Source organism: Neopelma chrysocephalum, unplaced genomic scaffold, assembly GCF_003984885.1.
Source record: "Neopelma chrysocephalum unplaced genomic scaffold, ASM398488v2 Primary Assembly neopelma1_59, whole genome shotgun sequence".
Lineage (NCBI taxonomy): Eukaryota > Metazoa > Chordata > Aves > Passeriformes > Pipridae > Neopelma > Neopelma chrysocephalum.
Window position 1 is genome coordinate 26,442,884 of NW_020897714.1, and position 72,089 is coordinate 26,514,972.

Consider the following 72,089-nt stretch of genomic DNA (forward strand, 5'->3'; position numbering starts at 1 on the left):
TTTCCACTTAAATGATAAAATGTTCTCTCACGGAAGGAAATGATTTGTCAAGGAATGTACAATGGCTGTGAGATTGTGGAAAGTTAGAGTGACAGTCAAACGAATCACCACTTTTTGAATTTCTGTACTTCCTAAATTGTTAGGGGATTTTAGGAGAGACCCTCCAATTAACCTTACCTGGCTAATGTGCATACCTTAGGCCTTGGAAAGTATCTTACAAGCAAATTAGGACTGTGAGAAAAAATGATTTAATGTCTCTTTTCAGTGCATGATAAATGCTGAATACTTCCCAGAAATGATGGTATCAATAATACCTTTTCAATGTGTCCACCTTTCATCTCTCTCATTTCTCAGCATAGGGTTTTATATACAGGAGAAGCTAATGTTTCATCCTTCTGACTGTCCATGGTGCACTGAATACTCTCGTGATTCCTACAGACCCTGTGACTTTATCAGGAGTGAAGAATGTGTACAGCAAAATACAGAGTCAAGCAATAAGAGCAATAGTCTGTTGTAGTAAATAAAAAAATAGGAATGTTTTGTAATTCAGAAAAAAAAGCGGGTAAGGTATTGTTATGTCAAATCCTACTCACTTAAAGAGTCAAGCTAATACTTAAATTCATGCATTTCTTTTGTAGATGCTTCATGGTTTTGAAAGAGTTCCACTAAACCTCTCATTTTCCAAAAAGAATGAAATAGGGTGAGTCTCGTGCATTGAAAGTAATTTCATAAAAGTGGTGCTATGCACTGTTTTGTATATGTTTCCTGACAAAATTTCTTACAGTCAGTAGAAGTAAGATAAGGGCACAATAATGATGTAGTAATATGGCTATGGTTTTCATCTTTTAAGTTCTGTTTGGAGAGATCCTTTCTGCGCTGTGTCATACTGGACTGAAAGCATCATTGACAGAGCTGAGTAAACTGTTTCTGTTTCATGTATTTTTAATTGGGAAACCTCATGTTTTTCCCAAGTTTGTTAAGTTGCCAAGTTCAGATTGTGTCGTTAAACACATATTGTGAAATCAGAAGCATATTTTTTCACATCTGCCCCAACCTAAATTTCTACTATTTTTGTAAATTTTACCAGAGGAATTCCCCCACACACCCTACCATTTTCCTATTCACCCTACCAGTACCTATCATTTCAGAAAAAGAAATGGTGAAGGAGGGAAGCATAAATTAATTCTCAATGAGCAAGAAAAGGGGTTTTTATTCCTTCATGCCTATTTTATGTTTTTTGCACTTATTAGTGCGTTTGTATACAATGGAGGTACATGTCACAGACAGGTGAAACCAAGGAATGGACACGAATAGACATCCTCTGGTCTTATACAAAGGCACATAATATGTATCACAATCTCCCTGAAACAGTCCTGTGTTATCCCGCTCTTCACTTGAGCAAATTTCTTTAGGCCATTGTGCAAGGGGACAGATAAGAGCTGCTTCTGAAAGTACAGGGTGTTACATACTCTAGAGAAACCTCAAAAGGTAGTCAAAAGAGTTTGCAAAGCCTTAAAAATTCTGTTCTCACTAACCCATGTTTTCAATACTTCTCAAGATCAAGTTACTCTGTCAGCTCCTTGAAGTGTATGGACAAGCACATTGCATAACATTTCTGTTGTCATTAATTCCTCTCCATTCTTGATGTGATAGAAAGTGTTAATATCTCATAAAATATTTTATTTTCTTTGAGTAGGGGACACTGTCAACATGAAAAGCTGAGCAATATCCATCTAGATATTTGGTGTGGTTTCCTTATTTTAAAGCACATAAATCTTGTAATTATTTTTTTAAAGTTTAACTGTTTGTTACAAAGGTCCATAATACTGCACAGCCCCATAATAGTTCAAAAAAAATGGAGAGCTTAACCTCATATATAATTAAAACAGAAGCTTAGAATATTTAAAATACTTTGGTAAAATCCTGCAGAAGCTATTAATTGTATTTAAAAATGGTTTCTTAAACTGGTTTCCCTTTGGTGCCACGAAAGATGAGTTGAATCTTTATCTTCTTTGTCTATTTTCAAATACACATGAAGATCTTTGAAAGCAGGCAAAGGAAAAAGTGCAGTAAAGTCCTCACATACATCAATATTTTTTTTTATTTAATTCCATGAGCATACTCACTTGAAGGTAACACCACGTTTTCAAAAAGTTCTCATAAATCCTAAGCTAACAACACTGTGGTTTATACCTTCAATAATGTTACTTTTATGAAAGTCTGCATGTAACTTTCTGAATGCAAAGTCTCCTAGCTTTTAATGATGTCTATGGTCTTAAAACACTTGGCCTTTTCTGAAGATGTCAGCATGTATTCTTAATATTGCTAAAGATAGCATCCTTAAGACAGTTATCCTTAAACCACGCCACCAGATAGCAAGACTTTATATTTCACAAGAGCAGTTAACTGAAAATAGATTCACCACATACATCTCCAGTCACCTCACACAGTTCCAACTCCCAGTACATCATGCGGGAGATATAATTTCAACATCCCATGTAAATTAATGTAAATGAGGATAAGTACCAGTATAACAAACAGCCATCGTTTAGCTCCTAATCCTGGAACATCAGGCTGAATTTTGAAATTTTGTTCTTTGCTTGAACATTTTGTTTTGAGATGCTGTACAACATCCATCACTGACATTCCTATGAATAGACTGGATAAACATCTGTCAGAAATACTTTAGTTGCATTTGATCTTGCCTTGGGGCAAGCAATTGGGTTAGACATCTTTACCAGGCCCCTTCCAACCATGTATTTATGACTCTTTGCATCTATCTTTCAAGCTTGTTGAATACTAATCAGCAAATTTCTGATATGTGGGGCTTTGACGGAATGAACAAAACTGTTACAGGTCTGGTTCTAACAAGCAGTTCTCCAATACTGAATCTCCAAGCTGTTTGAAACCTATACGTGTAAGGATGGTAAAAAAAATAGAGCGGGAGATAGCTTGCTCTCTTTAAAATATCACTGCCTACACTTTCTCTCACAGCCTCCATAATAGACCAGGATGTGCAAAACAAACATTTTGTGATTGCCATTGAGAATTCCTGAGGCAGTACCTCTCAATGAGTAAGGTTCTCCTGTCAATAAGCATGACACTGTGGCTTTCCAAATATATATTCTAATTAAAGATTTTAAGGAAAGCTAATTGGCTAGAGTCACTTTTCCTAAAGTCCAAACATTTGGTGAGTTATCTTGAATGTACTTTCCCTCAGGCACATTATTAACTTGACTGATATGCCTTTAAAAGTTGCTCTTAACAGCAACTACAAGACCTGCAGTATAGGGTGTCTGATTCCTTCTCATAGCAAGATTGCTCCCCACCAAATCAGACACATCAGCCACTGAGATTTGTCTCTGTAGGTGACTACATACCTTTTAGATGGGTATGGTCTGTACACTGAGAATACTACAGCCATACTTCTAGGGATGACAGCCTAACCCTTTGAAGTAAAGGGAAGCTTCGACAATCATTTCTGAGTTAATCAGTGGCTGTGTTTTCAGTTGCTTTCCTGTTTTTTTAATAATAAGCTTAAACTTAGACCATTTGCAAAGAAAATTTTCTATATTTTCCATATTTACAAATAGGGAACTGAAACAAAACTAAATTATATAGGCAAGCAACCAAATAAAAAATAGATTTAGGTCCACATCAGTAATTTATATATTATGTTCAGTTCTTATTGTAGTATGAACTCAGATGGACAAAACCAAAAGAAACAGTGTATTAAGACTCTAAAGAATGCTTTTTCCTGACTTGTAGGCAGCAAGCCAGCAGTCAGGAAAAATATGTTAAGCACACTGTGTTAACTCAGATGTACTGGCTTCCTCTGGTTGACTGCATCATCATAGGCTGGGTAAACTTGTTTAACAAGCAGATAGACACATCAAGTCTGATTTTAGTGTGTTTAGATCAGATACATGAGGACAGCATTCATGAAGGAATTTTTTTCACATTAATTTCTGAGGCCAATATTCAGCAGTTGAGATGGGCAAAGAAAACTAGGTGAAAATATGACTTCTAGAAAGTGAACAGAAAATACGGGAAACAAAAACTGAAATAGTTGTTTGGAGCAGAAACAGGAATTTCCCTTACTAAAGTTTAGAGCATAAACTACTGGGCCAGAGAGAGAGCACATCACTGTACTCCCACTTCCCCCTCTTCAATCCAATGAATATGTAACAATTTCAAGCAAGGGAGAAGAGTTTTGATGTGAACCAATAAGAAGGCCCTCTCTCAGGACAGCTTGGTCATTGCCAAGCTGAGACAGGTGTAGATTCAGATGAGATCTGGGCCTATTTTTTCCCACAGCCTGCTAGTCTTTGAACTACAGGGCAAAAAATTGAGGAGCCAACAGTACATGTTCCTTTGGCATCTTGGGCAGAGCTCGGCTCTCTAATGTAAGAGGGATGCCTGAAAACTTCTAAGGGATGAAGCCCTTGCAATGAGGCAATCAGAAGAGCACCCCTCCTTTAATTCCAGTGAGGCTTAGTTGTGCTCAGTCCTGGGATGCTTCTGGCCAGATTGCAAGCAGGACTTCAGCATTGGCATCTTTGATACTCCAGGCTAAGGTAGCAGATAGGATTTGGAGAACCTAATTTTTGATGGCAGACATCCTAAAGCCTAACTACCTACCTCCCTTGCTTGAGCCCACATCTCCTCAATTCACTTATCTGTGAAATTAGGATTATTTTCTCCTTTTGTAAAAAGATGGTTTTAATATGTTTATTTAGCAATTTATTTTCAGCCTCGGGAAAAACTGAAAGAATTTTACTCAGAATTCTTGTTCTTGCCTTTTTATGCCTTCTTCCACTTCTATTTTTGTTTCTTTCAAGATAAATTGGTGTCATTTCACTTGTTCCTTCCCTGCCAAAGACAAATTACATCATTTTCTTTTTATTTCTTTACCTCTTTTAGCCCAGAGAGATTCCCTAGCTTCTTAAGCAAATAATATTATTTGACTTTTTCCTTTGCCTCCATACAGTTTGCAAGTGAAGTATTGAGATACTTTCCAAAAGAGAATAAGTTGTTATCTTTTCTTTCAAAAATTAACCTTTAATCCAGATCTGTCTTAAAGTGATTGTAAAGTTTCAGAATAACTTTAATATACACAGAGTTAGGACTCAAAGGACTAACCATCATTGTAACTTACACCACAATAACAGCAGTGTTAACATTAGTGATATATTCCAAAATTTTATAGATAAAAATCTGGTTTCACTTATATCAGAAGACTTGTATCCTCTCTGCAGTAAAACGGATGCTTCTTCGTCTTTTTTTTCCTTGTTATTTTCACAGAATCACAGAATATGCTAAATTGGAAGGAACCCACGAGGATCACCAAGTCCAACCCTTAGCCCTGCACAGGACTATTTCCAAGAGTCACCCCACGTGCCTGAGAGTATCATGCAAGTGCTTCTTGAACTCTGTCAGGCTTGGTGCTGTGACCAATTCCCCGGGGAACCTGTTCTAGTGCCCAACCTGGGGGCAAGAACCTCTGGGGGAAGAACCTTTTCTTAATATTTAACCAAAACCTCCTGACACAGCTTCAGGCCATTCCCTTGGGTCCTGTCACTGGTCATCACAGAGAAGAGATCAGTGCCTGCCCCTCCTCTTCCCCTCACCAACAAGTTGTAACTGCAGTGAGGTCTCCCCTCAGTCTCCTCTTCTCCAAGCTGAACAGTCCAAGTAACCTCAGCCCCTCCCCATACGGCTTCCCCTCAAGGCCCTTCACCATCTTCGTTGCCCTCCTTTGAACATTCTCTAATAGCTTAAAATCTTTCTTACATTGTGGTGACCAAAACTGCACACAATCGCCTTTTATCTTTCTTCTTCCTATTTAGTTTACATTTTATATTCTACATAAAAATCTTTTTCTGTATACAGCTTATTATGTTTTGGTTCTTCATTTGTATACTACATTGTTTTTTTCTTTTCTTAATTTCTTTGCAAGCCAAAAACTTGAAGAAATAATTTATTTGTAACCATGTTTCAGCCAGGTTTGAGATTATCCCCTGCCTCCTCCCCTAATCCTGCTGACAATATGTCTATTTTATTTGTTGTGCAGGCTGCAAAGTGCTACTTCACAGTCCACTAAGAAGGCCCTTCAGTTTCAGACAGAGAGGGCACTATTCTGAGGAGTTTCCATTTGGTTCGGCTGCTGCTTTTCACCATTGCTTAAAAATATGTTTTTGTTGCTATCCTACAAAAGGGCAATTCTAGCCAGTAAGAGAAAAGAACTACTATAATCAAATAAGACAACATATATTTCTGTAATAAAGTGTTTTTCGCTGTTATTGAAAGACCTAAAAGAGGCTGATTATCAGTTCTTAAAGGTAATGTTCTGGCTGATCCTTTTGTTCAAGAGTTGGTACATCTGTGCCCTGCTGCTTTTCAAGACAGAAATCACTGACTCTACTTGATTCAAAGAAGAGACTCATGATTCTGGGAATTAGGGCAGTAAATACTGTCCTGATTACAATGGATCAGAAAAACAAATGGTCAGCTTTACCAAGGGAGAAAATTAGACAGATCTTGAATTGCAGAATGTAATTAGACTCTTAAGGATTGATTAAAAACAAATTGTACCAGACACATTTTTAAAGTACTCATGTAAATGAAGTGGTTCAAAGATAAAACCATGAATATATTTCACCTGGATATTTTCAAAGCTTCGTGTACTTCATACTACAAAAGGATACACTTCAGCTCCCTTTTTGTTTAGTGGTTTTCTTAAAAATAAAATAATTGCAAGCCAGAGTAAAAGGAATCAGATGAAGTTATTCAGATATATCTTCTGTGCTGAATTGAATTAACTGTAATTGGCATGTCCTTGGTAGACATCAGCTCAGAATTTTGGAGAATTTAACTTGTCTGGGTGCCAGAAGGGGCTAGGTGAGCTCTCCTCTAATTAGAAACTACTGAAATCTTTCACACACAATAAATTATATAACCTACAATAAATACGTATTCATTTCCATAGTTATTTTTAATAAAAATGGCAAATAAAAGCACATATATTAATGTAATATATGCATAATTGATAGAATAATGTTACATGGGATTTTATAAATTGATATGCTAATAACTTCAATTGTTTAGTCCAGATGATGATCTGGTCTTGGATGGTATCTGGAATCAGAGGCAACGAACTTTTAATCTTAGTCTGTGTTCAAACAGCTCCCAAGCATTACATTTAAAATAAATTGCACAATTGTTACAGAAGAACAATGTTTTCCACTCCAGTGCTGAATCAGTTAACTCACAGCGCCCAGAAAATAAAAATCTTTCTACACAAGATTTCTGAAGACGTCTGTCATTCCTTTCTTTACAAAGTTGGATACCACATTTTCCTGTTGAGCACATAAGTGGTGATGAACTCTGAAGTTAGAGTCTCTAAGTTCTCTGTGAAGGAGTTTCCACAGGTTTTCTGTACATGACTGTACATCAGGACACAGTTACGCCTTCTGAAGCAGAATCATCTCAGTGCTTCAGGGACATTTCAAAATCATGTATAGACAGGACTTGTATAGGATGTGTTTATAACAGAATACTTCTTTCAAGAGATGTCTCAGCTTCAAATTCAAGACAAATACTGAATATCAACCCATGTACTGCACATTTACAAGAGGTGTCATAGTGAAAAACATATTGTCTATCTGAGAGAAAGAGACAACCCACTTACTGAGCCTTGGTGGAAAACAAGACCTCTAGAAGTACTCTGGAAGCATTGATAGTTCAGAAGAAAATTAGGAAATGCACGAGACCTCCAGCATTGGTAACTAAAATAAAGTCTCAAGCAATAACGTGTCACATGTTTGAGGGATGGTTTGTTGGCTACATATTGCTTTCGACTGTGCTGCAGTTCTTCCTCCTGTGCTAGAAAGAAAATCAGACAGAAAAAGAATACAATGTTTACATAGAAAATTAAGCCGCTCAGATGTATTCGCTCGCTTGAGTTCAAACTGAATAGCTTTCCAGACTCCAGCTCACTCTCCATTGATCAAAACGGGATCTCAAATATCGAGCTCCAGTGTATACTCAACTATTAACAGTTTGATTTACTTATTTTAATCTGTGAACTGAATCCCACTTGGACTGTGGCAATAGGAGGCAGAATGAGGATCCAGGGAACTACAGGCCTATGAGTCTGACCATGGTTCTGGGGAAGGTCATGGGGCAGATCATCTTGAGTGACATCACACGGCATATACAGGACAACCAGGGGATCAGGATCAGCCGGTGTGGGCTTATGAAAGGTAGATCCTGCTTGAGCAACTAGATCTCCTTCTATGACAAGATGACCCACATGGTGGGTGAAGGAAATGCTGTGAATGGTGTCTACCTGGTCTTTAGTGAAGTTTTGGACATCACTTCCCATAGCATTCTCCTGGAGAAACTGGTAGCCCATGACTTGGACAGGTGCACTGTTTGTTGGGTAAAAAACTGACTTATGGCTGGACCCAGAGAGTGCTGGTGAATGGAGGTACATCCAGCTGGTGGCTGTTCATTAGTGAAGTTCCCCAGTTCAGAAGATCAATGTTGAGGCCAGTCCTATTTAGTATCCTTATTAATGACATAGATGAAGAGATTGAGTGCTCTCTCAGTCAGTTTGTAGGTGACAGCAAGTTGGGCAGTATTGTTGATCTGCTGGAGGACAGGAAGGCTCTGGAGACAGATATGGACAGACTGGAGTGACGGACTGAGGCCATCTGTGCGAGATTCAGCAAGGCCAAATGCCAGGTCCTGTCCTTGGGTCACAATAACTGCATGCAGCACTACAGGTTGGGGGAAGAGTGACTGGAGATATAGAGTTCTGCAAATCTCAATTTAAGCATGAACATCTGCTGTTAATTTTTGCACATGTTAAATATTTTTTAATTGGGTCTATAGGATTTTGATACCTCTGTCTTTTGAAATCTATGCAAACAAAATATATTTGTGCTTTATGGTGATTTTGCTATATTCTTGTCTAGCAATGTCTAGCAATTCTGTCTTGTTAGAAAGACAGAAACCGTAACAGCAATACCTCAACAGAATGCTTGATTACCTTTATTGAATAGAATTTATGAGAAATAACAATACAAAACTCATCATTTATAGTCATTATACTGCCTTTGGGAAAAAGTAGCTTCTGTCTCTGTTATTTCTAAAGCTTAAAGTGTAATTATTTTTAACCTCTTACATCAATAAACAAAGCAATCTAGATACTTCTCACAAGGATGTTATCTGCTTCAATAAAAAGGAACAAAAAAAACTACAGATATAGGAAACCATTGAAAAGCGGTAAAACACACCTGAGTTTTCCCATGGTTTTCACCTGAGTTGCAGAACTATCTCTAACAGCTGAATTTTCTTTGTACTAACCTCTGAGGAGTGTGTGTTAGGGCTAGAGGGGGCTCAAAGGCTGGTTCATGTAAAAGTTGTAACACTTCACAGTGGTGGTAAGTCTGAGGAAAAAAATAAAACGTTTCCATGAAAACCCTGAGAGGATGGTGCTCTGTGTTCCTCTTATCTACAAGCTTTTAACTAAAGTTCACCTGTTGCTTTGCCTGCATGGTGAAAGTAGAAATAAGAAGTCATTGTGATAGGTTACAGAGAAATCTAACACCTTCCGGGAATGCAACCGCTTCGGTCCTTGAGTCAGGAACGTACTTTCAAAGGCCAGTTACAGTGTTATTAAAGCAGCTTCTGTGCTTGGTGTTGAGGGTTGTCCTTGAAAAGAAGATTTTGACCTTCGTGATAATGATGCAGGGAAGAAATCCCTCACCATGTCTGCTCTCATGAGAGTCATTTAATGCCATGAGCCATGTCTAACAGGTAAAATAGATGCAGGACTTTATGTGCAGGGGATATCATCTGATCAGCCAGAGAATAAATGTACACTATGTCATTTATACACACCTAGTTGCATTCAGACATCCAGGTGTCAAAGTTCACATAAGGACCATCTCCTTGTACCTCTGTCCCCCAGGGCAATCCTTAGATGGTCACAACTTTCTGTACTGACCAGTGTTTGACTTAAAACCATTGACATTGAGGGAGAGGCTCCCTGTACCCGGATCACTACAGACCTCATGCTGAGGACTCCCTCCAACTTCCAACTGCTCTGTGCTGATGATGTTCCTTTTAGAGATAGGACATTATTTCTTGTTTGGTTTCAGTGTAACTCCATAGCAAGTATTAGTTTCAAGTAAGGTACCCTAGAAAAAATAAGCATTGACTAGGACTCACATTTTCTATTATTCTTTCTCCAACCAGCCAGTCCCTGCCTTTCTGGTGTTTTAAAAATGTTTTGGCTATGACTAAAGGTTTCTTTTTTCTTTCTTTTTTTTTTTCCTTTCAATTATGTCTCTGAAAGACTGTAAATGTTTTTATATGAGAATTGTAAAGCATTGAACGTGCATCTGGTTTTAAGTTTGGGAACTATTATAGTCAATAGCTGCTTCTATAATTTGCCCTTTTTATGCTAATACTTCCTCACCTTGAAGGGCATGTTGCTTATACATTCTTTGTTTGTGCTTCCACGTCTCATTACCAAGAGTGGCACAGCAGGTTCACAAAATTAAGAATCAAACAGACAATGGACAGGATTCTTCTCCTGCCTCTGTTTCCTGTAAATTTTCACAGATACAAGTGAAATCTTAAAGTCCATATTTTTTTCTATATTGTTCTGAGATTGGTTGCCTGCCACTTTTTGAAATCTTCTTACTCACCTAATCTCAGAACAACCTCTGATTAGCTATTCATTTCCCTTAGTGCTTACATATACAAATATACAAAATATATATATGCATGTACTATTTATTGATACAAAGATACATATTATATATATATTTGTGTATGTTATGTCATAGAAATTTATATATAAATAAGATATAAAATAAGTGCATCCAATAAAGTGTAAGAATGCAGGGTATACAACATTTTTTAATAATAATGAACAATTAAATTTAAAATTTTAATAGGAAACAATTAAATCATTAAAAGAACCAGTTTTGGAGCCCCTCACTTCACAAGGCTGCTGGACAAGCCCAAATATACTTGAGGTGGGGGAAGTTCAAGAGGGTGAGATGGTGCATCAAAGGGGTGGGAGACAGAAACACACAGTAAGACCATCACGGGGTGCACACTTGTGTTTCCTTATCCTTAGGCTGCTGACCCTACCAAAAGTTTCTGGTCTGTTCCCTTTTCTGCCCTATCCCGCAGCAGTGAAAGAAGGAACAGGTGCACAAGGGACAGCACTGTTTGGAGAAACAAGAGAAAAGGCTGATCAGCAAAAAACACATCCCATACTCTCTTAATAAAGTTCCTTAGCACATAAGTTACATTGGTAGTCCGGAGTTTCTTTCTTACGTGTGTGGCAGCAGTCTGTGAGTAAACAGGTCTATGCCACCGCTTCAGTTAAAATCCACTTCCTGTGCCCCTGGTGGGAAGCTTTGGCAGTAGAAATCCCTTTTCTGAAGCCAGTAAAAGGTCAATTGCTGATCTGAACAGAAGCCAAGTTGTAACCTGACTTGTAAACCAAGATGCTTACAACTTACAGAAGGGAGCAAGAAAGAGCTTTGAAAGAAACAAGAACTACAGCTGAATAAAAGATTGAATTATTCTCCTCGATAAATATTGATATTTTTTCTGTAGTCAGAACCATTTGAATGATTTGTTTAAATACTATGATTATTTTGTTTCCTTTTTTTAACATTCTAATGGTTATATTAAAATGTTATTTCTTTTAGCAGGTTGAAAATTATCACTGAATCCTTTTTCCTTGTCAAAAGGTGGGATCATGAGCTTTCTTTAAAATGATTTTGTTTTGGAATATTTATGATTAAACCCATACCTAATTATGACTTTATAGTCCTACTGAAATTAGTTAGGAGGCACTCAAATGAGTACAGGCTAATCTCTACCATCACACTATTGTCTTGAGAACATCATATCTGAATAAGCTTCTAGACTATTAAACGGTTTGAACTTCCTATGTGATAGTTCGGTTGCTATGCAGTTTATCCTTAACTGTTTTTAACTTCCTTAGAATTTTATGTCCTTAAGTACCTTGCCTGCCTGACTCTTGCACAGCTTAGTTTTGCATTGAATGTCCTGACTTTCTCATAACAGTGATTTGTGGAACTGAACTTATTAACTATCTGACATTGATCACTGGGCTGCTAATCTCAGGAGAGAGTCAACTGCTGTTCCCAACTATAAATGTTGCACAGAAAACCTGGATCAAGGTCTTCATCTGATGGCAGCTGATATCTCTATTACATGTAATAAAGTTCTGATTAGCCAGGAGGTAATGCTTGATAAATATGTAGCAGGACAGTCAATGACAGAACATTATGACAACTCAAAGAAAGCATATTTAGAATATTATTTAAATGCAAAAGAAAAGCTTATTTTTCATTACTCAACAGATTTCTTTCAATGTGTCCTATTAATGGTAAGTCTCTGTTCTCCTTTCTTGCAAGCTTTTTTCCACTTTTCCTTGGATACAAAAGGATTATGCAATAGGAACAATGGAGAATAAGAAAGTGGAAAGGTGCAGCACAAACTCAGCAAAATCCAATAAAACAGAGATAGAGAGTATGAAGTTTGGATCTGCTTAGAATTTATTGGTGAAATGACTGAATAGAAGAAAGGGCACTACAACATTCATTTGTAGTTCAGGTGTAATTCTGAACCAGGAGAGTAGAGAGTTTACATTCCTACTATGTTACCAAAGTACGGAGCGATAACAACAGAATCACGGGAGATTAAAAGAAAAAACCCGTGAATCATATGTTAGCTGGCTTTTTCCTCTTTTTTTTTCTTATCAGATACCAAAGTATCTGTGATGTATTAGATAATAGAAACCCAGAAAAGATTTCTGGGCTGTGGAAAACTGAAAAAAAAGAAAAAAAAGAAAAAAAATGTCTATGAATGGAGAGTGAATGTGGACATCCAGGCTTAAAATACCAGCAGGATATAAAAATGGCTTGTTCTGCTGACACCTGCAGTAGCAGATCGATTTCCTAGCACCCATCTACTCACAGTTCCTTAGGGCAACCGGACCTGAGAGGCAGTGCCTAAATCCTGATGACTCACAGACTGATGGACATGGGACAAGACAGAGAGATTAATCATATCTGAAGGGTATAATGAGATGCATCCCAAACCGGCACACTCCTCAATGGTTTCTTACTCCTCAGTAACAGCTCAGGTAGTGTGGGGAGAGGCTCAAAAACTCAACCTCCATGTCACTGTGAGCAACTCTGACCAGGTCGCCTGGGTACAGAGTCCCAATGCCTGAGGGCTTGCCAGGCTGCTCACACACATCCTGCCACTGGAGGTACTGGTGCCTCGGTGTGAGAGACTGAAATATCTTTTGCTCTAACCAAATCCATCACTCCTTTCTTCAAGGTGTTGCATTGAGCTGCATTGTTGGCGTTGTCTTGCAGCTTTGTTTTCTACAGGACAGTTTGACAATCTTAATTTCAGGTGTCTATAAAAGACGAAAATCAGCATTTCTAGGCCTGGGTTTACCCCCTCCTGACCCAGAGTTCTCAAAGAGTTCCCACAGATCATAGCCACTAGAGCACTTGAAGAGGATCAGGTTAGGGAATACTTAGCAAATGGCACACCCCTTTGGCCCTGATGGGATGAACAGACAGTGGTTGAGCAGGAGATTTGGACAAGATGACCTGTAGAAGTCCCTTGCAACCTCGAGCACACTGTAAACTAATTGAAACATGGGAGGTGAAACAAAATGGTGATCCTCTGTCTGAAATGGGGAGGGACTTTCTGTTTGATGTACTTTGGGGTAAATTGGATAGGGCAACAGATGAGACACAGAACAACATGCAAACATGGGAGGGAGGATGTTCTGCAAACCTGCTGAGGTGAAGTCAACAGACAGCATGTCTGTTGAAGGGGCAGGACTTCCAGGGGTAGTAGGGCAACGAGGCAGTGGATGACAGGAAGGAAAAAGACTTTTCCAGGAGCTGCGTTTTGGGCATCTGTCTCTTCTGTTCTTGTATCAGAGGTGTCTATAGGAGTATAATACTTCTTCATTTGACTATTAGGCAGTGAAATATTAGCCATGCTAATTATGACTATGGTGCAGATTTTATAGAATATGAATCTCCCTGCTTTCACTCACTCTGATCCTAGATGAAAAGTTAAACAGGGTGTTGTAAATTACCCACAGGGGATGACAGGATGGTACAGATGGGGAAAATTAAGTGAACATGGAGCAATGAATTGACATCAGGATCAGACTGGATCATTGCTCTTCTTGATTTCCCGGTATCATCCCTTCTTAATCTAATCTTTTTATATTGGCACGGTGTGAGAAAAGTCAGATAGGCAATTCCAATTTCTGTTTGGTCTGAAGATTGTCTTGGCAATCTGACACAATGGACGTGGCGTGGAAAATATAAAAGAAAGGAATATGAAACACAGAAGACCCTACAAGAGTAGGATGAGGAAAGAAAGGGGCTAAGAAAGAATGGAAAATCAGTGCTACAAGTGAGTATGAAACAGATGTAGGTCCCCCAAAATAGAGATGCAAAAAATGGATGAAAGTGGTGAAGAAAACAAGCACATTGAGAAATAATCATCACGTGAGAAGTTACAAGAGTATGTCAGAGTGTTTTGCGCAGCAGGCTGAATAGCAAGGTAAGAAGTGGGTTGGAGAAGAGACAGGTATTGCATGGGCAGCAAGTCCTTTCTGTCAGGCATCATTTCTGCATTATTTTATGTCTCCTCAAGTAGGATGCAGAGAGGGGAAGAGGATGTTTCAATCCTGACTGGGGCTCTTGCATGCCATCATCACAATAAGACTTAACAATCTTAATAATAGTCATTATATTTGTTTTGTTCCATCAAACACTAAGATTTCTGGGCTTTAGGAGAGCCTGAAAATTCATAATGAAAATGCAAGCTCTGTGTGCTTTAGTTCGACTTTATTTGATTGAGAACTGACACCTTGTACAGGCTCTCACTGTTCCTAAATTATTATAGAAGAAATAAAAGAAAAAAGTCTAACTTCTCTGTATGAACAGGAATGAAAGCTTAGCAGGTCTCAGGTGGTTTTGCAAGCATTCACTGTGCTACTGCTGCAGAATATGTCCCTGCATTGTGATCACTGCTGGCTGACCCACAGCTAATTTAACAACCATTTTCTTTTTCCTAAAGGAAATCAGAAGACTATTCACATAGGTCAGAATTCTATGAATTCGGACTCTCTAAGTGTGTCTCATAATAAATAAAGAGTGATTTATTTCTACTTGGAAAAGGGAATTTAGTAATTGCGAAGGACATGCCTGAGTGTCCCCTGACCAATAACAAATGGTTCATGTGACATAAGGTGTCTGTGATGAGTGCCACAGTAAGAAATAACATTTCTTTTGTCTTTCACCTTAAATATTAAGACAAATCCCGGTGCCTTAAAAATATTTAAATTAAGGAAAAACAGACTGAGTTCCATGCAGCAGAGTAGTACCTCTTACAAACCCCTGAAGTAAATGGATATGTTTTTCCAAAACAACTGTGTCACTGAAAAGCTCTTGTCACTAAAAGGTTACAAAAAAACCCTCAAAATCTTCAAACCACCAGTCCACAGATGCCAGGCAAGAGAAGTGGACTTTACAGCTTGCACAAAAGGAAAGAGGTCAAGACTTTGCCAGACCCAGGAATCTCAAAACTGTCTTTCTTAGACAATGCAAAAAGGCTGAAGCTTGTAGCTTTGTCAAGAATGCTTTTTTTTCCCTCAGAAAGGGCCAACTTTCCTTCTGTCCCTGTTACTGACCGGCTCTATGATGTAGGGGAACTCACTGAACTTTTTGGTACCACAGCCAGCCTCACTGCAAAATAAAGGCCCTTAGAGCACTGTCTTCTTTAGGATTGTGAAGCTCAATTTTTTAAGGTGTGTACACAAACCTCAGCTTGACAGAGTAAAGGTTTGTTTATTAATTATAATCTATATTTGTTGACTAGTGATTTGTGTATTTAATTGGGAACAAAGTCAGTTCTCTAATATGAATATAGGAAGGATAGAAAAAATGTTATCTCCCACTCAGATGGGATTCCAAGACACTTATTTTTAGTTCCAGAAGTACTTGACTGGGGCTAGGAGAGTGATACACAGCTGGCCAGCCTCATGCTACAATAAGGCTTCCACAAAAAGAAGGCAGCCTTGTACTCCTCCTTAAGAGAGTTGAGACAAATGTGGAGGGTCCTGAAGAACTCCACAAGCAGAAGGGTGACTGAGGGAAGTGTGATGAGATGCAGAGAGCTACTGGGAAGAGAGATACTTCTCTAAAGTAAAGAAACATTAAAATGCTCCAATAACCTAAAATATACTCTAAGTAAATACATACCTATAATATTTATATATAATAGGATATACATATATATGTATATAGGATCAGATGTACAACAACTTTGCAAAAGGAGACTTTTCATTGTGGTCAACTCATTGACCACAAGGAGGTAATGTGCCCTTGCAGAAATGATGGGCAACAACACTGCCAGCAGTTCAAGGGGAGTGATCTTTCTCCTCTACTTAGGGTTGATGCAACCACATCTGGAGTGCTGAGAGCAGTACTGGGCTCATCAGCACAAGAGGGACATAATTATGCTGACGTGAGTCCTGTCAAGGACCACAAAAGTGATTAAGGGACTGAGACACCTCTTGTATAAGGAGAAGTTGAGATAGACGGGAACATTCAGCCTGGAGAAGAGAAACCTCAGTGGATATAAATACCTGACTAAGGGGAATAAAGAAGGCAGAGCTGGGCTTTCCTCATTAGTGCCCTGGGAAAGGACAGGGTAGAATGGGCACAAACTAAAACAGAGGAAATTGTTTTAAACATTACAGCTACTCTTTTTTTTACTGTGAAGGTAGTCACATGCTGGGGCAGGTTGCCCGGAGATTTTGTGAAGTCTCCATTGTTGGAGATTTTCAAAACTCAACTGTGTAGTAAGGGAGAAGGACTAGAAAACTCCCAAACTAGAGGTGCATTCACATCTCAGCAATTCTGTGGTTCTGTGATTCGGTAATCAAAGAAAATCTTCTATCGCCATGAGACAAAATAACTAGGTTGATAGGTAAAGAAATGGGGTGCTGAAGAAAATCAGCAATTTTAAAAAAACCAACATGTTCTTTCTGTCCTTGATTTGCATTCAGTTGAACTAAGGCATTAAAGAGTTGTCAAAAGAAAATATTCCTTAGTAGTTCATTGCAGGAAAACATCAAGAACAAATTTACGCACATCTGTCCAACATCCTGCTAATCTATGTTCATTAACCTTCAAAACAGTATTTAATGAGCTTGGCTTTTATCTAGACCTCTGGATTTCACCTTGAGAGAAAAAGCTTTTTCTGCTTGGTCTATTTGTTGAGTGTTTGGAATGAAAAAAATGCAAGAAGCCTCTGAAACATCTTGGTGAAGAGATTCGAACTTCTGTGTCTCAGACTCAAGTTTTAGGCCATATCACAAAAGAATACTTCATCTGAATCAAACTAAGCTCTGTTCTGTGTGTTATATGTTTTATACTCAGTATCATCCTTATACAAGATTTTGGCCAGGCACAGTACACTCCAGTTCCTGCCCACCACTCCTGTGATTTCAGTGGGACAGTGAGCAAATGGGAGCAAGCAAACTGAAGAGTACTCTCAGTAGTCATCCAGGTGTCCCCTGACTCAGAAATACTGAGGAGGAGGTCCTGGACTTCTCATGGCCATGAGAGTGGGCAGCCATTTGGCAACCTGACTATAAACAACTAGGGGCACCTCTGACTTGTTCAGATTTGCAGTGGACAGACTTGCAGGAGATCAAAATGTCAGCAAAAGAGGAAGAGATAGAAGCAGTTAATCAACAAGATGAAAGGTAAGGAAAGGCAGAGCAAGGGCTAAATGAAATACGTTTTCCCTTCATTTCTAGTTCTGTTTTGTTTTGCATTTTTGGAGACAGACTAATCTCATTATTTCTTGTAAAGACATCATCAATTAATACAGCATTGGCAGGCAGAACCATAGCTTGGAATCAAGACTTATAGTGGGAGGTGGATTGGGTTGGGACCCCTTAATTTGATTTCTACTCTTCTTACTGACAAATCTTCCTACTACAAGGTTTCTACTTCTTTCATTGCATGTTTTAATGGATAAACAAGGACATAGAGAAAAGGTAATGCTCTCTGCCTGGAGTTTGAGCATTCTTAGAGGTCTCTAGAGGGAATTTAAATATTGGTGTTTTCCAGTATGTCTATTCATCTTAATAAATTGGTACTAGGCAACCAACTCAAATACTGAATTCATGGTCGGCAACACTGTGTAATTTTGAAAGCGTTTTCAATTCTCTTTTGTTGTCATTAAATTAACTTTCTCTAAAATGAAACTTGGAAGTCATTTGGGAAGATACCCTTTCTGGGCCCTGCCAGGAATCAGTTGTATGGATAAGATCACGTGAACTTTAACTTATTCTAGCCATTCTAGAGCTCTCATGTTCACCTTGTTTTCCTCAAAAAACAAGGAAAGAGTATCCTGAGAGTATCCTATACATTCTTAATACGTTATGCTATTAAAATTGTTTTTAGTGATTGCAGAGAAGTTTCTACACTATCTGGGGCAAATAATAATTCAAAGTTGAAATAAATAAAAAACCTAGGGTAGCTGTCATGTTTTAAACCTTTGTGCATATCCCAGGAGTTCAGGAAGCAGCTTTTCTTTCTCTGTTGTGGTGATTCTGGCAGGCAGTATCTTGCTGGCCCCATCCTTGACAGACTGATTCATGGGCTAGAGAAGATCTTAAGGTTATGTGCCGTGAAGAATAAGAACAGAATATGACATCCAAGACCATCAGTTTCATAGAGCTGTAGACAGAACAGTGTCATGCCTACCACTAAAATCCTACATGCACACATAGAGCACTTTGAACCTTTTTTAGGGGCTGTGTGTGCAGTCACACACCATGCATGCAGGAAATAAAAAGGGAAGATGTCATGCAGGATATGACAGCGAGGGCCTCTGGTGAGTAAGCATAAGATCAGTAGAAGGGGCATAAAGCCAAATATCGCTCTAGATAGTGTACAGTATGGACACATCCACTTTGAACTGAGGGGAGGAGAGGGGAACTTAGCAAGGGTGACTCCTTGGTCCGCAACCATTCCTTCCTCCTTGGGGCCAGGAGGAATATACCAAGCATCAGGGAAGGATAATGCTCAGAAATTATCAATGGTGATTCTCAAGCCTCAGATGATGGAGCAGTGTCTCCTGTAAACCCTGTTATCAGAGGTACATTCGGCAGCCCTATTAGATGGAAATGCGTCTCCAACAAATGACCCAGTACACTTGGATATGACTTTTTCCACATGGAACAGCTTGAGAAGGACTTAATAAAACAGAAGGTAATGGTCAGTTTTGGACCATGGGCAGGGCCCAGGGATAAACAAACTGTTTCTCAAAGAACAGTGCCCGTTCATTGTATTAAGCATAAATGTGATCTTATGCAGCTTAAACTTAGCAGCCTGTTGTCAGCTCAAAAATGGATTTATGTCCCTTTAACCTTTGTTTGTATTTGACTGACATTTAAAATGAGAAGTTCTCCAGGATTATATTTGTGTCCCCAGTTTATATTCTGCTTGTTTTTAAAGATGCGCTGATCATATATGAAGCATCAATATCCTGATATGCAGATGTTACAAAATAACGCTAATTACTATGATGAAATATTATAGTTTTGTATGTCAGTTAAACTAAACACTTCATGCTTGCTTTAGTAAACACCATACAATTTGTAGGATTTCTCAAATCTAATTATTGAATAACTGATCATTCAAATAACAAAGCAGCAGGGAATTGCACAGTACATGACCTTCTTCCAGTTAATGAGTATTGCTATTTGTTAAAAAATAGTGCTGATTTCAGTTATTGCATGGCTCCATTCTTTGGCCTTCTACAGCAACTAAGAAATGTTCAACTAATTGAAAAGTAGGGACAATTCTGAAAACAACATACAAGGCTAATGAATAAGAGGACATACTTTTATTTAGATACTAATGCAAATTTTAATCACAGATAAGCCTAAATGCATTCATATGTTCAAACACAAACACAGGCACACAGCACACAAATATGCACTTTCACTGGGTTAGCATTTTTGTAGTCTTTTTTTCTTAAGGGTGTTGTGCATGTGAGGTTTCTATGTCCAACTATTTGAGATTTTCCAGTTATAACCCATTGCCGCCTGTCCCTGAAACCGGCTAAGTTTGACGGATGGGGTCAAATTAATAATTGTGGTATGCTTTGTGCAGAAGTCTGCACTAAAAAAAATAGTAATACAAGGAAGTGTTTAAGAGATGGAACTGGATGTGGCACTTAGGGATATGGATTAAGGGTGACTATGGTGGTGCTGGATTGACAGTTGGTCTAGATGATCTTGAAGGTCTCTTCCAACCTTGATTATTCTGTGATTCTGTGATAAGTGACTTTCTTTTTTCTTGTATCATAAAGCAGTGGCTGGGCACTGCTGTAAAAGCGAACGTCTCTCCTCTTGAATAAAGTAAAAAATGTACCATGTGAAAAAAAAAACAAACAAACAATTTACTGCACATTAAACTCCCTTTTGTTATGTGCAATATTTAGGAAACCTTGGCTCAGAGGAAGTGTACTGAAAGCTCCCTCTGTTTACACAATGCTAAATCTCTGTGTTTTCCGTCTCAGTCCCACCAGCAGTTTCAATAGGCAAAGGCTCACAGTCAGGTACAGAAGTTAAAAAAAGTGAGACCTCAGGAGTGACCAATATGTTCAAAAAAAAACACTGTAGCTGCAAAAAACCCAGTTTCAGTTATGGTCAGAAAGAGGTTGACAGAGATTTATTTGTGTTGTCAGAAGACAGGGAGCCAGAGAGGAGGGTAGAAAGAAGTTGGAAAAGAATTCAAATTCTCAAGGAAAGGTAAGAGCCAAGAGGATGGAAGACAACATCCTCTACAAAGACAGCAGAAAAGATCATCTAAAGTACTTTTCATGCTGTTGAAATGGATTTTTTTCCAGTTCTATCAAAACAAACAAACGTAATTGGGTGTGACTAATTACATGTTACTTTAACAAATATGCTTCAATTCACTCTAGTTCTCATCCCAACATCTGCAAAGCCACTGAAGTTTGGGAATATTTGCTACTTAAAATTCTACATTGGGTGCTAAATTAATGAAATGAAGATATTTTATAAATTCTTGCAGCTATTAGAGAAATTTAATTACTGAAAAATATTACTGAAACTGAGAGAATGTGCTGTACAAACGCTGGGGCACCAGGGAAATTAAATCATTTTGCTGAGTGTACATAACGTATCACTTTGCTGCTTCCAAATTGCCCCAGAGCAATCAGTGAAATGACTGATTTTTCAACGAACAATGAATTTAAGGAGACCTATTGGGTCCTCTAGTGACGTCCCTTGTTGATACAGGTAAACATATCAATAGTATTTTCACATACATACCAAATTCTCACTTAAAATCAGTTAGATTCCACTGTAGGAAAGATATTTCAGAACGTCTGTACTCAGAGTATTAGAATGCCAATAAAACTGTATTTGTAGTTACTTACCTTCTATTTTCTTGAGACCAATATTAATTAACATAAATTAGTCTTCTCCCTCTCTCATGTTTAGCCCATGCAGTTTTAGAAATTTACTCAACTGATTAAATCATAGGTTAATTAAATTAAATCTAATTAAAACTTAAAGGTTTTCTGTTCCTTCAAATTGTTGAGTAGTCTTTTTTTGAACAATGAATTAATCTGTTTTGGTTCCTTCTTTATTTTGTTTGGAGAATCTGAACTCCAAAATACAATTTGCTAGTGCCTCGTATGAGTGTCAAGACTTAACACCTTGACAGGATATCTACTGTCAGATTGACTCAGAAATACCCTCTTTTTTCCACCCCCCATCACAGCAGAACTTATAGAGAGACAGCAAATTCAGAATCACCATCTGATCCACCAATGCCTGCAAATTTTTGAACAACTTTGTATTTTGTATCTGGTAACTCTTCTGTTTTAATTATTAATTTCTCAGTGGAGGTTTTTTCATTTTACAGTACAAAATTTCATCCTATTTCTCTAATTACTGTCTTTAAGGCATCTAATCAACAAAATTAACAGACTCTGCAAAAATACTGATTTTTAAAGTCCATGACAGCTTTAATGGGTGTGTGCAAATTAAGATCTAAGGGAAATCTGTCTGATCTGTCAGCCTTTGCTGTGCAATCCTGTGCAATGTGCTCTGGGTTGGCCCCACTCGAGCAGGGAGGTTGGACCAGATGATCCCACTGTGGTGCCTTCCAAACTGACCCATTCTGTGACTCTGTAATTCCCCCTGACTGTTTCATATCTTTAGCAAATGCCATTAATATCCTTCTTTTCTTTAACAGTTACTGTAACTAAAGAAAAAAAAAATCCAGGATTGTAGTAAACCTTCCTTCTAGCACAGTAGTTCCTATTTCAATGCAATATAAACATCTTCCCTTCAGCCTGTTTCTTGCTTGCTTTGCTACTCATGTAATAATCCTCATGATCTCTAGTTTCACTAACAATTTTCTGTGACCTTCTATTAGGTGTATGCTGAATGGTTAGATCTGCTGTATTTCTCTTGATTAGCAAATATACACTGTTCAAACGGTGAGGTATCAGACTAGCCAGGAATTAAGTGGCATTACTGCTTTTCAGCTCATTTGCTTCCATATCTTTTCTTATTTTTTCTTTGCAGTCTGCTGATTGCTGACCCCTGATTTCAAAGCCTTAGCAAAGAATGTGTCAAGAAAGATGCAGTCCCTGGGTTAATGAAAGGTTAATTCACAGTTACAGGGAATGTAAGCATCCTCTTGGGATAAGAGACATAAGAAACTTCCCTTGATAAGGCATCTTCAAATAATGATTTTAATTTTTAATAATAATAATTTTTAATAATAATTTTTAATACCTTTTACAGAGTTTTTTTAACAGAAATTAATATAATACTATACACTAGAAAGTAGATCCACACCATCCTTCAGATTTGAACATACTGTTTCTGGAGGCAGCTGAATTCCACACTAAATACACGTGTAGCGGTAGATTTCCTAAAAAGCTTATTTTATACTGCAATGAGCAAGAACTCATGATGTAAGCAATAACACACCTATGGATGCTCAAAAACAAGATGTACTTTTTTTTTTTGCCTGGTGTCCGCTTGCATGACATAGTCGTAAATTCCTGACTCGTTAATTCTAGGTCATCATACATTGCATAACTTGTGTTTTTAAGTGTTTTGCTTAACTACCTCTCATTCTTCATCATTAATCATATGAGAAGATTTAATAAAAGCTGTGAAAAATCCAAAGGTCATTTAAGGTCTATAATTTTATTGTGGTATGGGACCTTTCAAAGGAATCAAAGAAGCAAGGTCCAGTGAATCACAGTGAGACTAAGGTAGTGAGTCTAACCCACCTGCTTTGGAAATCCCATCTTTGACAAGATCAGTGCAGTTAAGAAGTCTTTTTGACAGATCAGTGGGAAGGCCTGTACCACATATCCTTGGGGCTCACTGCTCCACAGGGAGAGTATGTGACTGACTCCACTATTACCCTTTCCTGAGGGCGCAATCAGCCTCTGTGCATTAAAGATACAGACTACAGGATGCTGTGGTCAGTCTCAGAAGAGCTGGTTGACATTTTCTTTGAAATTCTTGGTGCACAGATCCCGGGCTTTTAAGGACTTAATATAAAAAGATCTGGCTTAATTTAAAGCTAAAAAATATCTACTCGCCTTTCATTATACGGTTGCAGGATGTACCAATTAGCAGTAATGGACAATCATATTCTGAAATTCTTCAATAATTTGTTTTAGGTAGTATATATCTGTACCTCCACAGTCTTACTCACACATTTATAGAACCTATTGTCTGTAAGTCTGCAATAATAAATTAACTTAATAAAAAAGGCAATAAGTAGCTGTCTTGTTTATGATGTGATTATCAGGAAGGACATATTTTATATAAATAGCATTGCTGGGAATATTTCTGTACTAATGGAAGATGTTTCATAATTTAATTTTCATTTCATAATTTAATTCTTCCCCATCCAACATCCTTAAAACTACTATAGATAACTTTGTATGTTATGTAACACTTTCATACTGAAAAATATCAAAGAAACATATCACTTCTTTTTCTAAAGTGTTTTATTTAAGGAAAAAATAGAAGTTCTGAAAATTTAACTTTCTAACTAATTTTATTTTCTTTTCAATAGCAGGGATTTATTAATATGTTCTTTCCTATGATATTTTAGTATGCTTAAGATATTTATAGATAAACTAAGTAGGTAATTTTTAAAACAGTAACACTTAGACACATTAACTGTATGCCAAATAATACACAGTTGAAACTTATACATGAGGAAAAAACAATAACCAAAATTTTGCCAAATGTCCTAAGACAATGTAGAAAATATTTTGTACATTGTGCAAAAAAATTATTATTGAAATTTATGTTTGTTTTGGCAGATTAAAAGTGTATATATGCATTTGGTAATACTTTGTGGACTAACTAAGATCAAAATTCAGACTCAGAAAGCATGTATATTTGTTCTCCCTTCATGAAACTGTTGAGACTGAAAAATTATATACTAATAGGTAAGACACATGGCTACTAAGGACAGAATAAAAATTCAAAGTAGAAGACAAGAAATGGGAGATAAAGTAGTTCTGGTCGGTAATTTCAGACCTGGTTTTTGGTATGGATTTACTGGCTCCAGTGACAAAATGAAGGGCAACCTCATAGAGTAAGAGCAGCCTTGAATCCTTCATGCACATCATCAAATAATTGCTTGTTAAATTCTCATCTGTAACTTCAAAAGAAACCCAAGTGCAAAATGCTATCTACAGACTAGTTTAGACTATAATGTTTTTATTAGTCATTATGATATCTGAGGAAGACAAACCCCAGTTGCATTTTTAGATTTGGTATCCAGATAGATTTCTGGCCAGGCAGAGTTCTTCTGTAACCTGGAGATTTGATCCCAAAATATATGAAATTTCATTACACTAAAGTGTTTCTTTTTCAGAAAGAACTGCATTTTAAACTCTGCATCACTATAAGTTGTTCTTTATAAATTATATTATATGATATTTTATTCGGCATTCAATCTCCTCAATGTTCTCCCACAGACTTTTTTCATAGATTATTGCATAAATGAAGCACATTTACTGAGTAGGCCTAAACATTATAAACTTGGATTCTTTTTCATCTTTCTTTGGAATGTGGTAGGTGTAAGGTCAAGCCAGGAGGAGTCTACACTAGAATTTTAGTTCAGATCAACTGTGGCTGCTTTTGAATTTCTGCTCCTGGTCATCCCCATTTTCTGCACTTTAGTTCCCATCCCAGAGTTTTGGAGTGCATGACCTGGCTTCTTTTCAGGTGAACCCACAATCTCATGAGATGATCTCATTCTTTTCAGATGAAACGGAACTGGAAGATGGTCACCAAATGTTGGTGGACCACAGGTTGAGAGTGCCATAAGTCAAGGCCTCGGGACCAGGTTGGAGCCCTCCTTTTGGCACTTCTCCGCCAAAATCATGTGTGGTGTGTTCACTGCAACCTCAGTACCGATGGTTTCATCTCTAAGATCTGCTCCTTTTGAGTCATGGTAATTTATAATGTGGATATAACCTCTTTTGTGAATGTAACCTTTATATTGAAGTTATTGTAGTTCATGTGCTGGCCGGTTACAGACTGGCTTATAGTACAAAGGAGGGGACTGTGATAACCACTTGTAATAGATTTTGTTATAGCAGTTCATTTTATCTTAAATGTTTCCATTTCCATCTCAGTCACTCTGAAGAATGTTACAGATTTGATTTATTTTATATATATATACTTATCATTGGTTGTCTTCTCAGAATCTTGAAAAATACTTTTCTCTACTTCTGTCTCTAAAAAATCAGTTTTCTTTTTTCATCTGCTGGAAGTAGGGTGAACAATGATTTTCTTTTTATTTCTTCTTTTTATTGTACCAGTGTCATCATTCATGATTTTGTTAGTTGATCTTCACTTTCTCTTCTGAGTCTGGGATTAAAATTTACAAGATATTTTGACATTTGCAAGACTCAAATTGAGTCTAAGAGACTAAGCTCAGAATTCCTGCTTTGATATAACTTATTCTCATCTAAGAATAACAGTCATTTGGGAAAAATTACACATTGAACTGCTTCAGGTTTCAATTTTGTTTTCCTTGGAACATAAATCAGGGTGTTTCAATTGCCCTATTTTCAGTATATTTGAGTAACATTGAATATTTGAGATTGATAATGCATATTATACACAGGATTAATGATAACTTGTCATGTAAGATTAGGGTTGGTATAGAAACGTGACAAGTTTGTTGCTCTTTTGAAGCAAGAACTTTATTCAAAGGAAACAGTTCTCACTATAGCAGAGTCAGAACAGAGGAAAAACACCAGCACTGCCTGCAGCCAAGGCACAAGATTGAAAGGTGCAGTACCCCATTTATTCTAAAATAGTCAGTGAACTCCAAACCAAAAATCTCATTCCAGACTCTCAGACTGTCTCCTTTCCTATCAAGCTACCTAGTAACAATAAAGGAGAGAGAAATAAAAGATAAAGAGTGGACATGAGTTTAAAGTACTGTTCCTATTAGCCTGAATTCTTACAGATGTTTAGGATTGTGAAATGCAATATTTCTTTTAATGTCAGGTGTAATACAAATGGATTTTATATAAAAAGTAGAGATGTAGGATAGAAGTGGGGGGAGCATGGCACCAAAAATCTCACACTGCCTTACTACAACAGAAAAATTGCTTATTCCCTATGGTTACCATATAATCACTGATGCCTAAAGGAGCTGAGGAAAAAAAACTCCATGGCAATTTAATTAGAGGTAAGATAAGAAAAGGATTTAATCGTGCCTTTCAGGCACAGAGGTTACAAGACACGTGCGTGCCTTCTCTGTCTTAGGTGTTACAATTTATAATACTATCTGTCCAATCCCAGGTTTTTCTACCCCCTGGCTTTTGCCCTGATCCACCCCCAGCTCGCCCCTTGGCAATTGGGTCTGGGGTCGTTTTCTTCATCATCTTCATCTTCCTTGGAGCACAAAGGGCACAGGTTCACCCAGTTCTTGGCTGCATCTTGAAATTCAGGTTAGAGTACAAGTGTTCTTAAACAGAAGAGGCCTATCTTGAAGAGAAGTCTAAATATTCTAATGGAATTCAGGGGGTAATTGATATGGGGAGCATGGAATGGGGTAAAAGGGTTGGGATATGTGTGTAGTTACTGTGCTAAGGGTAAGAGAATAAAATGCTGCTTCTTCTAAAACCTATATTTACTACGTAACTACTTTTTAAAACTTATAAAATTAGAAAAATCAAAAAACCAAAAGGACCTTAAGGCATCATCACTGAAAAATTGGAATACTGGTATTCATCCACTATCCTAGCATTTGCAGAGGATTAATATAGCACTTTTGTGACAAATGTATCTTCAAACAAAATAACGTCCTGGCCTCAAAATGCATTGTAAGACTTCAAATCCTTGTGAAAGTTTTCTCCTAATAGTTCAAAACAAAGGAGCAAAACAATTATCCTTCAGGAGGAAATAAGTGCTGACAGAGACACCCTGTCAGGATAAGACCACACAACAGACACTGCTCTGACTGATGTCTGCTCAGATTTAGATGAGCAAGCATTGCACTGATGTGGGTATTGTCTGCAGTGTTTTCATAGCAGTGTGGAGTTCAGTGTAGTCAAGAAAAACTAAGTGGAGCTTCTGCATAATCCATACCAAGCTCTCTGCTACCACAGTTAGCTGTTATCTGTAAGAATCAACAAATCTAAAGCTATGTATATGTACGTGATGAAAGATCAGAGCCTGTTACCAAAACAGAAGTATGCAAATTTTGCACTTAGTAATCATGAGGAAAAATGCCCTGAAAACTGCAGATAGAAAAAGGAGATATTCAGAGTTTTATTCTGTTTGCCACAATGCCAAAGCATTATTAATTGCAACAACTAACTGAAGTTTGTGAATATTTGCATTTATAAAGGTTTTTTAAAGTAATTATGGAAGTTAACATAAGCTTGAGCAACTTCTTTTTGTGAATAACAGGCTCATTTAGTTATTTTTGTTACACTTACAATCTCTGACCATATTTCTTCTACATTCTTTTACAGAAAATAATTTCTACAATGCAATTTGCATCAAGGATTTAGCATAACGTTAAAATAATAACATTTTGTTGTAATAACCCTTCATCAATCACTATTTATCTATGTTGTCATTGCCAGTCTGCTCCCTAAAATTTGAAGTTCATCTATGAATACAAACCTTAAAAAGCAGACGTGAATGATCTATTCTAAGACTTTCCACTGAGCAGATAAAATTTGCTCAGATACAAGGGAAAAGCAGGCATGTTATTTGTTATTTAAAAGATTAAGAATTTTCTGAGTGATGCATTAAAGGCGATACTCTCAAGTACAAAAAAAACCCCAAACAAACAATGCTTCCTATCCCTCTAAAAAAAAAAACACCAAACACAACCAAAAACAACAAGAAGAAAAGAGAAGGAAAAAAATAATAATAAAAAGAAAATCTTAACACACACATCCCCCCCAAAAATCCCCCCCCCAAAAAACCCCAACTCATAATGTCTTCTCAATCATTCTTTCAAATTGGAATAACAGCGAATAGTACCAAAGTATCATAAAGTTTCTTATGATTTCATAATTCAGCACGTACTTTTAGTGTCATATTTCAGGGTTGATGTCCTTTTTCTCCTATCAGATACCACTTGAGAATGTAGATAAATTACTCAAACATGGCTCAAAGAGTTCTGTTTCTGCTGCTCCTCTGAGAACATTTGGTTGATTTTTGTTGTTCTACTTGGGTTTTGTTTGTCTGTTTAATACTAGTGAAAAAAAAAAAAACACAACAGGAAACTGCAATGTTGATAGGGAAAAAGTATATTCTGCCTGCTGTGTTCCCTTAATACAACATCAATACCTCAGGCAGAGCAGCCTCTTGCCTGCTGGCTCTGGTCAGAAGCAGAGTATGGACTGGGACATTTTGGGGGAATACAGGGGTAATCAGTTATTTTTTTAATACAGCCAGTGAATCACCTTTTTTTTCACTTGTCAGTACTGCCAGTCATGAACAGGGGTCAGCTTTTAACTTTCTCTTAGCTGACATTGTGTTAATATGTGTTCTTATCTGACGATGGCATTTGTCATCGTGAAACAGTTTTCTATTTAACCATTTTTTCAGACTCTCAAATATAGCTCAAAGCATATTTCCTTGAAAAACTTTTAAATGAAAAGGGCTCCTCTAACAGATTGCTTTGTAAAATATTGAAATGTGTTAAATTCAAAACTTTATGGTGTCTCAATAATTTTACATTGCTTCTTGCGAAATGTTAAGATTATGCATTGCTACTTTTACTGGTGAAATGGATGCTTAGGAATATGATTTTACTAGTTTATTTTGACTTTGAAATCATGATGGGGAAATAATAAATGCCATCTTTTTAAAAAGAAAGATGATGCAAAATGAAAATTTTGATAATTTCAAACGGGTACTCAGTGACAAATGTCTTTGGAAAGCCCTTTTTCAGGGAGGACAAAAGTATTTGATATGATAATTTTGATGGATTTAATCAAAATATGATCTCATCAAAATTTAACCCCTTTTTTATTCTCATTTTTAAATTCAGTATCCTTGGTGCTTATACCCATCAGAATATACTTTAACTAGATCTCAACTGAGTGGCTATAGAAAGTTTGTCTACCAACTCTGTCTTGATTCATTTATGGGTAAGAAAGAAGGTGTCTTTTCAGTCAAAAACAGAAACCTTCCCCCTTGCATAAACAAGATTGGACTCTTAGAGGGATGTAGAAGCATTAGCTAAGTAGGTTTTTTATTTAATTTAATTTTTAAATGTCCTTGTATCTCTGAATGATATTTGAAATACAATGGGGAAAAAAGTAGTAAATGATCAAGGAATCTCTTGCTGTGGTGTTTCTAATCTGGGTGCAGCCAAGGTGAACTGCGCATCACATGAAAACTCTCATATACTGTAGTCTGATGATAATGCTGAAAACTGAAGTGTTGAACAGACTGTTTTGGACAATTTAATCTGAACAAAACCTCCAAAGATTTTATGGGTTCCTCATAGCAGTTTACATCATATGGGTTTAAAAATAAAAAGCCAAAACAACATGCTTTGAGGGATATCAATAAAGTCATGCTGTCAAGAATTTATAGTTTCTCCTGTATGGCCACAATTTTATCACAGAAAATGTATAGTGCCATTTGTAATAGATGGGACTTTATTAGATGAAAAATTGACCCTTTCAGAGGAAGCTAGTGTCCTTCACTGGTTTTATAATACAAACATAAGTCTTGGAAATAATATTTGGACCAGCAGTGCATGATAGGAAAAGGGGCAGTGAGAGCCCTGGAGAGATGCAAGCTACTGGAAGTAAATGCAAGTGGAAAATTTAAACGTTTTTAAGAATGTCTCCATGAAAAGCATTTTCTTTCTCAGTAAAAGACTGCGTTATCTCTTGGCCAAATTATTAAAAGTAGGATAATTTCTTCGCTATAATGTTCTCATATCTGACCTATTAAAAAAAAGCTAAGATATTTACCATTTCTAATTGGTAGGTAGAAGACTTACAATTGGTTTCTTTTCAACAAAGTGTCTGGAAAAGTCCAAAAGGTTAGGGAAACAACAAGAAAGCTGAAAAAAAATAATTTGAGGAAGTTATGATGCCTTGAACTAGAAAGCAATAGATTTGTCTGAAATCTGGACAAACTTGCAAAGGGTTTTACATCAAACCTGGAAATAAAGAAGTTCTTGTGAGATCTGAGACACATGGAGAGAACTTTTGTACTTCTGTTTCCCTGGGGAAGGAGGAATGATATGGTCTAGCTAAGAACTAAGATACCTCAGTAAACAAAATAACAGTACCCAGATCCTGCTATAAAATACCCAAGATGAACATGATGTCAACATTTGCTCTTCTGCATAGATTCCAGAAATAATTCCAGTATTTGGAAAGAAAGGATGTCTTCGAGTGCAGTGTTTATATAGTGCAAGCTTGCAATAACATTTTAAAAGGTTAAATATTTGCATTTGAACCCATAAGTGAAGAACAGGGAATAAAAAGGGTGTTTTATGTGCCTGAATACTATGCATAGCATATTGGAAGGAGACTCCACTTACTTTCAGTGGCATATGTCACTCTACAAAATGGAAAACTGATAACAAAAAGGAAATATCCCATATAATATGAAATATGGCTAGAACATTAAAGAGTAAATGCTCCTATTAAACTCTGCAGAAACTATATCATAAGAACTTTATAAACTAACAGAATGTAACCTACTTTAGTGCAAGAAGCTTAAATATAAAGCTAAACACAGGAAAATCTCAGTCTCATACTTCCTTAGAGCCCTCAAGCTTGCAATCAAGAGTAATCAAATATATACACCTTAAAAATAGCAGCAAGGCTTGTTCCCTTGATTCATATTCCCCGGTTCAAATAATACCTTCCCTCAGGTAGTTCAGGGGGCAACAACCAAGGCAGTCCAGTTTAATTGACTTTGTGACTCTTGCACAAACACTAATGTAGATTCAGGGCTAACTAAAAAGCAGTGAACACAGGATACAGTCCTTTCCACAGGACATAGTATATTCATAGGTGGTTGTTTGTTTTCACTCTGTCGTAGGAATGCAGCACATATGAAACTTGTATTCCCTTGGCAAATCTGATTTAAACTGGTAAGAGAATTCCAAATTTATTGCAAACAACAGGTACGTGTGCCTGCAGACACCAAGAATAGGAAATGAGATTGAAAAAGAACAAATAAAAAACTATAATAAAGGTGTAGCTTTAATATAAGCTGGAAATCTCTCTTTGGTTGGTGTTATTCATGACAAGTTTGTAGGATTAGGGGTTTTTTTCTGATTCTTTAGCGTGACTATGAAAACAATTCCCAGAAGAAGTGGTTTGGCTTTTTGCTCTTGTCGATTATTTTCTGATACCATCTTTTCTTCCTCCTCCTGAAGTGAATAAAAGCTGTTACCCCTCTTATCAGTCAGAGAAACCTCATCTTGTAACCTCTGCAAATCTCCAGTTGCGATTGACCAACAACACTTCAGCACCTTTGCCTTTGATCTCTGCTAAATAGATTACAAGTAACACTTTGTGGTTTAACAGCTGTTTTCTCTACTCTGTTCTTCCTCTGTAAGGTATACCAGCACTGCCTGCCTTCTGTAGGACTTGTATTAAATGTATATCAGGATTTTTTCAATATTTAGAGATTTTATTTCTTATTCCTTTGTGCTCAAGAACTCTTGGTAACCTAGGTCTTAGTAATTAAATCTACTCTACAGCTGGCATTTTAACAGCAATACCACTGGCACTGGTGGTTTGCAGAGCAAATTTTTACAGAAATGGGATATTTTCATTACTGTGTCTTGATTCAGTTTTGATCAGAGCTTCTGTTAATGTTTTCCCAAAAAACTGGAGAACTGTTTTCTCATAAAACTGGGTGATAGACAGTAGATCTCTAGTGTTATACTTAGTTGTGCAGCATGTAAATAGCAAGCAAGGTTCACCAGGCCTTAGGCATTTTCATAGCAAAAGTTGTTATTACATGCATCACTTCTGACTATGGGGGATAGATCTCAGCCACAACTAAGTATATTTGATGCTTTTCTTTATTATTTTTAACTTCTTCTCTGCCTAGCCAAATTGCTGCTGCTTCTAGCAGCATTGGTATGGATGTCAGGTGCTGCTTTTGGCATAATTCCTTCATAAGTCATGCCTAACACTTCCATTTTGTGGCCAGCTGGCACAAGAAAATAACTTTTAATTTTCCATGCTTTCATTACTGCACCTTGATGCTACACATAAAATCCTGTTAGTTGCCTTCCTAACAAATGTTTTATTATTATAACTTGAACTCCTGCAGAAAACAGTCATTCTCAGAATGACACAGAACTTGAGTTTTCTGTGCTAGTAAAGCACAATTTAGTCTTTGGGGTTTTTTGGCCTGGAAAGTGCATAAAGTATCTTACCTATAATAAAGCTTTTCTTTGTTTCTTAAGTCTTCCTTAGCTGTCACAGGAGGACCACCAGGAAAAAACGCTGCAGGTCCAGAACTGCACTGTCCTTACAAATCTTTACACAGCTACAAGCAGAACAGTGCATATTCACTGGACTGTTTTTTTTTTCTGATGACTGACAGCAAATATGCCACTACCAATGCTAAAATCAAGACCATAGTCTTAAATCTGGTGTGCAGGTTTGTGCTGAGATAGAGTTAATTTTCTTCACAGTAGTTAGTATGTGCTCCACTTTGGATTAGTGCTGAAAACAGTGTTGATAACACAGGGATGTTTTGGTTACTGCTGAACAGAGTTTGCATAAAATCGAGTTCTTTTCTGCCTCTCACACCACCCAACCAGTGAGGAGGTTGGAGATGCACAAGTTGGAAGGGGACACAGCCAGGACAGCTGACCCTTAGTGACCAAGGAGATATTCCATACCACACGGCATCATGCTCGGCATCTAAACCAGTGGGAAGAAGAAGTGGGAGATGTTTGGAGTGACTGTGTTTGTTTTCCCAAGTCACCATTGCATGTGCCACAGCCCTGCTTTCCTGGGGATGGTTGAACACCTGCCACCAATGGGAAGTTATGAATTAATTCCTTGAATTAATTCCATGCTTTGCTTGCATGTATTGCTTTTGTTTATTTTTTAAAATGTCTTTACCTCAACCCACTAGTTTTCTTACTTTCACTCCTCCTGTGCGCTCCCCCTTCCCACTGGAGGGGAGTGAGCGAGTGCCTGTGCGGGACTGAGTTGCCAGTTGGGGTTAAAGTGTGACACTTGTCTGCTGCCAAAATCCTCATTTGTGGTTCCAACATTTTGACTGTGATATATGACCTGCACTTGTGAGTATTACTGAAAGCATATTTATGAAATGTAGTTATACATTCTTCCTTCGGGTTTCCCAAGAAGTGCTTAAAGCTTCTGTTTCTGTATGACTTCTGCTTCCCTGAGCTTTTCACAGTCTTACAAAAACAAATGCTGGAAAGATTCCACTGCCACCTTTGCAAACAGCAACCATCATTTCTCCCTTTTTCTTCCTCCTTTATTCTCTGAAACTCAGAAAGGTTCCATGGTTTCTCTTCTTTTCAGAGCTGGATAGGCGGGTTGGGCATGTTCTCTTCAGGAGCCTTTCTGGCTCCTGCTGGCAGGAGCTTTCATGCTTCCTGCTGGCAGGTGTAGGACAAGATCAGTTCAGGAAACTTCATGTCCTTGCCTCTTTTCTGACGTAATTTTTCATTTGGGAACTAGATACGGGTACAGTTCTGGCTAGAACTTTATAATGATTTAATGCTATTCTCAACTCTTAACACTCCCAGTTGCTCTAGGAAATACATCCAAATGGATTGAACTTCATTGAATCATTCCCTGATTTTGCAGTTCATTCAGCTGAAGTTCAGGGGCTTGGCTGCTTGCTGCTCTGCTGCACACATAACAGGGACTTAGCTTTATGTTCACCACTTCTATGCCAAGGCCAGTTCTTTGTTTTCTCCCTGAAATACTCGGCATGGTCAATCTTCAGTTTAAAGTGATAGACTCAACTCATACCCACCACAGTGTGGAGGGGTGAGATAATTGGTTTTCCATTATCGTCTAAGAGGTGTTTGCATGTTGTAGTTGTTAAGGAAACTGCTCTGCATGCTATCTTGTTTGATGTTTGGAAAAAAAAAGTCATTTTTTTTTAATCTTAATATAAAATATTATTTTTTGCTTGCATCCTCAAAACTAGGTGTAGGTGGTCTCATGCTTATTTCCATTTTCAGTATTTGGTGTTTGATATCCTTACAGAAGATGTCCACAACCAGAATTTACCATATAAGAGTTTATTACAGCTATTAAAAAAAAAGTGTGAGTAGAGTCCACGGGCTCAAATTTACTCCTCTCAACTTCTTCATTGTGCTCCTCATTTTATAACCCTTAAAAATATATGTATTCCTTGTCTTCCATTTGTATGTATAGAAAATTGTAGCATAACAGTCTATTGTATTGTACTAATACAAAACACATCCAGCTATCTACATTGAACATTGCCTAGGAAGTTTTCTTCTGAGTAAGACATGATTTTGTTATCTCCAGAGAGGCATTTCAGTCACTGCTTCGGCCAATATCTGAACTTTAGTGCGTCTGCATAGTCCTTCCTTTCTCTTCTTCTAGAGGCCGTTTCTTCAGGCTACACTTCCCTATACCCTCACATTAACCTACAAACAGCATAATGCCATACCTTCATTTTCCATCGGACACAATCCTGCTTAGCCTTGCAAATCCTTCCCCCTCACTCCCCACCTGACTCTCACAGACACCTCTCTAGGTGCTCCATCCCTTGCCACTGCAGTGCACTCCTCCTTCATGTAGCTGGACTCCTGAAGACATCTCAGGCCACTTACTGGAATCTGTGTGTTGTTCAGGCCTCAGTCACTGTCCTTTTCACCTGGGGTCTTATTCCTGCACCTGGCCAGTTTCTTCCCAAGCCTTGGCACATTTTCTTTGTGAAATCAAATGACGTGGCTGGCACTTTGACTTAGCAAAGTAACAATTCCTTCTCATAGGCAATGTCTAACAGCTTTTCCCCAGCTGTATCACACCTTCAAACAGTGAACTTGAACATCAGAAAAGTTTTCAGAAAAACAAGTAACAGAATATTTTGAAGGCTACGAAAACATCAGACAGAAGTATTTCCTGGTTGCATTCTGATAGGTTTCATTTTATTTGCATGAAGTATTAGTAGAAGTTTATTTGTTTAACAGAAAAGCAAAACTCATAGGTACAGGGGTTTTTTTACTTAGTGGCTAATTACATCTTTCTGCTTTACTTCATGGGGGAAGTCTTTAAATCATTGAAAATAGCACATTTTAAACTATAAAGCCATAAATTCATTCTTTATGTGTCCATATCTCCCATAAAATATGTGCACAGGTATTGTTACAGTCTAAATATAAACTGAAAAACATCCTGATTTTCATTAAATTGTCACTTTTTAAAATTATACCTATTTAACTTCGGACTTTTTTTCTTTTAAAAATGTGTTCCTTGTGTTAGGATTTATCTTTTTGAAGTTTTACCAGACACAGCAAAAAAAATACCAACAATCCTTAAAGAAGGATAGACAGAACAATCTTGTATTTGTAGAGTCCTAAGCAACAAATTCCATCATCTCTAACTGAAATGAAGCACTGCAAAAATCCAGATTATAAGCTAAGCTAAAATCCTGTGTCTCACAGTATGGTTCCCCAGAACTCCTAAAATCGCAAGGAAGAAACAGGCAACTTCTTAAAATATTAATTGCTATCTTTGTTTTTTCTCAGTCTAGGAGTGGACAGAGACTGTGATTTATTAAGATTTTGACGAAGTCATTTCGTGAATTCTGTCAAACAAATTTCAAGGTAGTCTGTCCCTGGTATTATTTTCACAGACTTCTCTTATCTGCAGTTCCAAATAATAATAGTAAAAAGGCTTCCTCTATTTCTTTGGAGTGAAACATCTTTTATCTCCTGAAGATAGTTGAAACATCCAACAAGAAGGGGAGGAAAATAACATGTTAAACTGAGTGAAACTAAAACAATTGCAAAGCAATTTACACTAAATTAATTATTGGTTATATTGAACTTTTGTTTCTTTCATCTTTGGGGAAAAAAAAATCAAAGCATTTCATATCTTTCCAAGGTACCTCTGGCGCTGCATGTTTCATTATCATGTGACCATTCTGTTTGCTTTAGCTGCCTCCTTTTCCTTCCCAGAACCCCAGGGAGGATTTATTTTGGGGGAGCTGTGAAGCATAATATGAATGTATCAGTCCCCCACCCGTGGTGCGCAAAGGAAGGGCTCGGTAGCAGGGAGCAGGCTCTGCTCCATTGTGACTGCTCGTGGCTGTGCCACCATGCTCAGGGCTGGTGGCAGTGGTGCCCCAGGGCCCCCCCCGCACCCAGAAGTGCTGCCGTGTTTCTTTTCACAAGGCATCAAAGGCACCATCTGCCAGCAGTTTTTCTAATTCTGGATCTGTTCTGCCTCCGAGACGAGTGAGGTTTAATATTTGCTCTTGAATGTTTGATGACCTGCTAAAAATGAGCTGATGTTTTTCATTCTTTGGGTGTGAGATGCATGTCGTGTAACTGGTATTGATCGGTCACCTTTACGGAGACGTCATGACCATGGTAGTTGTGTGGGTATCTGCTGCTATATCCTTAAGAGTTGCTCCTTTCACCTTAGATCTTCACCAGGATTGCTAGGAAAAACCCTTCTGCTGTTCTTGAATTCCTTCTCCTTAGGTCAAAGACAAACTTGCACCAAGGCTACACAAGATTGTGTGTTGTTTTTACCTCTAAAGGAATTGAATTTTGGTTTCCAAAAAGGCAATGATACATTTCATATGAGGGACTGTAGAACACGTTTTATTTTTGACTGTGATTTCCAAATAAAGTTATTTTGAATCTCAAGGAATAATGCACAGACTTTTTGCTAACCAAGTGACTTCTCTTCATGCCCTGGTGGGCTTGAGATTACTTTATGGGAAAATTTCTTGCCTAGTCAATGTGTACAGTTTTCTGGGTGTTTAGGACAGTTCTCTCTCACGTTGAAGTCCCAATAGGCAAGTTGTGTCCATTGGCTCAGACAAAAACAAATGATGCAATTCATTCCTAAACAGGATAGCAAGTAGAAGATTGATCTAAGCATTTTAGTGGCTTAAAGTGTGGTACATAGGCCTATAGATACACACTTCTGCAGAAGTAAATATGTAATTAGTAGTACAGCTGACAATCAACTACTATTTGTTTGAGTAGCTCATTGTAACTGATGGCCCTCTGATTTATAGTATGTTATATAAATGAACTCCAGCAAAACAACTTTTAATTCTTTAACAGGCCAGAAAAAATTATAGTTTCATCAATCAAATCATCCTTCTCCTTCAAACCAGATAATAAAACATTAAGGCATCATGACCTCCATGTACTTTAAACCATCCATGCCTGCACTCTCTTGCTGAATATTCCTGGTAGTACTCCCCACTTTCTCATCTTTAATTTGCTTTGCTTGTTTATATCCTTCCTGAAACCACTTTGCCATTGTACTTTTTAGTATGTTGTGTATGACTGGCCATTCTTGCAGATACTGTTGGAGTCCCTATAAAGGAGAATATGGGGTAGACACAGGAGAATTCCCACATTTGCCTTATCTTAAGGAGTAGTAAATGCTGAAAAAACTGAGTCCATGACAGTTAGGAGTACTTACAGTTGGAAGAATAATTCTGTGTTAAGTATTGCACGGTTGTTGAGCCAGAGGACTAAAAAGATAAATCTGTTTCAGTATTGTCCTCCTTCTTAAAAGTCTTTCTTTTTTCTCCTGCATATTTGAAGGCACCATGGTTAAAAATGCTCTGTCATAGACATGTAAGTGGAGACAGGCATTACCAAACCAATTTTACAAATGAATAACCTTAAACATGAAGTATCTAAAATTCACTGCAATCAAAGCTGAGAAAATTATCTGGTTCTCATAATAACCAATTTAATGTCATACCCATTGAACCATACTGCTTCTTTGAGACACCTGGTGAATCAGGGTGCTCAAGGTGCTCCCGTAATTATACAGTCATGTTTTCATATGAAATGTTTTGTTTGATAATTATACAAAGGATGATGAGTCTGTTGAGAAATCCATTTGGCTGTTTCTTGCAACTTTGTGTCATTGAAACTTCATGGGTGTTTTAAGCAATCGTGAAGTTATATGTTTTTCTTTTAGAGAATACAGCACAGCACAGCTTGATTTTTTTTCACATTTTAATACCTATGTATCAAAGTAATTTTCCTTTCTCACCAACGATAATTATTTTTAAAGGTATATTTTGAGAAGCTAACAAGCACTTACAATTGCCAGTTTCAAGCCTAAAAATGGTCATGAATTCTGTTTGTAAGGATGGAAAATGAAATCTTTTACAAGGATAAAGATTACTTGCAGAAAAGCAGGGCACTTTTGTCTCTGTTTATCATTACTTTTTGGTAATTTTCTTGTGCAAGTACCTAAAGACTAAGAGTAGTAATAGAAAGAAAAGAAAGAGACCAAGAGGAGTAATGGAAGAGACAGAGGGGGAAAGAAGCAGTTGAATCAATAAGGAGAAGACCCAAGCTACAGAATTGCCGTGATTAGTGATTTGATATAATGTAGAAAGTCAAATCTCAGAGCAGTCCTACAGGTTGGTTCTTCTCAAGAGGATAATCTTCATTACAAGAGCTCCCATCTCCAGGTTAACTCACGGGAAGACAGAGCAGTTTGTTTTCCCCACCATATATACAGGTTAGGAAGTCCCTAAAACATTGATATTATTAACATTAGTGATATTGTCATTATAATTTAACCAGAATTGGGCAAAAGCAGATAATACATCCATCAGATGTTGATAAAATCTCCTCGGGTGAAACAAGACAGTATGGAAATGCATGCTTGAAAAATATATTTATATCATTGTTTAAAGTGACAGGTATGCATTTTATCTAAATCTGAGCTTTGCTGGAAGATGAAAGTTCTGCAGAATATGGACTCTGTAGATGAAAATCTCTAGGAAGTTCGGTTTGCTTTTCTTGACAGCTGATTGATGCTGGCAGAATTAAGCACATTTTAATGCAATTTATAGAGTCATACATGTCAAAGAAAGATCAAAAATTAATTAAGAAACCATCTTAAATGCAAATTAGATAAATAAGGAGTTTATTAGCTGTTGTATTGTTGCCTCAAAACATTAAAAAAAAATTATGTCATGAGACCCTGCATGTTCCTGGTTTCAAAGACAAACTGACATTCTTTTCCTCCTCTACTTACTTTTTAATTGAAGCAAGTTACTTGTTGAAGTGTTCTGGTTAATGGAACTCTGCCAGCCTATTTTATTATAACACATTTTTATTCACAATGAAAGAAAAGGTTATTGCACATGTCATATCTTTATTATACTTGAAAAGCTGTAAGGCATGTATCCTAAAATGAAACAGAAAGTGATATATCAAATTATCTTTCCATTATCCACAAAAAGAACTGTATGACAAAACAGTGCTGAGTGGACACTGACATTCCATGGTGATTAATTTTGGTTTTTTCCATTTACTTCCCAGGAGAAAGAATATTAAATACACAGTTCCACAGGAAAACTTGGAGACTGATGTAAGTGGTGTCCTCGTCAGTGGGAAAAGCTGTCACACTGTTGTTGGACTTGCTTACCCAACTCAAACTGGAGAGGAACTCAACAAAATAAGCGAACCCTTGTTTACTCTGAAAAAAGCCTTTATCCACATATATACAATGTAGCTGCACACAATTTTGAGTGCAAAAAAATTTGAAATCCCTTTCCCAAAATATGGAAATGGAAATATGATTTCAATTTTAAAAGAACTTCTAATTAGCAATATGCATGTGTTTATGCAACAGTATAAAAAAGACATTATTTGATCAGGATCTCTGAATACTACAAATCCATTAACATGTGCTGTATACTAAACTCAGGAAAAATTACTTTTAGCTACCTGTGAAATTTCTTCACCTACTGGGCAGACTAAGCCTTTTCTTTTTTTTGGCTTTGATGTTAATTGGCAGGAAAGAGTGTGATTCAGATATTGCAGAGTAAATCTAATCTCCATGCATATTCACCCTGTGACATGCAAAGATAAAGTTGTGGAGGTACCAAGTAAACTCAAAAATTAAAAATTACCACTGGGCATTTTGTTCAGGACACTGGGGCAGGATATTCTAGTCAGTTCCCTTTATTTTAAGAAGGATTTTTATTGGGCCTCAAAATTTTATTTCTACATACACCAACAAAATGCAACTAATAATTGTATATTACAATATTTTAATATCAAATCAGTAGAAATTAGTAAAAACTAGTTATTTGCTCTGAAAACAAATGATTCCTAAAAAGAAAAAATTAACAGCAATGATAATCATGCTGTCTAGTTCTAGGATTGACAGACACACTGAAAAAAAGAAAATGAAGATTGAACTTTAACAATATTTCATCTATGCAGTAGAACATTTTATTAGCTGAGTTTTATAGCCTTTTTTGCAATAATGAGAAGGAATAGCACAGTGTCCAGATTAGCAGGCATTAGCACAACACTATTTGAGTCATGGTTATTTGTACAGTTCCATTGAATTAATTGTAGATTTTTTATTAACAAAAAATAAAAAGTGGTACACTGAAGTCTCAGAAAGCCAGGGTCCACAAGCCAAGGCAAATCACACGTTAAGACATGATACATGATGACAGGAGACAGCCCTAGAACCATAAAATGCTGAAGGAAATAACATACAGAGTTTTCTCCCTGCCCTTTTGCATTCACTGAAAGGCCATTCAAAGAAATTTTACGTGAAAGATCAAAATAGGATGAGATACTTCATGATTCCTTTCCCTCACAAAACACAAAGGGCAACATTTATAACTATATCTCAAAAGTCTTCCTTTTTGAGAAGTGGTACATTTTGGAAGCTAGGATTATGTCTTAGGAACTTTTTATCCGGAATCAGCTTCAAGAAATCAAAGAGAAAGAGAAATTTGTGCCTTTGAGTCAGTCATTTGGTCAGGATCAATTTTCTGGGTTTTTCTATGTGCTATGAAGACTTCAAACACTTTTGAATGCAGCATCTATAGCATGTGAGGGACTGGAACTGTCAAACCTATTCGATCACACAGCTGTCGAAGGGACCTTGGGCCCTGTTGTTCTTAGCTCTTGGATATTTATTTGCATGTGAAAGGACAAACTTGGCCTCTGTATGTGCAAGATTCTGCATGCTATAATTTATATATGTACATCATAACATTTACATTTTTAAACCAGATACCAGTATAAGAGCAAATACATGTCCTTAAGTACCGGTAATTTCATCATCTTCCTGCTGGTTTCCACCACTTCTTTTTTTTCAGACAGATGAATGTAACTGTGTATAGTTACGTTCTCATTTCCAAAGGTCTCTAACTCCTGTTTCTATTTATGGACTAAGAGGATTTAATGGACTATAAGACCTTTCCATGTGAGGAACCAAGCTGTGCTCCTGTAGAATGTCAACTCCTCCAACGAGCAGAGAAGCAAACGAAAGGCTGATTAGTTGGAAATTGTCTCTTTTCAGGTAGTGGTAAGACATTTTGAAACTTCTTACCTGACTGGCCTATTTTGGCTGATGCTCATGTCCTCCAGTTGGAATGTCACTGTATCTATACCCACGAATTTTGATATGTGTCTTTGTCTACTTTGTTTTCTGCTACTTTAATCCACTGGGCATATAAAAACATACTCTACAACTAGTCCCCAGAAGATGTCAACTGACTGTAGCCAACTAAGTTGCAATGAGTTAAACCTTCACCTTTGTTGATCCTTCACCTTTGAGTATGCACTTGCAGAGACTCAAAAAAGCCTCACAGTCACAAATCTGGAAGCTGAACAAAGTACACAAATTTTATTCTAATGACTGTGAAATGGAAGACCAGTCAGTAATGTCACTGTAAGGTAAGATAATTTCACACTAGCTTTGTGATGACACAAATTGCTGCCTGTAGTATTTGATGGGAGAGCATTTGGTTGGAACTGGCAAGTCTCTCATCTCTCCCTTTATTCTAGTTGGGAGTGAAAGCTGTGAATATTTTTCCAATTTCATTCAGAATGCACTGGACCTGCCATAATAAAAATATTTAGAATACTGACAACCTGAGAGTTTGCCTCCTCTCACCAATAGATAAAATTAATTTTCACATGCAAGTAAACATTCATTTTTATCAATATTTTGGAAAATGTGCATAATAGCCACAGTGCTAATGTATGGTAATTATCCTTAATCATTTGTTGATTTGGAAAAATTATTTGTTGATTTCGAAAAAACATTGCTTCACCTAGATCTCTGATATTTTCTGCTGGCACATCTTGGTTCAGGTGTTTGAAGGCTTAGTGACTGAAGAAGTTTGTGTTCTGCCAAAGCCACACGGGATGGTTGCTTGGTAACGATACTTGTGGCATAAAAAGTATTGCATCAGGCATATGCCTGTTCCTACTTCTTTTTAGGGGACAGGGAAGAATTACAGAGAAGATATATTTTATTTAAGGAGCCTAGAAGATCTAGAAGAATTATTACCTGAGAGATGAAGCTGATAAGGGAATGCTTTGAAACCAATATATCATTGGACACTGCCTTCAGTAAACCACTGCAGAATTAAATTAACTTCCACTGTGACTCTCTAGATAACTGCCATGGGAAAATAACCTGCTTCCAGCTGCTTGCTGAGAGTCCAACCCCAGTAAGGCTGCCATCTGCTATGGAGAGCATTTTAGGGGTAAGGTTCTCCACATTTTGCCCTCAGGGGGACTTCCAATGCATTTAAACATTAACCAGCTTGGCCATAAATTGCTGTCTGCAGCTGGAACACTCACCAGACACTGCACCAGTCTCGTCTCTCAAGGGGAAGCACAGCACCCCACAGCAGCTTGAATGTTTGGTGACAGTTTGCCCCCAACTCCCATTGCTCCCATGACCCACACAGCTCTCTGTGCCACGATGACAGTACCCAAACCCACAGACTGACAGAAGCAGTATTAGATGAACAGATTAGACCTTTATTATGTCTCTGTAAGGGCCAGATGGGACCTCTATTACTTCTTCCTCATCATCTCAGCTGTTCCACCATTTTATTAGTAGGTTTATTCCTGTGTCAATCCACTTGTTGAGGGAGTGATATTACATTCTTTAGTAACTGATAAAGGCTAAATAATGAAGGTGTATTTTACCTGCTGATTTAATGACATCATAGGCTATTATCATGGCTGTCAAACTGCAGTTTGGAAGCAATGAGCATCTGTGAAGGATCTGAGGGTCTTTCTTAAAGAAAGACCTTTACAGCATCCCCAGTTCTGCTTGTTTTGAGGATGCACAGAAGTCTGCTGGTCCCAAAGGTTAAAGATTACTTGAGCTTGAAAAAAAATATGATGTACTACAGAACCACTTAACAATCGATGTCAGAAGGGACCTCCAGAAATTGTCTAGTCCAATCTCACCATCCAGAGGAGTGTCAGCTAGAGTATGTTGTCCAGCATGCTGTCCAGACCCTATTTCAGAGGAACTCTAGTACAGAGCTTTTACTCTTTTCAAGCATCTCTTGAGTCCTCAGAAGCTCACCCTGACTTATACCATAAACCCAGATGTGGCCAGGTCAAAAGAAAGAGATAGGGTCTTCTAGTCAAACTCCCTGTTCATTACAGTCAGAGATGTTTGTCTATTAATTGTGGCATCAAGTCCAATAACCTCTGGATTAGAGCAAATCTTTCAAGCTGATATTTTAATCTTGACTTTAAAACTCCAAGTGACAGAGAAGGCAAAACAACCCCTGGACAAATTATTCTGATGATTAATTACCCCTTCTATTAAAAAAAAGCACAAAATTTGAATTTTTTGCAGGAATATGATATGCATGTCTGCTAGATTAAAAAGACTTCTATTGTCAGGATTTTTCCCCCAGATAAATATTTATGAACCATGATATTCATACTTTTATATGCTCTTGGCTAAGATATACCCAGTAGCAGTCATAGCATAATAGTCCATGCAATTTTAATAATTATTGCATCACTTTTTTGCTGTGCTCCTACTTAAATAGATTTGATGTGATCCATCATTCTATAAAGAATTGAAAGAAAAGTAAACACTGCTGGTTAGCTACTCTGAAGTGGGGAAAAAAAATCTAAATCTTGCACAGAAGTTTGTCATCAAATCTCCTGTGGTCAGAATCACATTTTCTACGTTTTGTTGTCATTAAATGGAAACTTAACCTTGGGCACAAAATTATTTCAAATAAACAGTTGCTGAACGCTAGAGGGACAGGAAGTTATGTAGTGCTTGTGTGTTCAACTTTAGCAAAGTTGGTTTATTTTTTCATTGCCAACCCAGTTTAATCCAGCATAACTCATATTTTATAATTGCACAACCTGAAGGGTAAAACATGTCTGGGGATAGCTATATTCTGTCCAGGGAAAGGACTCATGCAAGCAGAGCCCAGAATCCATCATACCCTAGCACCTGCCACTCCCTTTTATCCTAACTCCCTCCCCATGCCAAAATTCTTCAATCACACAATAGAATCCTGGGAAAAATAGAGCCTGGAAATACCGTAAAGTTATGACGGCAGACAGCCTGACATGGTCTGCTCTTTCCTTCTGAATTAGCAAGCCGTGGTTCTATCAGTCCCAACTGCAGACTGCAGATTTATGGCACCAGCATGAAGCCTGCTTTTAGAGAGCTGGAGGCTTTATAGATCAACAGTAGTAATTTATTCCTTCTGGAAACAACACCAGGTGTAGAACACTGGCTAGCTGAATTCTTCATAAATTACTGTCTTCCTAATAATGCTAAAATTCTGATAATCTCTCAAATTCCTTTCTTATTTGAATACAAGACCTACACCCTCCTGGCTAAGAGCCGATGCCAAAAATCTTCACAGAGTTTCTCCCTAAGCATCCGCAAGCAAATAGGGATCTCACAGTAATCCAAAACTGGGAAACTCAGTATCAGACAGTGAGCATGTCTGACAGGGGTCATCCTGTCTTCATGCCTGAATACTAAGTTGTACCAGCTGTGCCACACATCACTGCAGCACACTGCTGCATCCAGTTCTTGTGAGAGAAAACTCTCCAGCACCTACCACTGCTTGTTGCTGGAGATAGACAACTGTGATGAACCTGAGACACCAGGCTAGCACTCACCTTGTCATGAAGGACCCTTAAAAACAACTTCCTGAATAAATAAGTCTAGTAACATTCCAAAACTCACTGAAGACTCTGAAATTTCACCTGTTTAGCTCGGTGTTTATAATTCTTAAGAAAATGAGTCAAGCCTTCTCGGGGCCAGTCTCCAGTGAGCACCCCCAGATGAACTGCGTTGTGGGCTGCCTGCAGCCATAGCCTGGCTCTCTGGAGCTGCATCAGCTACATGCAGTGTCACAAGTACACAAACACTTACCTTTGGAAAATCAACACCAGCTAATTACTATTTATATTATTCAATTACAGGTGAATAAGTGTAAATTTCTCTACACCTCTTTGCAAACCCCTGGCTTATAATCAAAATATCAGCACTGTTTTTAAAAGCTTCTCTCTCCAGTCCCTGTACTGAGCCTAGTAGATTACCAGTTACACTTCTCAGCCAGACACATGTTCCCTGCACAGCTGTCTTCTCTGTGGTATGTGGTGGAGGTGGTTTAAACAAAAACCACAGGAGAGGAACACTGGAACCAGCCTGGAATAATACGCAGTTGGCTGGAAGACCTGAGGCACTTGGCAGTGCCTGGGCTGAAAAGCGGGCATAAATGTCAACTAACATAGCTAAGGTTTTCTTTGAGTCAGAATAGAAGTACACAGCAGGAAAATGCCTATGAAAGGTGGCCTCCTAAAAGAACAACTTGTTGTTCAACCCAGAGATGGATGTTACGTGCACTGTTTACTCTCTTCTGCTTTTTCCCCACATGTGTGGACTGAACTTTTGCCTGGCCTCAAACCCATTTCTAAGTATCAGCATTTGGTGCCATCCCATTGAACTTTTTCCTTCTTCATTGACTATGATTCTTACTAACCTGATGGTGCTATATCTGAGAGAAGAGAGAGACTTCTCCACCAGGAGATCCAGCAGAGAAGATAGATTTGGCTGTTTTAAAGAAAAAATTATAGCTACAATTCTCCTTGCCACCAGCCCCCTACTTTACCTTGCAGTCTCCTGACTATCCACAGACAACTTCTAGGCACATACTTCCCTGTCACTGGAGAACTGTCACTCACAAGATGTTTCTGCTTTATACATACAGTTAGACTCTGTATTGCTGACTAGTAGCAGAAAAGTGTGGGAATAGGCATCAGTGAATGACCCTGTTTAGATTTTCTTCAGAAAGAAAACCAAAGGATTTCCATGGAGTAGCTGGGAGAAAGGAAACAACAAACTGATAAAAAAAGTAATTTATTAGTGATAAGGAGAGAGATTCAGAAGTGTTCAGTGTCTATGTGTGCATAAAAAATAAAATATAAAGAAGGTGCTCCAATTTCCTAATTCTCATGTGAAATTCAGGTGAAAAATTCATCAATTTATTATAATTTGTTTGCTTTATATTATTATAAAACCCCCTGCCTTTGCTTTATTTCTGCAGAATATAAACAACAGAAACTGTGTCATGACCCCTCTACAATCACCCTCAAGTTGGAATCTTGTAGGCAACAGTACTGTGTGCTGTACTAAAATAAATATGTATTTTTCTTACTTCAGAATATTTCAACAAATATCCTTGCATAAGATCTAAAGCCAGTTTGCAATCCTGAGCTCTGTCTTTCTTCATGGAGAGTACAGGAGAGTTTTATTTCAGAATTACTAAGTTCTATCAGAACTACAATGTCATAAACTTTATATTAAATGTAGTCAGTTGTCAGCACCATCAATTTACATCTTTGGTGATGTTGTATCATTAATACAAAAAGAAAACCCTCTAATGGACTGATGTTGATGCTGAGAGTTAGGTCAGTTTTTTATCTTGATGGTTGAATGCATATATTATATAAGATTTTTAATTTCTGAATCCTGGTTAAAAAACCTCCAGAAATTAAAAGTTGTTTCCTGTTCAGATGCTTACTTTTACTCAGACAAATAAATAGGTAGATGTGTTCACATATAAAGTTGAATTAAGTGCCTGTATGCGTATATAAAATACACATATGTTTTTATCTGCATATGTAAACATTTTAATCATTATTTTACATATATGTTATCTATCACTCACTTCTATATGTGTTTCTTCAATATTTTGTCTTGCAATGTTTACAAAATGATTTGACCTTGCTTCAAGAATAGAGTTCTTGCTTTAGCAGAGCTCAACTGACAGTAGCAGAGCTACTGACAACCAAAAGCAAGTGAGTCCATACTGGTCGCTGAGGCAGTGGCCCGGGCCTACCGTAGGTCAAGGTTGTTACAGAATCATACCAGCACCAGGACAGTTTTGTAGGTGTATCTGCGCCAGCTGGCTGGTGGGAGGAGTTTCTGGCTTCAAATCTTCTTGCTGTGTCCTGTATGAAATCAAGTTGTCCACAAACCCACACTTGACTCACATAATTACTTTCTCTTTCCAGCAGAAACAGCAGGAAAAAAACCCCAACATATTAACCAAGAGTGGGTTATATCATGTTTCAGTTTTAGTTGGATAAACAAGCAAAGACAGTAAACCACATTGTCAAGAGACAGAATTTTCCATCCAGCAAAGCGGTACAGAATAATCCAGCAAAGTTCTCCCAAAAGAAGCCTTGCCCTAGGCAGCTGAGAGCTCCATGAAATACTGTGAAAACTGATCGGCATTTTCACAGGTTCTTTACAGGATAATAAAGTTGAGATTCCCTTTTACTCCTTTCATGGCTGACAAGCAAATGAGTTCTTTTTCTTTTTCTCCCCCGATCTGCTCCCCTTTTTTTTTCTTTTTTTTTTTTTAAATATTTGGTGTTTAAAATGTTTCCAGGTATGAAACAGAAGAGCCGAGCAATCCCAGGGGCTGCTTTGCTGGTACTGGGTAGATACCTGAAAGGGGCAGATCCTAACTCAGGCTATTCAGGAAAGATGCACAAAAGAATAGGTAGAAAAGAAATCATTTCCTCCCCCAAGCCTTTTGTCTGTGTTTGTGTATGGCTTTTGACATATAGACAGTTCAGAAACCATAACAGTTTTCCTAAGCCTATGGAGGAAATGTATTACAGATCCATGGACTGATTCTAGATCCACTGTCCAACTCTGAGACTAATCACAAGCCAATCCTTCCCTTCTTAGTACCTTTCTTTTTAAAAAGATCTTTCGTGATCAGAACACAAGCACAGCCACCAAGGTACATTGCTCTTCCTCATGACAGACAAATTTTGTTAAAATATAGACATATGAATTTTAATTTCGCCTTTGCTCAAAGACTACTATAGCAAGAGACTGGGTTAGACTTCTTCCCCAAAAAGAGCCTCAGGCCAAACCCCAGGACTCAGATACCATGGAGACCTGTGAGACAGCAACAAAGAACAAATTCTGGAAAGCAAGCTACTAAAGTCAGAAGATTGTTCTGTTTTCTTGTTGGTCTCTATCCGCATTTATTAGTGCTTTTTTTAGAGAATGACTTCAAGGATCAAATTGTCTATCAAGTTCAGATTCCTTTGATGTTTTGAAACTTGTATATGAACCTAAAGTTACCAGTCTCTCAGACAGACATAAAAAGATTTCAATGCAAAGCTAGATAATTTTCCCCACATCTAATTTCCTTGCATAGTTTGGCATTTGGGGTTTTTTCTTCCTTTTTTTTTTCCCCCCATCCTAATCTGTTTATTTCAAGAACATTCTTAATGGCATAAGACTTGTCCTCAGGGTAGTTTTGAGTTCTGTCTAACCCAATAGCCTGTCTTTTCAACAGCAGATGCTTCACCAGAAGGGACAAAAAAGCTATTAAACTATTCTTCCTAAGATATGTTAGAATCTGGTCCAATCTGTAATCAAAAGTCAACACGCTTGTTAAAAGTTTCTTTTCCCCCTAGCTTGCAAATGTTTTGAATTCCCCTTTAACTTTTCATTCCTGTTAAAAAAAACAGCATCTGAAGTAAGAAATTCCTACCAGTTTTCCTTCTCTTCTACTGTTTCCGTTTTTCATATCTTTTTGTTTATATATAAACCAGTCTAGACCTATTTGTCCTGGTCAGAAATTTATGTGCCACCTGAACACAAGTTATTTAAACAAGTTTTAAATAGTAACACTGCGAATTTTCTTTCATCTGTGGAAAAATTCATTTGTTATCATATTGCCGGAGTTCAAAGCAGGTAGGAACCACCCGCAAGACAGCAACAAGGACACACCATGAACAATTAGTTCTCTCTGATGTTCAGCATATCAAGATTTCCAGCCTTCATATCCCATTAAGTGAAACTGAAGAAAATATTAAGTTTTGAAGAATGCAAAGAAATGAGTCCTAAGCGTTACTTTAAATGTCCTAAAATGCAGATTTACATTTTAAATACTAAGTGGAACCATATTTATAAAGAAAAGGAAAAGGGAAAAAAAATAATGCAGCATCATTCCACACTCCAGCTGGGAAAATCGTGCAATGTATATGCATGATTTAGGGTATCAGTCTCCCTATCCAACCTCTGGACACAGCTGTCAGTGCCAAGCCAGACGGAGGTTGATAGGTAGTCTGGCATCAACAGGGACCTTGTTAAGTTGCCATTAGTCAGAGTCATCCCCTAACGGTTTTTAAGCTAATTTAGACTATGAGAAAAGTAAGAATAACATTAAATTAATTATTACTTTCCCTCTCAGCAAGCAAAAGCAATATTCCCTGCAGTTGTAGCTGAAAACCACAGAACAGAGTTGAAAATAGTCAGCTTAAACAACTATGAAGTTAGAAAATGCGTTTTCTTTCCCTGATAAAGGGAGATGAAACTAATGATAATGCAAACATTTTTATGTAGAGAAAAACAAAGTTAGGAGCAGCAGTTCTCTAAGAGAATATTCTAAATTCATAAAATTGCTCTTTAGCTTTCTACACAATAAATTGCTAAAGAGCAATTTTAAAGAAGTTCCACAAGAAGAAATTAGCATCGTTATTCCCTCTTAAACAAATAGCACAGGCACTACAGCCTTTATTTAGTTATGGAGTCTTTAAGCAATATTGTCCTCCATTAAGGTGCAAGTGAAAAACAAGTTTTTTTAGGCTATTGCATTCATTTAAAGTGACTTTTGAAGGTTTTTTTTTTCTAAAACAAAAAGGCCCACTCATAAACATCACCAAATTAATAGATGTAGATTCCACAGTGCCATAGAACCTGGCTAACAACTGAAGATTCATATTAATTTCAAAAATTGGTTTCTACATAAAGTCATGGTGCTGTCTAGATGAAATAAATAGAAACTAGTATACAAGACTTGCTATTACTGAATGGATTCATATGTATTTATACATATGTGTGTGCTTCAGACATCTAAGTTTACCATTCCATAGACAACCATACAATATTCCTTCTTTGCCTGTAACCCAGCTCAGGTGGAAATTCAACGAATTTTAACCTCCAAAATCCTGAATCAATTTTTGGTAAATCACATCAGGGATTATGCCTAATTGCTCCACTTACATGAGGATAGAAGGTATGTCTGATAGCATCTCTGTGTCATTTACAAGGACTGAAGAAACAAAGATTTTAAGTTTTTCAGTCAAGAATTTAAGTAATGGAAGAACAATACATGGGAACTCTTGCACAACATGCTCCCTTAACACTCCTGGTTTAAACTCCTATTTTTCCAAGCAATTATACCAAGGATTAAACTGTAAAGGATTAAACTGCTACTCTTTCTTTCCCACTTTCATTTTTTCCTCTCTTGAGAACATATAATGCTGAAAAGGCATTATTTCCCATAGAAATGTAAAATCCCACAAATGGGTTAGCATTCTTCCACCAGTATATGTAAGAGAGTGAAGATCTGAATAAATGAATCCTTAATATTCAAGGTCAGGTTGGATGGGGCTCTGAGCAACCTGATCTAGTTGAAGATGTCCCTGCTCATTGCAGGGGGCTTGGATTAGGTGGCTCTTAAAGGTTTCCTCCAGCCCAAATCATTCTATGATTGCATGATTCTATAATATTAATTCCATTCTCTAATTACTTTAAGTAGGAGTGTCATAGCAATTTCTGGGGGAAAAAATCAATTATGAGTTAAAAGGATGTGTATTTGAAGCTATTACAAATCATGATGAATATGTCAGTCTACAAATGAATCTATGATGCTCTGGTTCTGTCTTTCAAAATGCTATTTTCAACACCATTCTGCACACCGCAATTAGTAATTTGTATGTATCTTTATCTTGCCTCACCTTTTGATCCTGGAGACCATTAATTGGAGCAATTCTTTCCATTACCATTTCAAATGGTTTTGTACAAGAAAAGTGACAGTTGAATTTTTTTTAACACAGCCAGGACTAAAAATCATTTATGGCTTTATGAGATAAATACAGTGATATTATTCTCCACCAAGAAATGAAATGCACATCAATACATCCTGCAAGATCTTCCTTCAGAATGGCTTTCTGGTCTGTGAATGCTTTGAATGAACCCATATTGCCCTGCTTAACTGATTTATATGCACTTTGTGGGTTTTGAGACAGTTGTAGCTTCAGCCCTTTATTGGCAAAACTTTGCTCTTAAGGACACAGATAATACTGGAGTAGATCTGTTCTTTATCTCAATGCTCCAATAGCTCAATGGGCAGTCTATTGATTTGTGCGATTAGGGCATGTCCTGTAGTCCTTGAAATTGTCCTCTTCGTATGATCTAAAGACAAATCAGAGTTAATGTGCAGTAGATATGTCTGAAAGATAAATTTGCCCCGTTATCGTGACATTCATCACCACTTGCTATGCCCTGTGCACCTTAGATTGTTTCCAGATTCCATTAAGACCAGCAAAACTTGTAATTAATGATTGATTCCATTTGTTTTCTGGCACTGTACCTGTAGGGTTGCTGTCAAAGGAGTGTTGCTGGATTACACTTTTACTTATTTATTTACTTGTTTCAATCTCAGTGGTTTAATGAGCCTGCATCACCTCCAGAAAACTGACGGTAGGACAGTAGGAAAATTGTCTGCTTAGAGGGACACAGCTGCTGCCATTTTGCAGCCCAGCCTGCTTGTAATGCTCTGGGACCTGTGCATGCACACACTCATGGAAAGAGCAGAACATCTGACCATAAAATTATGGCAATTTTAAGAACATTTCTTTTTTTGAAGTTAATTCAATTTTTACAGAGTTTAAAAGCACAGGAGTATTTAAACTATTCTAGAAATTAAGGGTAGCTGCTTTTCCTACACGTACACAGTATGCATTTAATATGAAAACATTCCAGTTTCTCATAGACATTAGGGAAGGTAATATATGCCTTTAGAGAACATGTGAGACTAGGAGTAGCTGTCTGTATTCTGCTCTCTCTCTGATTCAGTTTTCCAGATTAGTCAGCATTTACAGTGAACGTACTCAATGCCAAGACCAGACCTTCAACAGCTCTAAAGGGATGTTCCTTTACCTCAATTGCTGTTATATATCTCTAAATAATCTTTCAAAACCTCGTCCTTCCACAATTCTGTAACTGGAATTTTTCTTTCTGGGAATCTCTGAAGTGTAAATAAAAGCTGAGATAATTTTGCAAAACAGGTCCTCCTCAACAGCATTTGTAGGAAAGGTCTTAAGAAGAGTTTTAGAACACTCCTTAAGTGAGTGCTTTTATTCAACATGCCTGTTGTGAAATTGCGTACTCTGAATAATTCTATAAAAGTACATGTTTTAAGGAATTTAAATATTGGCTAATTTTATATTGAAGCTAAGTGTAACACATTGCTTCTGCTGCAAGCATAATGAATTTAAAAAGCAGGTTAAATAACAGTGTTATAGAATTCATATTATCTTTATATTTGATAAAATCCTAACATATATGTCTGTAGTTTCATTCATACATGACACTTTGGCATACACAATTGAAGAAGCTGGTGAAAGATAAGTGTAAATTTGAAACACATTTGAAAATTATAACTAATTTATCTACAGCCCACATACTGATCTTAAGTGTCCTTTCCTCAAAGAACAGTCTCTGCATATCAAGTAAATAAATAGTAGCTGAATATTTTGTTTCATTTAAGGCAACAGAAACACACAGGGTCACTGTGAGAATATGTAGGTTGATGCAATGTCCCAACCCACTGATGAAGCTAAGGAAAGAACAGTCAGCTTAGCCTGATATGAACTCCTGAAGCACCCACATCCTCAGGAAGGTGCTGCAGGTCTACTTGCCTGAGCAAATGTAAGGTATTTTCAAAGCGTGTTAAGGAGTTAAGTGCCCTAGAGATTTCCTCATCTTTTTTGAGTAGTAGAATGGAGAATCCCTCCCACTTTTCCCTCTCCATTTTTGTAGTGGCTTTTAGGAATAGCATTACGGTAGACACTACAAAAGATATCAAATAAATGAAGAAGTGGAGGTGGGTAGCAGTTGTACTAAATGGGACTTTATTCTATGCTCATGACCTTGACCTCTTGACATCACAACAGTTTCTGTATATAGAATGTTGAATTCTTGGCCTATTTTATGGGAGGAAAATTCTCCAATGGAGTAATAAGATAAAACATCATTACTTCAAACTCATAATTTCCATATGTCGGTATGAAAATTATCTGTCAAGGGAATAATAAGTCCCTTCTTTGTGCTTCTAGCAGTATGAAGTGTTGCTAGGAATTTAAGGGAGAAAGTTGAACAAGCTGACCTTATTTAAACTTCAGTCTGCCTAAATTTTGAAAAGCACTTACCTCTATAAAATGGCATTCAGTGGATAAAAGGAGAGAAGATTGGAGGAGTGAAGTTTTCCTGTCTTTCCCTCTAAAATGCTGGTTACTCCTCAGATTGCACACTATTTGCTGAGCCTGGTGAGTCATAACCTTGAATACTCCAATGCTCACCATACGATTGCAAAGACTTGGTTTGTAACAGACTACATAAAGTAATCTAAGCCAAAACAGGTTTAATTTAATTCTATCGATGGGATTTAAAACTGGTCCTAGCAAACCTGCACACAAGCAAATCCCCAAATAATGTGCCAGGACTGAACACAGAACACAAATCAAAGGTCCACCTCAGCAGTTTTCAGAGTATTTCCCCTCCATGGTATCACTCTGGTTGTGTCAACCAGAGCTCCCACCAAAGTCCTGAATGTCATGTTTTGTTCCTTTTGTTTAGAAATTCCATTTGATGTTTCTGTGCTCATCATGGAGAAATTAGGAGTGAAAAGAAAAATGCTGACAGCTCTTTCACTTATAACTCTTGCGTTTTCTGTGAAGTTCTGCTATTCAGTATGTTGGTGCAGGTGTGTGTGAACTCTTCCATATTGGTAACAGAAGGGGAGAAAATAGTGAATTCCTAAGAGACAAGAGTTAAACCTGTAGACATACATGATCTTAGTACAAAGATATGCATTGAATCAAATTGCCTGAGCCTTAACTCATTCATGGCCTTAAATATTCAACAGGGAATCTACGCTGGAAAAAACCACCACACTCACTAATAACCAATAATATTGGAAAGAGATGCTGGGACCACCATTCATACCTAATCAGGACATGCTCTAAGTTTTTTATTATTTCCTTGGCTACTATATGGTTCTCATTTCTATGGAGTTACTTTATGGAATAGTCATTACTGTGATAAAGCCTAAACCATTATTCTTAATGATGCAGTTTTTTCTTAAGTCTTCTCCCTTGTGCCTTTGAATCCTAATCATGGAAGGCACAGTTGCTCAAATTCTGATCTCACTAGGAGTGTCATAAACTGAAATATTTAACTATATTGAGTCAAAGGAATGTATTCAAATTTATAAAGGCACAAAATAGAAAACCGACCAAGTATATCAAAGATAACCAAACATAAAATTCAGTGCTACATCCTCATGAAAACCACAAACTACAAAGACCTGTGGACCTTCTTGAAGAAAAGATAAATGAGTGAGTAACTGATCCAGAAACAAAACAAAATGAAAACAACATTTATCAACAAATATTTAAGAAGTGCTGAACTGCCCAGAACATAAAAAACATTACACAGGGACAACATCTTCACTTCAAATGAAAAACCTAAGAAATCAAAGTACTCTGTGAATAAAGGGAGCTAGAAGTAAAGAAATTCCAATCCAGCCAAAATAGAGCAAAACACTGAATAGATCTAGGGAACCAGGTAGACTCTGGAGGTCAGGCAAAACATTAGTAAAATTAAACATAATTTTGAAAAGATTAATTTATAAACTGTCTAAACTTTTTCAGTGCACACTTCTTAAAGCATAAAGAGGCTGTTGTTTCAGAACTGTCAGTTGAGGGGTTTTTTACAATGCAAAAGCAGTAAAAAAATAAAATGGTACTGCTTCTGAAAAGAGGAGCTGTTCCCCTCCCCATTTTCTTCACCCCCAAAATAAACTAAATGCAGCCATTTTTTCTTGTTTGAAATTATTCGGATAATGGTTGTTCTTGTAATCTTTTGTAGCCTATACTTCCACCCAAATTTAACCCACTCTGTATTATCTGAACTTTGATACATCATCTATATACCACTGTACATAAAAAGGAGTAGTGGATCGATGTGAACTCATTTGATAACCATGGCACTCAGCAGATAAAATACTACTCAGCTGCCTGTGGTCCTCCGGGAAAAAAAAAAAAACACAAAAGCAAGAGACAGTCTAAAGATGCCTTCTTTTCTTCGACTGTCAGGTGAGGAGTTTTATGTGTAGACACATAAAACAAAGTGTACAAAATGCTGCTCTTCCTGTACCAGTTAGATTGCTAACCAGTTTTTCTAGATGATGACCCCGATCTTCTGTGTCACTTAGCATAGATTAAAAAGACAGCAACAAAGTTACAGACCTACCAGTGAATTTCTTTGGACTCCTGTAGCTGGAGATGTGCAGGTGGAGGCTCTCAAAGCCAACAATGACCCTGAAGTAGTGCCCTTGCTTGCTAGTGGCCTTCACTTTAGGTGTTAATATGGATAACCTGTCTTCCGAACTGTCTAGAAATAGTTGACTGCTCTTGCTTGAAGGCACTGCAGAAGGTAAGGACTGTCCTTTGAATACTGCAAATTGTCTCAGTGTGAGCAATTTTTCTGCCACAAAGATCACCTTGCTGTGATGAATTTTTAAATCTCCAACATTTAGACATCTTCTGGGAAATCTTCAGATGATTAGTTATCTTGACTTTCCAGGTTCTCTGTTTCACCACAATCATTCAAAATAAAGTCAAAGATCAAGTCCCTGACCACCTGTTATTGCCCTCTGTGGTTTTTGCATTCAAACTTTGCTTCTTTGCTATTTTTCTGAAGTCCTTCAAAAGTATTTTCTTTAATTCAATGAAAATCATTTGCTTCTTTATCACATCTATTTATATTTTAATATTTACAATTTTCCAGCTTTGAAGAAATGAAATAATAGAAGTGTCACTTTATTAAAAGTCAGGCTAATATGTGATGCATGTTTTGGACTGTTAAGGAGGCATAATGCTATCCAAAATTCATTCAGTTCTTGTGTTTAATGTCATAAACAAGCTTTTAGGTCTGTCTTTTCCCAACTCTGATAATATATTATATTATATTATATTTTTTCCTACGTAGTGAAATACAGATTACATTACAATTCTTTCATTCCAAATCCATCAGAAACACTTTTTAAAGCTGTCACTTTGTTAATCATTTTGTGGAATCTATAGCAATAGAGAGAATTTTTTTTTGTTTCAGCTGATTTTGACAGGCATTATGAATTGTCATTTATGTATAACCTTTTCATTGCAATATTACAGTAACTACAAATCAACTGATAACATATAATAATAATAATGGCCAGTCTTCGTGAACGAAGATTTTGGGAAAGGTCTTTTACCTTTCCAGCCTGCGCAATGGATTTTTTAGGTGAGACACAGCCTGCGCTGAATTGAGCCCACCCTTTAATCCTAAGGTTCATCTGCCGGGGCCAAACAAGCTTGGACAATGGCAGTGAGGTCCTCAGGACGTAGGTTTGTTTAGAGTGACCTTCTCATAGATGGATGGCCTCACAGGGCTAACGGGCTCCATCTGCCCGGGGGACCGAGGAATCGAACCTGGGTCGCAGCAGTGAGAGTCCTGCATGCTAACCACTAGGCCACCAGGGGTCCCGATAACATATAACATATTATCTAATACCTGCACCTGGGATTTTAGGCAAATCTGTACTGACCATTCGTCACTTGTAGAAAGCCGTAGATGCGAAAACTCATCTTTTTCCTGTCATAATGCATAGACAAAGCAAAACTATTTGTTATTCCCAGTTAAAAGAATTTAACCTAGATATGCAATTGGACCCTGCAGTTGCTAAAATATCTGAAGAAGAATGCACACACACTGAGTCTTCATATAGAAATAATATAATTAAATTTAATTAAGCCCATCTTTGCCTTTTCTGCTTTTGTTTCCAAATACTTCCTGCTGAAGATCTCAATCTGTCACCATGTCCTATCTGGTATAGTTCCTTTTCCCACTGTTGGTCTCAGAAAAGCTGGTCACGAGCAAAATAACTCAAAAGATGTTGTGATGTGTTGACTCTGACTGGATACTACTTGCCCACCAGAATCACTCTATCACTCCCCTTCCTCAGCTGCATGGAGGAGAGAAATATTCAAATTTACCCTGCATTTTCTCCCATTTCTTCAGCACATGTTTACCTGTAATTTACTGCCAAATGCTTCAAGTGTTGGCCAGATTCTGGCAATCTCATTCTCACCAAAACATGTCATTATTCTTAAAATGGTCACATCGATTTCCACACTGCCAAATCTGTACATACTTAAGGAGCTACAGAATGTGGTGCTTCGTATGAGTAACCAGAAATAGCTCCTGTAGAAATCCTGCGGAACGGAACAATCTTGTTCTCAAAATATTGGTGCGAAGGATCATCAGTGGAAAGTTGTTGTTTGTTAATAGATTCGTGAAAGATTGATTTTGTAGTGTTATTTAACAGACATTGCATCTGGATGGACCTAAGTTTGGGGCAAAAATTGTGCAGCTGTAGGATTTATATCACTGCCCTGGGATAGACAGTCGTAGTTCCAAATCAGAGGTGTAAGTAACAGAGCATCAAGGTCTCTCCTGGACTCCTTGGAGCTGGACTCAAAGCTTATTGGCATCAGAGCACTCTAGTATCTTTCAAAAATTGGATGACAGGCTTAGATTTTTACTACCTTACTTGATTGGTGTTATATATTTATAATTGAATTATTCACTGCAGTATACTCATTGTTCTGTAGCTGAAGTATTATTATTTTTAACCATTGATGATTAGCACTTTGTGTTGCTAAACTACTGTTAAGGCAGGTAGCCAGAGAGCTCCTGAAATGACCCTCATGAGCTCATGAAATCATGTTGCCAACCCCCTTCAGTGTTTATTTCAGCTGCAAAGTCCCTTACCTGATTTCTTCTTTGATCCAAAAAATGATCAAGGAAATACTTTGCTACAACACCGAAGTGAAGAAATTGGTTTAATTGGAGGGGAAGATGCCCTCAAAAGCCATTCACTTGCTTTCACTCATTTTCTTCTCCTTGTTAATAACACTTTGCAAATAGAGACAGAACTACAAAGAGTCCTGATCATCGCAAGGCTCAGTATGTCAATACTATCATTATCTTGGGACTTGATCTACAGTGAAGGATCAACAGTCTTGACCTAGGCCCCTGAGTTCCATTTTAACGGAAAAAGGAAACCAACTGCAATATCTCTAATTTTGATGATACGAATGACACCTTTACAATGATTACCAGGAAAATCTTAATTTTCCCTTTTGTGATGGATCTATATGATGGGTCTGTTTCGTAGGAACAAGAGCAGGAGCTAAAAGAAATTTTAACTTTAAAGTGCTACATTTCTAGGAGAACTTTACTTTTTACATTTCTAAAGAAACTAGAAACACTAGACTCCTGTATATGTCCCCATTTCAGAAAGTATTAGAGGAATGCAATATTAATACAGCTGGAAGTCTCTATATAAAGTAAACTCAAGTTTCAAAAGCAGAAGTTCTGAAAACTTTATTGTCCTGACTTTGGGAAAAATTAACCTCCTTACTAGCACTGCCTGGTTCAGAATGTTCTCTTGCATCTATAACATAGTTTTAACCATGCAGCTGCACACCATTCTTCTCTCTTCTTTTCTGCAGCCTGATCAAGATGGCATCCTCCTGACCTTATAAATAACAAGTACCTCACATAGAATCACACACTCCATTTTTCATTCTTTTAAGCATAGCACTTTGTTCCTGTATCAAACAGAATAACCAATTCTGGAATTCATGTAGGAAAGCTTGCTATTTTCTGTAAAAGGAAAATCTCATGCTATCTCACCTGTGTGGCTAATAATCTTGCTGCCTTATCAAGCCAGAGTCAGTAGCAGCCATTTAACTACATTTCTCAGCAGTAGAAATGATAGGTGAGCTTTGGAAGATCTTGCTGCAATAGTTTAAGGCAATACAGTGCCAAGCTACTTCATCCAGTCTCTTCTCTTAAAGTTACTGCTTTCTTCCCTCTAGCCCTCCAGCAAAGATGGCAGGGGGCTGGCCATGATTCATATTGTTCCAGTCATTGATCAGCATCAGCACTGAGGGTGAGTTTTCACCGTGCCACCAGACTGCAATACAGAGCAGCCGAGCTACAATCACACAAGACCGGTGTGACCTTGCTCTGCATCGTGATCTGCACCAGTAAAAGGCTGGACCAGACTGCTTTGGTGCTGTAATTTAAAGTTCTATTTAGGAAGCATATAAAAACATGTACATACTATGGATTTGGATTATGAGTCTAAAATATAATCCTCTGGGGAACAGAATTTTAATTTTTTTTTTAATTTTTTTTTTTTTTTTTTTTTTTTTTTTAAATTAGAGGCATAGTCTGAAGAATCCTGGCTCTGGATTTGGAAAGAAAAAGTCAAGAGGGAGAGGTCCTTTGGCAGCTATTAATGCAGTTAATTGGCTGTAAATCAGGAAGGTCATTAGAAGCTGGTGGATGGAGAATGATCTTGCACTCTTTTCCCAAAGGAAGTGCAAAGAACTCCCCATGTTTCTCACAGCCTTTCCCAAAGCATCAAATACTGGCTACTGTCAGAAAGGAGAAGGAACAAGATGGACACTGGCATTAAACAGTCTGACAGCACTGTAACTGCATTCTTTTGTTCTCTTTATCATACCATCATTAAGCTAATATGAATATGCACAAAAGAATGTGGGTTTGGGTTTTTTCTTTTTCTGTTGAAATATTTGCAGTGTTCTCTGGCAGTAAAGACATAAAATGTTACAGCACAGTCAAATATAATTCAAACATAAGGAAGTTTACAAATGCCTAATATTTCCTCTGGAGGTGGAAAAATTATCTCAAACCCATTGAATCATAGAATGGTTTGGGTTAGAAGGAACCTTAAAGATCATTTAGTTCCAACCCCCCTGCCATAGCAGAGACACCTTCCACTAGACCAGTTTGCTCAGAGCCCCATCCAACCTGGCTTTGAACACTTTCAGGGATGGGGCATCCACAACTTCTCCGGGAAACCTGTACCAGTGCCTCACCACCCTTACAGTAAAGAATTCATTCTCTCTTCTCCAGAGCCAGGAAAAATCATCCTAAGACCAATGTTATTTTACTTCTGTTGTAGAAATTAGTAAGTAGGACAACTAGTATCCCATGTAAATGCCAGGTAGAATTGAAACTAAAAGTGTTTATTGGGATATATCTAATTTGAAATCTAATGTTTCTGACCTGTGGAAATGTGCTAAGAAGCTTTATTCCAGAAAGTATTATTTCAATGCAAGCTCTAAATAAAATTATAAAAGATGAGTTTTAAAAAAACTGTCTGTATAAGTAATTAGCATGTTTATTCATTACACAAGAACTTAAGGTATGTATTTTCTTGAGGTAAATATCAGCACAAAGTTAGTGTGGCAAAAATTCCATCTCAACACTGGGAAATAAAAGGTGTCGAACCTAACACATGACTAATTAGCTATAGCTTGATAATTGTTCTGCCTTATGCTTACCATTGGTAAGCAGAGCCATTAAATCTCTAAATCTCTTGAATATCAATTGGATAAAGCAGTGCAAAGACCACAGTTCTGCAAGTGGCTTTGTGCTCGTGATCTCCTGTACCTACACAGAGACCCAGCAATAGAGATCGTGTAGAAAAATTTGCAGAGTAAAGTCTTTGCTCTTTTACCAATACATTTTGTTGAAAAAATAAGATTAAAATAAAAAATATTCATATAATGAGTGTCGTTTGTGATTTCTATAATTCCTCATGAAGCCCAGAAAGCCCATGTTGTTGTGGTATCCATCAAAACTTGTGCACATTTGAAAACCTTTTTTGATGTATCAGGCAGTTAGTTACAGTTTCTTCTGCATTCCCACTTTTTATTCATTTATCTAGGCAGTTGTGGCATCTTAGTAGAAAAATCCACATAAGACAGTTTACAGGTGTGTTTGGATGAGGACAGTGACATATATATTTAAGTAGGAACAGACATTTTGAGAAATCATGTTTTTAATAATGTAAAACGTGTTGTGTTAGAAAAAATAGATAAAAGTCTTCTCTTCTTGTGTTTTATTGTGCGGCTGCAGTACATGGTATTATGTAAAAGGACAATGATTCCTCCAGCCATAATTAACATTTTATTTTTGAAGTAAAAATAATTAAGTTCCCTGTGGTTATTAATATTTTAACATTATAAATATTTTTTAAAACAATCAAAAACTATGTCGTCTGTTATTGAAAAAGCACACAGACCAAATTAGTTCCGGGCAAAGAGCGTAAAACCATTTCTAAGAAGATTAATTTGCTCTCACAGTGCTTATAATCATGAACCTTTTTGTGTTTGACTTTTACAGCAAATGTCCTTTTGGCAGAAGCATATAAAACATTGAACTTTAAGTGACCATTGGAGAATATGTGTGGAAAACAAACTGAATTTATAAACATAAATATTCCATTCCCATCCTCAATTAATCAAGGTATGATGCTTACCATCTGATCTGAATACACATTTTAAATCAACCAACACAGTACAAATTTCAGATTTTGAATGCTTGTGATAAACTGCCTCTGCATGATTTATGGACCAAGAAATATTACTGAGAATTTTTAAGATACCTGAAGTGTGTAGATTTTGGGGGTTTTCAGCACGGTCTGTATTACAAGTAGTACAGCACAAAAGAAAAGTCACACAAGGTGAAACCATGGGTGCTGAGAGCCCAGTATCCACATCACATTTTAAGGAGGATTAAATTGTTCCCCTGATGAGTGAATGAATGACTGAGTAAATAGTGGATGGAGGATGTTAAGCACTCTCCTGGATCTCTTCTTCCAGGTTCTTTACTTTGGAAAGGAATCCCATTCATAACTCTGACACCACCCCGAGATGCAAACCAAAGCACAGAAAGGGAAAAACTGGAATTACAAGCCTGATCTGAAACAAAACTAGGGCTGTAGGTGTACCTTATGTGTGAGTTGCTTGTTGTCAGTATTTATACTGTAAGGTACTTCTATGCAACATGGAACAAAAACTACTCAATTTTCTCTTTATTTATATTTCTGAAGTAGTCCTAAGTATTATTGTAGGAATCTCAAATACTTGCACGTATACCTAATATACTATACACATACAGATATTTCAAAGAGCATAACCATGTATATGTGTTTCTTTTCAGGTCACAGTCCTCAAATACAGCACATAATTTTACAAAACACATTCAAATGACTTTGTAATAAAGATTTTTTTACCCAATAAATCTAGAGCAGAGACTAGATTCCTTTTATGAGAAATGGTGTGTTACTTTAATTTCACAGTATGTACTTTTCTGACATGGAGGAGAGATATTATAATAAACTTTCTTCCAGGATGATCTTTTAAGTCAAAATCTAAATCACCAGGGTTATATATTTCAAAAAATAAAAGCCTTAAATTATGTCACACAGCGATACAGGACTGCCTAAACCCTTAGAGTTAGCAGTATGGTAGATTAGTTTTCTAGCTTTTCACCTCTACAGAAGTAGCTTCACATCCTGGTGCCAATTTAGCTCAAAAGTAAAATGAGTTTGCAATTTTCCTGCTAATACCCAGTGGTTAGTCTCAAAGAACTGGTGCCTGGTTCCAGATGATTACCAGTGCTAGTTTATTAGAAACTTATCACTGGCATAGCAGGGGTAGTGCCATATTAGTGACATAGCTACTACTGTCAGTGCTTCCAGTCCCTGGGTCTCGAAGAGAGAGTGCTAGCAACCACCCTCAGCATGGCCATTTTTCAACAAGTTATGCCCAGAAAGAATCAGCAAGCAGGTGGAATTTCCTTCTTCCCCAGCAGATCAAATCTGAATCTCACTTTGGGAAAAGCGGAAAAAAATTCACTGCTTGGATGTACCTCCTCTGTAGATAAACAGTGGCAGTTTTTCTATTTTGCAAGGATAAAAAAACACTATGAAAATGTATAAAAAGGTATCATTTGAAAAAATAAGTAAAAGTCTGTGATTGATATTTCTTTCAATAAAGGTAGAGATGAACACATCCCTCTGTTTTCTGGGTTTAATCCAGACATAACAGATGATAGACACTTCTTTCCATGTAAGCATAGAAGATCTTCCTGAACAAAAGCTAACTAGGTGATCATGGAACACTTTTGTGTGTATGAAGCTTGTGGACTCATGTTAGTAAGAACGAACTCACAAAGCATTCATTTCATAAAGTGCAGATACATATTTTGAGTTTAGATGCTTGTATGAAAAAATAAAGCAAAATCAAACCACAAAGAAATATATCTTCTCTTTCTATTTATAGAATAAAATGGAGCTCTTATATAACAACCATATGAAAAGTATCAGAAGTTTTCATCCTTTAAACTTGTGTACATTTCACACCTCCTTGTAAAAGGCTTCTAAGTGTCACAGGTCGATTATTTTCTTGAATTTTGTTTAGAATATCAATATTTTCATAAAAGCTCCTTTGAATCTCCAGTATTTCTTCATTAAATGCAATATAATCAAATTGCTTATCCAGATTTACACTGCATTGCTCTTTTTACAACGGTTTGATAGCTGCATTCATTAGAGTTATACTGGTACAAAAGCTAGATAAAACTAGTGAAGAATCAGAACCCTTTTATATATATAGATCAGTTTTTGCTGGAAACAAAACCTGAATGTTTTCAACTTTGCATATTTTAACTTATCTGTACCAAAAAAGGGAATGATGTCTGTTGCCAAGACCTATACACACTATTCATTATGTCTGGAAAGAGAGGACAGCCTTAGTTCATTAAAAAGTTGCTAAATTTTTTATTAGACCCTGGCTAGTTAATCCATTAAAAGGAACAAACCACTTTTTCTCAAAGTTTAATAGCTTGCTTACATCATGCTGTGAAACACATAAGAATGTGCACAGAAGACAGCTCAAGTTTTGAAAAGTTTTATCTTTTTATACTGTTGTTTATCATATGAAATAGATGTAAATACATAGTGGTCTTGTTTAAGATATATGAATATCTCGCATTATGTTTAGTATCTTTTATACGCTATTTTGATCTATGATTTGTTCTGAGTGCCCTCTACTGAAAAGTAAGATGAAGTGATTAATTATTTAGTACCCGAAGATATAATGCTTTCAAAAAACATTAGAGAGTTGTACATTCTTAAAAGACATACATATTGATATGTGAAAGGCTTTAGAGAAAATTTACTACTTCAAAGATTAGTATGTTATGTGTATGTGTTTATATATATATATATTAAAATATGGTGTGTTTGTTCCTTCTGCTTCCAATTCCCTGAAAATATTTTTTTATTTTTTTCTAAGATTATATAACAGCAGAAATCCAGTGCAATTGTTGAGTAACAGACATCTCTTGAGAGCTTGCTCCAAAACCCCTGGAACTCACTAAGAATCTGCTCATTTGTTCAAGTGCCTTTGAGTTGGTCCTAAGTAGGTATTGTATAATATTAATCAGTTACACAGACAACTGTTCTGCTACTGTAGGACAATATAAATTAGAGAAAACAAAAGCAGCAGGTGGTTGAAATTTGGAAATTTAGCAATCAGTTATCGATGCATATATGCGTGTTATGCATATATATATAAAAATATGCATATATCTTTCTCTACAAAAGTCAAAATGAAATGTTCATCCTCAATACTAATTGAATTCTTACTGTTCAACAAGTTTCCCATCAACTAGGAACCACCATCGTCTTACTCAATAGAGATCAAACAAAATTTATACTTTAAAGTGCTGTATTATAATATTTTTAAAGATTTTTAAAGCACCATTGCATGTATTTTTTAAAACACATATTGAAAAGAATATATTTTTTAAAGTATGTTTGAGAATAGTATTTTAATCAATGCTTAAAAAAATTGCTCATAAACTGTAGGTATGCACTGTTTTACTGCAATACTATCGATGTGCATTCCCAGTCTGTATTTCAAAGGAACAAAGAGGTCTCTGATATGATATAACTTTACTCCCAGCCAAAGGACATACAGATTTTTGGTTGAGACAGAAAGAAAAAAATGTTTGCATAATTTACTGGCTAATAAAACCAGCAAATTATGATGCTTCCTCAGCCTACTGTTTACTAAGTGTGGGTAAGAGTGATTGCTGTCTGGTACTGCCAAGCAAAATGTAGGAGCTAGAGATCCCCTGCTAACAGAATGTGACCCCAAACTCTCTCCATCATACTGTAGTAAATATGATGTGTCACCTGCTCTTGAATGAAAAGTGCCTCAGAACTTTATTGGCCATCTTCACTAATTCTTTCTCTACATAATACACTGTTCACTAATATATTGGTGCCAATCTCAGCCCCCTGCTCTAGCCTGCTTTTCTACTTTATTTCCTCTCTTACCTTTTAAGCAAAGTTTGTTGCTTCTTTGGGGTTATTTTGCTAGTCAGAACAGGCATAACTTTATACATTCATTTATTTTTTATTTCCCCAGTTTATTACATTTTCCTTTGATTCTACCTTTTCCAATGATTTTCCTTAGTTCCTCTGAAGAACTTCTTGCTAATTCTCACCACTCGGGTAGCTGACTACAACTCATATTACGTCAGTCTTTCTTCTAATTTACACTGCATTTTTATTAGGTTTGTTCACCAAATATCACATAAATGTTGTGTATTGCAAGATTTTCTAAATGTGTTATAATAAATCTCTTAAGTGTCTGTCTCCATTTTATCTGCATTCTGATTTTTCCATGAAAACCATTTTCAGTTCATGAGTTTCACCATCACTTCCATAAAAAATACTGATAGAAAAGGATTAGTTCAATAGCTCCCAGCCTCACTGTCCTCTTTAATGAGCTCAGATTTCCTTCATATTTAGAAATTATAGAATGTTATGTTGTTTATGATGTGCTAAAATTGCTACAAATATAATTACTATTTAGGTTTGTTCCTCATACACAATGTGTATAACTCACATACAAGTGCATTTGCAAGTGTGCAGACACACCCATTTACTCTATTCTTGTATTAGGGCTGTTCCAGTTCAGCCTATTCCAATTCATTCTGTAAATTGCCCTCCACTTCATAGAGGGCATACATATATTCATTATAAATAATTCCACATAGCCACATAGCAATATCAGCTGTATCCATGGATCCGTATGCTTTGTCAGTCAAATTCTTATCCTCAGTCTAAACTCTGCTGTCATCCAGGCAGCTTAGCAAACTAAGGAATTTCTGATTCATCCTAATTGCTCTGACACACCTAAAATATGTGGGGTTCAGGGAAAAGAGCAGAATCTCAAAGAAGGTAGTTCCCCTTAGTGATTGTAAAGCCATTATATCAATAGTGGGCTCTCTACAGATCTGAACAGCCAATTTTAACATGTGCTGCCCACGTGGGCCTGCACATATGCAGGAAATCTATTACTTTTTTAGCCTTAGGCTCACAAGACCAGCATGAATCAACTGTTCGTCACGTGGGCAGCTAGTCTCTGCCAGGGAGCTTCAGAAGGTATGTGATGTCAGTCATGTTTTGAGACCAAACCCCACTCCTGTAAGACAGATCTATCAGAACGTGCTTTCTCTTACATTAGATCACTCAAGCAATTTAGAAAGGAAAGTGTCCCTTTCCTGATGAGGATGGGCAGTATGCAAATACCATATCAGTACTCAATAATCTAGTTGCTATAAGAATCTTATGACTCACAATGGAGCCTCTGCATGTTCTTTCAAGTGCCGGTCACACTCCCCAGAACTGAGACATGGTTACTCCAGGGAAAGGGAAGTTAGGCAGGGAAAACACAAATGTTCTCAGTTCTCCCTCCCAAATGAGTCCCCACCCCATTTCCTGCCCACCCAGCAGCTGTCCTTCTGCCTCTCTGCTGCAGGCTGCCAAAGCAGCCACTGTATGCAGGTCAGTGGAAGGGTTCTGGCTTCCTGGCAGATGGGTCACTGAAGAAGAAGGTTGTGCAAGGGGACTCCAGGACTATCTTGGCCCGTGGCTTCCACTATGTTCATCAGAGAAAAAATCCAAGGACTCCCATGAGATCAGACTGTGTGAGGAGCTGGAAAGCTATTGAAGGGTGAATCACTTCCCCCAGAACCTCTTGTTTCTATAGTTTCTATAGGCATATTGCAACATGTTGATGCTTTCTATGAGCGCCATTACCTTAGAGGAGTGAAATTCTAAATCTCAGAATTGGGCTTATTGTCCTGCACTGGGGTTCATGTGCCTGTTTGAGCTGGTCATCCCTTCACAGTCAATGGAGAAGACTAGTTATGCTAAATGACAAGTTTATCTCATCTTAAGGTAGACAAGTAAGAAGGCTCAGATAATTCACAGCACAGTACCCACTTCTACAAACAGATGACAGATGAGATACATGCATCTACATTATAAATAGTTAAATGTAGGTAAGACAAATCCTACCCATAAATTCTTCTGCAATCTTTGTTTTATAGGCTAAGGTCTACAGCACTCAAGAGCTGTGATTTCTAGCTGATTTTCAGCTGATGGACAGGCACAGTGGAGTCGCAATCTATTAACGTATCTTAAAAAAGCTTTTAGGCTGCTCTAAAATAGAGCAAAACATCAAAACTTCATCAAAACCTGAATATAGTACTAGTCTCACAACTAGACCTAGACCTTCTTTGTGAGCTTCTTTCTATTAAATCAAATGACAACTCTATATGGAGAAGAGTGTGGTGACACTTTTATCTCTTTTGGGCAGAGGAAATTACTGTCTATTGCTTACTGAAAATGTATGCAAAAGCTTTTGAGTTTACAAAAAGCTTGCTTTAATTTTTTTTTTTTACTTTTGCTTTAAAACCTGCATTTTTAAAGTTCATCTTCTCAGAGGTTTCTCCCTAAGTGCATCATTCACTGTTATGAAAGCAATATGAAATGCTCCATATTCACGGTTATTTGGTAGTGATTCTACCCTAAAACTGTGGCTTGATTTCTGAGTTTTGACAGTGAATAAGAGATGCTGTATTACAGTGCCCCAGAAGTTTGCTCTCAGCCAGTTGATTAAAGTTATCATTATATTCTTTTATCATTATATTTGTTGCCTTTGACTACGTGCATTATAAACCATTTGGGAAAAACTCATGTTTTTAAGAGAAAAAGTACTTGTGACAACAAAATCTGAAAAAAAAAAAAATGTAGGAGTGCAATTTTGCAGGTATAGATTTTTTTAAGGAACTTTGAAATGGTAAAGAATCTTCTACAACTCTATCATGTTCCTTCTCAAATAGATGTTTTATGAATGAAATAAATACAATATCTCCCTGTAAGATCACAGAAACCAGATATCAATAGAAGCTTCCCATGAAAGTTAATGAACCACATGTTTTAGAGACTCAGATGTACTAATAAGAATGTCTGACACCACTTCTAGCCCTTTGTGCCTCACCACAACGTGTTTCTTTAAATACTGTTCATATATATATACAATGATTGAATGACAAGTTAGAAACCCTGATATGAAATCTTGATAAGACTATTCATGATTCAGCCACACTTGGAATATGATTTCTTTACATGCTTGAGTTGTTACTATGGTTATATTGTCCTATATCCTTATCCATTCTGACATCTGCATATACTTCACAGGACTCCTATTGATGTGGTGGGCCAATATGACAGCATATTCAAACAGACTGAAAAAATATTTTCTTTCCATAAACATTAAAAAGAATTTACTTAAAATAGAATAGCCTTCATACAGCCTTCACAATTATCAATAGCTGTGACCTTTAGACAGATTCTGATGCTGTGAATTTCCTCAATGTTCACACACTAGATCAAGAAATTTGTAAATATTGTATTTTGTGATAAGATAATGAATTCAAGATGGGTAACCAGACTTTGGGGTGGGGTGGAAGGAACCAACATTCCTAGCATTTAATTATGCTATTTACAAAACCACAATTATTGTGGTTTTCCATCAGGAAATCTCAGCCCCCTCAGGCTGAGTGCAAAAATTTGCAGCACACTTCTTCCAGTGCACCAGACTTGCCCATTTTGTCAGTCAGGGCTGAAAGAAAAACTGGTGCCATGGACCTTCCAGTCCCTTCTGGGAAACTATGTGCACTGCCAGCCCCCCTTCCAAAAACTTCAGTCAGTAGCAACCACACTTTATTGATGAAAGACCCCCAGTTCTCTGCATGGTGCTAACATGTTATCTTTGAATATTGTTTCTGACTTATCCCCCGACTGTAAACAAAAGGGAAAGCAATGATTCATGGCTAGAAATAAATCCTTGAAATGACTGATTATGCAGAATTGAAGTTGTGTCAATTAGAATTACCACAGTTTAGTTCCTTTCTCTCACTGGAAAAAAAAATTAAATTACAATTTATTAGAGAATAGAAAACATCATTCTAAACCTAACAGAATTTATTTACCATGGCCTAGGTAGGAAACAAGCTCTCTCAGAACTAGCACATGAGATATCACTTTATGACTGGGCACATTATTTTGGTCCCATGGTCCAGCCAAAGAATTATGCAGCAGCTGTTAAAGTGCAAAAGACTTAAACACAGGAGGGAGAATCTGATTAGATTTCAATTACCTAAGAGGACTGCTTTGGTTGAGGATGTTCAAGGAGTACTGCATTCCTGCTGCCACCATCAAACTTTCAAAGAACATATCTCACTGTGCAAATAGCAAACCTGGCTTGCAGGACAGGTCAGACACCCAGTTAGGTAGCTCTGTTTTTCCCCCAGCAGAATGTAGGACAGGTGGCAGGTACAGGAAGAAGATAGCAGGATGAGATTCATCCACAGATGTGTGACATGGCATCTTCTCATTTTAGAAATTGGTTTTCTATTTTCCAGCATCTGTTGTGAACAAGGAAAGTGAATCATGAGCCACTGCTTAAGAGCTGAGAATTAAATGAAGTTCTGACACAAATGAACATAATTTCTGTTGTGAGTAAATGACATTGTACCCACTTAAGTCAAAGCTGAATTTCGTCAGTAACATATACCAAGCTCCAAACTAGTGATGACAGAGATAATTAAGAAATAATGACAGTGGAATGGAACAATGTCACAGGATAAAGGTCTCCTGCTCTCAACAAATGCTGAAATGAGGTTCATTTATCATGAATGAGTGTTGAGGCAGAGCTGCTATCTTTTAAAAGCATGAAGCTTTTGACAATGTTGAGTAGTAATTATTTTTTTTATTATATGGAACTAAATTATTTGTATAGATGTAATATTTTTATTATCTGCATGTATATCTATGCAGTGACAATCGATGGTGTAGATGAATAGGTATTTATTTCATAATAGTTGATCTATTTTATTCTAATTCACTTAGGATATGTCTTAATATATTGTAGCAAAATAGTGTTGTCCTTCAAAACAAATGGTTTTGCTGTATTTGCACTATCACAATTTATTTCACTGGGTTTTGTACTGCTCCATTAGGACCTAATCATACATTCACCAAATAGTGCTGCTGTTGCTGTGAGAGCAGGATACAACAAAATGGCCCACAATATCCTTAATTTATCAGGCTTTTTAATTAAATATTTTTGAAGCAAAATAAATTTGAAGGCACTCTACCATGAAATATCAAGTACAGAGGAACAAAACCAGAACAAAAATTATAATCACCAAACAAACTACTTGTGCCTGGGTACAGGTTGATAATGGGTCTGGGAAATCAATAAGGAGCGTGCTCATAGCCATCTCACTAGAAGGCACAAAGAGACATAAATTCATTAGATGCAGAGGCATAGCCCAAATTAATCAGTAAAACCTGGCTGCATTGAACACTTCTAGTAGCAAAAAATACCTCATTTCACCAAAGCTTGTGGTTGGCTTGTATTACCAGAGAGAGGTTATTTTAA

General features: G+C 37.2%; 1 long non-coding RNA gene across 2 annotated transcripts; it reads left to right on the plus strand.

The window, feature by feature from the left end:
• The first annotated feature begins 11,744 nt into the window (after positions 1-11,744).
• Positions 11,745-42,632, plus strand: LOC113966325. 2 transcript variants are annotated; one of them, XR_003533783.1, is made up of 4 exons: positions 11,745-11,783; positions 25,479-25,667; positions 40,248-40,296; positions 42,053-42,632. It is a non-coding gene; the product is annotated as an uncharacterized LOC113966325 (long non-coding RNA). The 2 variants fall into 2 exon arrangements; XR_003533784.1 differs by having other exon boundaries at positions 42,097-42,632.
• Positions 42,633-72,089: the final 29,457 nt, after the last annotated feature.